Genomic DNA, 65,012 nt, shown 5'->3' with positions numbered 1-65,012 from the left:
TATATGCTGCAGACAACGTGGACAGTACCCTAAGTTGAAGAGAGACCCAATAATCATAAAGGCCGCTGCGTACACATTAATAAATAAATAAATAAATAAGCGCACAAACATTTTAAATCGTAAAAATCAAATATTTTGTTATGTATTTTGGCTTCTAATGCCCTGTGAAATGTATGCAATCGATCGATCATATCGAATCTTAATTGCAATAATATATATAGTTAAGATCAACGTGAGCTTTTTATTTATTTATTGATTTTATTTAATCAAATGGTCGGTCGATGGATAGCCAATAAGAATGCGAGAGAAACGCGTTTTAATAAATGATATATATATATATAACATGAATGGAGATTAATGCCATTGGTGGTGTGGTTCGTTTTCATACTTTGCCAAACCCTATCTATCATCATGAATGCCTTTTAATTTGGGTAGTACTAAAGGTGGGGTTTGTTGAAAAAATACTTTTGTCCGTGATATGTTGGATAATCTATAAATCAAGACGATCTGATATATCCTGTTAAAAAGGACGTTGTTGATCAAGATGGTCATGACTAGACGGAAGCGAGGCAATAAAAGTACTTATAAGCAAATTTGATCAAAGTACTGATCATTGACGGCACGAATTAATATTAATACTCGATCATGTTGGCCGGCCATGACTAAATTATATATGGACATTAATCTGTAATAAATTATATTGGATTAATTTAAACATATCTCTCTGAATTATATTATATTATATAGAAAATAAAATTATAAGAAATTCTGATCCATCCTTCCTACAATTTGGCCAAAGGGAATAATAAATTAAAGAATAAAAGGTATTCAATTTCAGTACCGGCCTAGCTTGGCTCTCGGACTGCAGGCCATATATGCATGCATGACACTTGAAGTTAAGTTGAAGCAACGCATGCAAGTTCTAATTCCCTCACCAACCAAAAATCTAAACCACAAAATTAACTTTCGGTGGTTGAGACCTCTCACGCTCTCTGTCTCAAAGCCAATAAAAAAAATAAAATTTCCATGTAAGACTCATGAACTATTGATCTAAAAGTTTTAAGATTGTTGAATACTAATTTGATTAAATTTTTAATTTTCAGAATCATAACATTTCATCACGCTTTCGAATTCGACGTTCACGGCAGCCCACTTTATCGATACTGACCCGGTGGCAGTCATTTCTTTTTTGACAGCTTCACTTATTTATCAATATTCAATAACTTAACACTACGCCCATACATAGTACCAAAACATTTTAATCAACTTATAAGTCGCCTCCTCCGTGACTTAAACTCATGACGTGGTCCTTACTCTGATACCAATCGTTAATTAAAACTCAATCATTGATCCAAAACTTTTAGAATTGTTAGATAATAATTTTGTTAAACCTTTAACCTTCAGTATCATGATACGTATCTCATTCCATCCCCGGCTAGTCATTGTCATCGATCTCCTAGCTAGCTAGCAGCTAATTAATCAAACATGGATGATTAGAGTATTCAGCATGCATGGAATACATTTATATATAGGCTTATGGCCGTCAGATTGATATTTTAAGGGAGAAGCAAGAGGCCAGGCCTGAAGAAGTCATATCAGTATATATGAATGTCTTCGACATTTGCACCGCGTATTGATTAATTTGTCCGTGTCACGTAACTTTCCCGTAGAGATCATGATGATGATTTTGTTGTCTTCGTCAAATTAAGGTAGCACCCACCCACCGAACTCGATCGATATTAACGGCCGATCGATTCCATTACCAAAATATTTGCTCAAAACTCGACCACACATCATCCATCCGTTGATTAAATTCGATTTTCTTTCTTCCTAGCTTTTCCTAATTTTCATGGCCGACCAAAGCAAATATTAGACTCTACAAATATATAAGAGTCCGTCACATTTGACCAATTAATATCGGTTTATTTGTACATGAACTGAGCAGCATAAAATAATGTTATAATTTCTTAATATATATTTTTTTCTTTTGGTTTCTCCGATCCCATGCTTTGTATTTAATTTCTTATTTTCCATTCTTAGACGATAAATAAAATAAGGAACAAAAATATCATCCATGACAGTGATACGTGCCATGCAACTTGTTTAGAAAACTTTGGGATAGCATTGTGTTTTGAATTTACTTAGTAGTATCATTTAACTGCAGATGATGCTACACAAATAGTTTTTATTTTATTCTTATACAGATTTTCATTCAAATTTAATTAACGTCCATTTAAAAAAAAAGTTTAAAAAATTCAAAATAAATTTTGAATCCGACTTTATCAAAATCTACTGATCATGTGATTTGTTAAAATAATTATTTTATATTAAAAAAATAATATAATTAATTACATTAATGAAATATGTAAAAGTGATTGTACACAAAATTTTTATTAAAAAAATATTAATTCATATGGAAGGAAATGCAATTAGCAAAGAAGAAAAAAATGATAAAGAAGAAAAAAACTAAAACTAAAGATGCATGATTCTAGGCCACGCAAACGAAACCCTTCAATGTATAGGTAGCACTATTATCACGGCACACGTTGGGCCGGCAATCGTCATTATAGAGTCCACTCGAGCTACGTAAGAATGGCTAACATGTCGCCACGTGTACAAACTCAATTTGCTCTACCACAAAGATCTTTTTATTTTATTTATTTTGTGTTTGCTCTCTCCCCCATTACCTGCAATTGACGGCAGGGCACATGGACAAAAAATTAAAAAAGCAATTGCATGGAAGCCGTGGGGCCCACGATGAAGAAAACGTGAATGGCTAGGATTCATCTCGTCTCCACACGCTGACTAGACCAAACTTCGTAGAGAACGAGGACCAGATCCAACGCCCATAATATCCTGAACGGATATTTCCTAGAACACGATCCAACGGTCGAGGTCCCATCGGCGGTTGCCGCCCTAAGTATCTCAGGCCTTGGGCTATTTAACGGGTAACCGACCGTAACGGTTGTCGGTAAAATTAGTACTTGGGAGTAACATAAAATGGAAAATACTAAACCTGCTATTACACTACCACTATTTTATGATTCAAGGAGATGTTTAGATTTGAAGATGACTTGAAATGAGTTGAGATGAGTTGAGATGAGTTGTAAATAGTAATGAGATTTGTAAGTTAAAGTTACTGAATAATAATGAATAGTAGTGAGATGAGTTGAGATGACTTGCGAATCCAAACAAGCTTTAAATGATATTTATATAAAATAATAAATATAAAAAAGTAATTTTATTTCCTTATCAGTGTGTACAGTGTACATTATACCGAGCTTAAATATCAAGACTAAATATAGAAATAAAAAAATAAGAATACCAATAATAAAGTAGCCGTTGCATGGAGCTTGGGTTCTATAAAAAGGGAGTCTGAGTCGAGAGGAAAGATCATATAGAAAACAAAAACCAAACCCTCCCTCCCGTTTAAGGGTCTCTCTATCGTATCGATCATTTCTGGGTTGGAAATCCAAACCGATATCTATCTTTATACATATGGTAGTTTGATTTTTCATGCTGGTTTTTCCTCTTTGTTTCTTACACCATAGCATAGATATATATTCTTTCTTCTTAAAAGTTGCTATTCCGAGATATATCAAAGCGGTAAATTCTAGAGGATATACCGTACAAGTTGTTTCTTGCTTCCTTGACCTAAGATTATTGCTTTTTTTTTTTATATAATCTTATGAAGTTTTCTGAAACATCTTGATCTTTGTTTCCACGATCTTTGGTTTTTCCTCTTTGATCTTTGGTTCTCACAAAATCCAGGCTATTGATCGTGTTATTATAATATCGACGCCTCCTTTATCTTCTATTTTATATAAAATTAAAATCAATCTGAGAATGGATGCAGTTGTGGTACCGTATTCATCGATGGACCGATCAATCTCTCGATCTCCCTACAAGCAAATCAAAACCCCAAGGAAAAGTGCTCCCGCTTTCAATTCAAAAACCTCCGAAAATCTCGTTCCCACGAACATCTATGGTGGTCTCTTGCACCACCACCATCCTCCTCCTCCTCCTCCACCTTCACTTTCATCTTCCTATCCCCTCTCTGCCTCAATCTTCAGTCACCCATTTAGGCGGCATCATCACCAACAGCAGCCACCTCTTCTTCCTCTCCCAGCCCCCATAACTCGCCAATCTCTCCCTTCCCGTGCCGGAGGCCTGATCTCTTGCCCTCCTTCTACCCGAAAGACCAGCAAACGCAGAGACCAATCCCTTGCGCCAAAGAAACCAAAACCCTCAAAAAGAGAGGATCCAAAGCAAGATTTGACAAAAACTAGGCAAGCTATTTCCGAATGTTTGATCATCGCTTCGACTAAACAGTTAGGGCCTGACCCGAATGATCTACCCAGGGATGTTTCCCGAGTTTTAGGTAAGACTCCTGGTAAGGTTGCCATAGAAGAGTTGGAAGACTTTTCAGGGACAGTTTTCAGTCTGGCTCCACCTCCGAGTAGCTTGCCACTGCCCAAGTTTTCTTTGAGGCCGAAGCTTTGTTTCAACGCTGAGGCTACCGGGATAGATGCCGGCGCGACCGATAGTCTCCGGCGGTTGTTACGCCTCCGGTGAAGTTGTTGTCGTTTGTTCCTGCGTGAATAAAAGCAACATGAGCGAGTGCAGCTTTGCATGCCCACTGTGCTGTGATCCTTTATTTCTTTTCTTTTCTTTTCCTTTTTTATTTTTTTCTCTTTTAGAAATTTTGTGATCGCCTTTATTTTTATTCGGGTGCACAAAAATAGGACGAAATATTAAGCATCGGACCTTGTGGGGATTAGGAGATTTCCCAAGTTTTTATTTTATTTTAAATAGCGTGTTTTTTCACTCCATTTTCCTGTTTATTTTCTCCGCATTATAACATTAATTACGTCCTTCCTTTTATTGTCTAAAATATATTATGTAATTTCTAGTTTCGATGGTTTGCTCAAATTCTGTGCCAGGTTGAAAAATAAAGACATAACAACAAAAATATATTAGAAATGCTTTGGATCGAATTCGAGATCCAAAATGTGTCTCGAATGTTTTTTTTTTTATTATTTAGTGATTAAGAAAATATTTTTTTAATAATATTATGATTTTTTAAAAATATTTATAATGATTAAAAAAATACTTGAAAAAAAAATAAAACAAAAATAAAAAAAGAAAATCAATTATTCGGTAAAATTCTTCAGCTACTTTTTCGATAGCCCTAGCAGAACTCAAAATATATCCACTTAACCTAAAAAGGAGAGATAATAGACGTTGATGAATTCTAAAATTTATCATCCTCAAATCACAATTTTTATGTTGCATGTATTCAAAGAAAATTTCTATCCACCATTTCCTTAATGGATAACGATAGACTTGTTATTTTTTACCACTTATTTACTATTTTATAGTGTATTTAAAATTTTTATTTTTTATTATTATTTTATTTTTAAGTATTTTTTTAACATCCTTAATCGTTAAGAACAAATTTAATAAATATATAATTTTATTAATAGTTACTTTCCTTAACTATTAAGTAAAATAAAATAATAACAAAAAATTTAAAAACAAATAAAGAGAATAGTAAATGAATGATATGAAGTAGTAAGCTCATCATTATCCTTCTTTAATTACCATCTCCTAAGAGCGTTCACATTTCATTCCCCATAAAAGCTCCTATAATTTAGCTAAAAACCACATTCTCTAAAAAATTTTCTTAAATTTTACTCATATTTCAAAAACATATTACATCTCATTTCCTATCATTTCTCTATTATATTAAAATAATATTTCTCTATTATTTCTTTATTACTTTTTTCTCACACTTCCATTTACAAACTTAACTACTCAATATTTTTTTTTTATGTTTTGAACTATTACCCTAATGAATATTTTAAACAAAATTTAAACTATTTTTTTGCGGGTATGATAATATTTTTAAAATTAATTTTTTATATTTTAGTAATTATTTAAATTATTTTTAAAATTATTATTTAAAACTATAATATATACGAGTATGAGAGAGAAAGTGTAGATGATTGAAACAATAATTTATTTTATTTATTAGAATAAAATATTGATAAAAGATGATTTAGGGGATGAATAGTGATTCATCCCCTAAACATTTTTCCTAAAATAAGGATTCGGATGTAGGAGGGATTTTAACCAAAACTGTAAAATGAGCCTCAAATTATAAGGAAAACAGTGTTATGGGGCGTTGGCTACGAATGCTCTTAGAGCATTCTCATCCGGTTCTCTAAAATTTTTCCTAAATTTTAGTTAAAAATGGCATTCCCTATCATTTGTCTATTCTATTAAAATAATATTTCTCTATTATTTCTTTATTATTTTTTTCTCTCACTTCCATTTATAAATTTAACTACTCAATATTTTTTCTTATGTTTTGAACTATTACTCTAGTAAATATATTAATAAAAATTTAAATTATTTTTAGTATTTTTAAAATTATTATTTTTTATATTTTTGCAGTTATTTAAATTATTTTTAAAACTATTATTTAAAACTATAAAAAATATGAGTATGAGAAAAAGTGTAGATGATTGGAAGAAGAATTAATTTAATTTAATTGAAATGAATAAAATACCCCTAAACTTTTTTTCTAAAATAGGGATCCGGATGGAGGGAGGTTTTGAGAGTATTTCCAAAATTTTTCTTCAAATTATAGGGAAAAATAAGTTATAAGACACCGGATGAAAATGCTCTTACATGATTGAATGTCATGTAATGAATGAAGAATAAATTTCTAACTATTTAATAACACAGTATTGGATGATGACAAAAAGATGGTATATAACACTTCGTTATTTTAATTAGTTTATATATGATTCATAAACTATTGTTTGATTGGTTAGACCTGACTCTATTCCCTTTTCTATGATATGAAACTCAAAAGATTTTACAGACCTAACAATATACCTTTACTTGGTTAAATTTCAAAACAGTATAACGCAATTTCACCCGCAAGTTAAGTAAATCATCATCTTTACCAATAAGACGTGACCTTAATAATTCTTGAGACTAGTCTCGTTTAGATACACAAATTATTTCATCTCATCTAATCATTATAACTTTTTCAAACACTCACACGAAATACAATAAACAATTCAACTTTTTCAAATTTCAAAATAAAAATTATATTTTAATAATATTTTATTCAACTTTTATCTCATTTGTATAATCAAAAGTGACCAAACTACTTGAGCATCCAGGAAACGGGGGCGGTGCTAACTCCGTTTTAATACAGGGAAGCATACCAATAGTTTCATGCATGCAAGCAGTGAGAACAGGCCAAGAACTTCTTGCAACTTGTACATGTTAGAAATTACTGAGAATATAATTAATGTGGTCTGAGGCTTTCTCTGGGGGCAACACAACAAGCACCATCCCCAGTGAAGCCCATACAATTCGAATAACAGCAGGTGAACCACGATCGAATCTAACGCCAACCGACATTTCAACGATGCCCGAGAAAACACAAAAGGCAGGCCGGGAATACGGTTTTACATATTCGATACAAACTTAATTCTCTGAAAACTTATGGCCACATTTGGTGCATCGATAAAATGTAGTCTGCCCTTCATCCGCTGATCTCATCTGGCAAGGGAAAAGACAAGAAACGGAGCAATTTCTTAAGATAAAAGGCATCTTACATTGAGAGCTCAGAAAAGGAAGAATATCATCTGGCAGAATACCTGCATGGTCCAATACTCAGCCTCCTCATTATCGCATTTTTCACATTTCTTTTTCACCTGTCAAGAAATAATCAGCGTTGGATAAATTGACAGCAGATTCATCAGCAAATACAATGCACATAGATATCAGCACACTGCAGTGAAGCAGTAGTTACCTTTGATAATTGCACTTCTTGGTCTCGAATCAGTGAGATTCCCAGCTCCCTTCTGATATCCTGCAACATGATAAACGTGCATTTGGAAAAAAGCTCGGTGCCTAGATAACTTAATTGAAAAAATAAAGGATCAAAAGCTCAGCATATGAAACCCATGACATATAACACATGTTCAGAAGTTAATTGTGAACGTTAAAAATGTGGATATAATTGGCAAAAACCATACATAAAGCGTGTACAGGCAGACATACAACATCCAATAGAAAGTTTATTTTCAACATTTGTCATACAGGCAGACATATCATATAAGTTATGTAAGTTTAGCATTATTACATACCTATCCTATTACATAATCAAGCTTCAGCCATTTCGAAAGACATAATTTGTCAAAACATCAAATGCAATAGAAGATCAGTTTAGGGCATACCTCGGCTGTGACTACATAAGATATCTCCCTTTCAGAAATCTCTGAAGACAAAGACAACCAATCAGGAATGTACAAAATCATTTAAAAAAACTGTAATGTAATAATGCTTTCTGGGTCCATAATATTATAAACCCACTGCCATCAAGCAGGAGATAAGACTTTGGATGCCATGCCTACTGCATCACAAAGCATTACCCCAGAACAGGAACAAGAATGCCAGTATGGAAATACAGAGAGAAGTTCCTGTATGTACCCTTCTAGGTATTTCCATTCACCAAGAAAATGAGTGCATAATACAACGATTGAGTAAAACATGTAATGATCAAAGTAACCATGCAAGCTAATGTGACAGCTATACCTTTCGCACTGCGCTTAAACTTACACAGGGGACATTCAGCATACTTAGTTGATTTCAAAGAAAGCATTGTCCCACAGAAGTCACAGAACAAAAAAGCACGTGCACGAGAATACTCCATGAGATGCCTTTTCCGGGAGTTGTTTACCAAGTCAAGTCTATAAAAAATAAGATAAACTGTAATGTTATAATTTGCTTACATGATGGGAGAATTTCAAACACACTAGCATTTAGAAATGATGCTTCTATACTCTAAAGATGGTTAAATATGAAACATTTTCTCCTCTGCATATCTGCAACTAAATGTCCAAAACAAACATAGCTTACTTGTAATGCCCCGTACCCGGAGGGTCAGGGAGTTAGTTCCCGTCACTTAAAACCAAATCCCAACAATACAGGTATAAACTCTAAAGGCTCTATAACACACAAAACTCCTTTGTTCAAACCAAATATATACGTTCCTCTACGAGAACATCAATGAATTACTCCAACATAATTAACTATGAACACCACAAAATCTCAATCATAACATCAGTGTCCCAAAATAATACTCAAAAGGAAATGACTAGTTTCTTGAATAATATATCCACTTATAGACTCTTGTGACCTTTGGCACTTATTCCACTACGCTTAACTAATCTTGCCCATTCTTTTTATTCTAGATTCGCAGTAGAAACATCCAAATCATTTGAAAAATAGTGGAGATAATTGGGTGAGTTAAGGGTGTAACCGGTCCGATTTTGGACAAAATTTAGGACGGAACCAGTATGTACTGGTCTTGCATTTTCAAAAATCGATTACGTACCGATTATCCCCTTAAACCGGTACATCTGGTTTTACCGGTTCCGGTCTGGTTTTCCGGTTTTAATTTAGTGAATGCATGAGATTTGTGAGAGAGAGAAGCATTGAAAGTAGCTAGCAATCTAGAACTTGGAACAAATATATGTGAGAGAGAGACCAATAGCTGAAGACAAATGCATGGAATCTGAAACTGCATCAAAAGGATACCTAGCTAGAATATTATTACAGATCAGATTCATCACTATATATGAAAGCAGGTGCTATTGGGGAACAGTACTGTTTATGGATGAGAGCCCAACACAATGCTTGGGAATGTATCCTATCTTAAGAGGTAAAAGGCAGCTCTTTGCCCCCACATTTGCATAAACCTTTAAAAAAAATGATATGTTTAGTAAATTTATAAAAAATGATTTCATAAAGGAATAATAATAGTAAATTTAAGAAACAAAAAAATTTTAAAAAATTTATAATACAAATTCCTAGAAAATAATATAATATGTTTAGTAAGTTTATAAAAAATAATGATCTTCACTATTGACGTTAGACAAATAAAGATCCTCAAGAAGATGGTTTTAACAGTTTTTTTTTTTTAATTACTTTTAATATCTTGAATCCATCTATGTATGAGAGCAAATAAATCTTTCAAAAGGGCATCCAACTGGTAGGTAGGATTTTTTTACAATTCAGTAGATGTTTATTTTTCATTTTTGACTTAGTAGAAAATGGGAGATTTCATCTTTGGAAGTCATACAAGAGATATGGGACTGAAGGCAATGGAGCAAAGCCACTTGAAAGCTTTCATTCAACTCAAATGCTTAATCAAACATAACAAACAGAGCTTTAGGCTAACGTGGTCCTTCGAAAAAAAACCTAGGAAGTCCACAACCCAACCATATCATTGCAGACGTAAGAGTCTCACTCAACTTGGAAGTATTAGACTTTCTTTGTTGTGTTTGAAATCGACAACCCAAAGTAAAATAGTTTCTCTGTTCTGCTTTCTTTTAACAACTGGGAGCATATGTCTAAACAATCCTGACCTCAAAGAAAGATGCACAAAATTGTATAGGAGACCTCAAAGAAAGATGCACAAAATTGTATAGGAATTAAGTCCAACGAGCAACACCTAGACGAAAATTCTCAAAGATGTCTAAAGTTCCCATTCAACCAATAAACCTTTGAAACAAAAAAGTTCCCATAACAATTAAACCAACGGAGATTAAAAATGATACACACATCCGAGATTGTTCCAAGAAAAATTACCGTCGAAGACAGAGAGACGTGAGAGAGGGGCTGCCGGCTGCGTGAGAGATGGGAGGGCTGCGTGAGACGGTGAGAGACAGAGAGGGCAGCGCAGCGTTGACAGAGGGGCCGAGGGGCTGTGTGTGCGACGGGAACGGCTCGAGAGGTGAGGCCGTGAGGGGAGGTGCAACGGCGAGAGAGCGGGTCTGTGTTTCTGAGGTGGCGACGGCAAGAGGGAGGGGACTCAGGCTGAAGGGGCGACGGCGAGATGTGCACAGTGCAACGGCGTGGGCCGTGGCCGCGTGAGAGGGCAGAGATGCAGAGAGGCAGAGTGAGAGGGTGAGGAAGAGGGACGGGTCTTACGGTTTGGGAGACTGGAGGTGCAACGGCACCGTTTAGTAATAATATCAAAATTATTACTAATAGTCTAATTAGACTAAACTCTTGTACTATAATTCTATAACTAAATCAGTAATTTTTGTATAACTATACTATTAGTATTAGAATAAATTTTAGTATTAGCTATAGATATATAATATATTAGACTATATAATAGTATTAATATTAAACTATTAGTATAGCTATATATTAGTATTAATTATAGTGATATATAACTATACTAAGTCAAACCAACATGCAAAGCACGTTTGCCTAGTTAGATCAAACAATTATTTTACAAAAATAATATATTTTTTTACGAAATTTCTAAAAATAGTTGATGGCATATATAGCTTAGAAGACATTGTTTCAACTTTTATACAAGTAATATAATTAATAGAATATTACAAATGAATTTTAACAAACAAATTAACTACTACGATCAGTACTTTAACAAGATGATTGAGTTTGCATCATCAAGATGATGATGTTTAATGGCGTGTTTTGAGCCAAATGAGATTTATTTCTCATTTTTTCTATATATTTGGGCTTTGTATTATATTTTGCTGGATACACTATATAACCTCGTTGATGATATTTCACTGTTGTGGTTTTGTTTATAAAATTATGGTAATTATGATTACTAAGTTGTGAAAGTTATGATTTGGATAGTCAGATACTCCAATAATTTCATCTCATTTTATCTTAATATCTAAACGTAAATGTTTTTAATTTCAAATTTTTAATTTTTTTATCTAATCATTATTAATCATTACAACTTTGTCAAACTTTTAAATAAAACACAAAAAACTAATTTAATTTTTTTAAATACCAAAACAAAAATTATATTATAACAATATTTTAACTCTATAATATTTGTATTCAATTTTTTTCTCTTATTTTTCAAAACTCTATAAACATCTTAACTCAAACCATTTTATTACTATTCGCAAATCAATTACTACTATTTACAGATCGTCTCATCTCATCTCACTATCCAAACCAGACTTAACTACTCCACATTAAAGCTTCGTTTGGAAGTTGAGGTCACCTCAACTCATCATTATAATTTTTTTAAATTTTAATATAAAATATAATAAATAATTCAATTTTTCGAATCCTAAAATAATAATAATAATAAACAATAATATTCTAACAATATTTTATCATCTCAATTCAACTCACTTCAACATCCAAACTCACTCTAAAAATGAAAATTTTCACTATGAAAATATTGCCAAAAAAGAAAAAAAAAATTATTAAATAATATCAGGTTTTAAGTCACTACCATAATAATATAAGATATATTGTGTTAAATAGGTCAAAAAACAATTTAAAATTCGGATTTGAAAGATGAGACCTTAATTTAAGGTTCGAAACAAATATTACAACATACTTGCCATAAAAGACATTAATTTTTAAATTAGTCAGATGTACAATTACAAGACACATACACGTAATTTTACATGTACTTTTGAATATTATCAAAGTATTAATTTTAGACCATCATCTAAGAATCTGACAACTCAGCATATTTAAATTGACAAATTCTTATTGAAAATACAGGTTGGTCCATGTTGCAGGTCGTAACTTTTAACAACAAATATAAAAGTTTTGAATACCGTGCCAAATCGGGTAGTATTTATTGTGCTGGAATAGTAACCGGTGCAAGAAAAATAAATGTTTCATATCGGATTAAACATCAGTCATTTCGATGCGTTTCGGTCAATACCGGCCAGTTTTCAATGTACCGGTCGAAATTTTGTATTTTTAATGTATTTTCATAATTTTCACTATATTTCTCACATCTTAAGACTATTTTCTTAACTATTTTTAATTCTCTTTTCTCGATAATTAAAAATTAAACCCTACTCCTATTTTCGTGATGAAAATAAGTGATTTTTTTTAATAATTAGATTGAGAACTTATAAGTATTATTGATTTTTATAAATATATGTTTTAATTTTTCAAGACTTGTATTGATGTTATTTTAAAATATAATTTATACATATATAATTAATTAATTTATATAAAAGATATATAAAAATAGTATTGATATCAAAATATTTTATTGCAATGCCTTAACCAAACGATCTTCGAAACAGTATTAAAAATTTAGAAAAGATATAAATATATATTAAAGTGTTTAAAAATTTTAATTAATAGTATTATATTCTAAATGTCTAAACAAATACATTCTGCACTTTGAGATTATCATTTTTTTTAATAAAGTTATATATATTTGTTATTCTTTTCCTGCAAAGCCATTATGCACACGCACGCACAAAAAGTTGAAAGGAGAGAGAGGAACGAAAGATGATCATTATGTAGATTGTTGTCGTTAATTTTAACAGAAAAAAAAACGTTAAAACAAGAATTTCTATCTCATATTCATCTCATAGACACTTTATATATATGGAGATATAGTTATATATATTTTGTTATAGTGATTTAACCTATTAAAAAAAAATTGTTATAGATTTATATCTAATACTATAGTATTAGTTATAGTATGCTAAAACTGTCATTTATAATAAAGATATTAAAGGTCGATCTATCATCTAAAGCAATAATTTGTAATTAATGTTTCGGGCCGAATTAAGACCCAATCCCACGCCCTCAAAAGCCCTACCTTTTCCTCTTTCTTTTCTTTTTCCCCCTCCTTCTCTGAGTAGTCCCCCACCCCCCAAAATCTCGCTCTCTCTCTGCTCGGTTCCCTCTCACAGTCGCTCCCTCTCTCCTCTGTGATTGCCCTCGCCATCGCGCCCAGCTCCAAGCCGTCCATCCTGGTTCGTGACGCGCCGATCTCCACAGTTCCAACCACCGACTCCGTGAAGCTCTGCCGCTCCAAGCCGTTGTGTCCCCATTCCGACACTCTTTTATTTATCTCTGCAACTTCTCTCACCGTGGAACGTCTAGCGCCACGGCCTCCCTCTTTCAGCTTCGACACCGGCAAGTGATTCCATCCCCATCTCTCTCACCCTCTTACGGTCTCTCTCCCTCTCTCTCTTCTCCCCGTTATGTCGCAGCCTATCGCGCACTGCCGCTGCCAGGGCCTTGCTCCACAGGCCGCTTTGCCAGTTGCTACTCGTCACGCTTGTAAGTTTCGTTTGTCCCTCTTACTCCTCTACGTCTCTCTCTCTCTCTCTCTCACGCACGCACACACACAACGGAGGTAGCCGCACCGCCTCACTCGCCAAGTGTTTCAGATCACCACGAACAATTATCGCCCACAAATCCGGTTGTTTCTGCACTAGTATCTGTTCTGAACTTTGAAATCTGACATGTTTGACTGGTATAGTCATAAACAATTTTTGTACTATGTTTCTCTACTGTATAAGATGTGAATATAAAATCTGAAATATTTATTCCAATTATATGATATTTATCAGTTTAGTACCCTGTCATGATAAGATATTGCACTTGAAAAATCTTGAGGCATAAGGTTATGTTCTACTCTGGTTATGACCTTGCCATGGGTTTAGTAGTGGCCTTTGGCCTTGCTGTGAGACTCATATGATAAGGATGCAATTATCTAATTTTCTTAAAGTTATAAACTCAATCATAAAATCATAATAATACAGACCCAATCATAAAACTTTAATAACACTAATACAATTACAGATACAATTACAAAAATCCTAAATTTTGAATTAAAAAATTATAATAAAACAAATATCATCTACCAGATTTGAGAGTTTAAAATAATTTAAAAAATACAAAAATAAATTACTGTGAGTAATCGAAGATAGAGAAAGTGAGGTGAGGTCGAGGGTTTGTAAGTGGTAGCACTGGTAGGCTGCGACTAAGTTATATGCGATGGAGAGTGAGGCTAAGGGACTAGAGAGTGAGGCTGAAAAAGAGAGACGAGAGGCAAGAGAGTGGAGCAGATTGCAGAGAGATAGAGACGAGAGAGTGAGGCGGCATAGATGAGAGAATGGGGCAGATTACAGAGAGACAAAGACAAGAGAGTGAGGCGGCAGAGACGAGATAGTGAGGTAGAGATGAGGGAGAGGCATAGACGTTTGCTGTTGGAGACTTCAAGACTTTAGGGTTTATTCGAGCGGAAGCAAAGTGTTGTAGACCGGAGAGGAAACAACATTGTTTCCCCATCGTGGTGTTGTTTTGTTTTTTTTAAATGATAATTACTTTTTTTTTTTTTTATGGTTTGGAAAATTGATAATTATAATTTATATATCTCTGTAATACATTTAATAAAGTATAATGATTTAGTTATTGTGATTAATATTAGTATAACTATAACTATAGTCTATATTAGACTATTAATATTAGTTATAAACTTATATATTAGTATAACTATATAATCTATTAGACTATATATTAGTATTAATATTATACTATTAATATAGTTATATATTAGTATTAGTTATAAACTTATATATTAGTATAGCTATATAATATATTAGACTATATATAATATAATTTAATATATATTTTTATGTTTAAAGCTGAAAGCATATGATCAATTAAATTTTTATTTTTAAGATTAAACTTTTATTTTATAAATTATATAACATTATTATATATATAATTATATCAATAACATATAATCAAACAAATTATAAATGTTCATATTTAAGATTAACATTTTATGTTATAATTTATAAATTATAATATAAAATTATTTCATATATGATATATAATAATATATATTATATATACAACTTTCACATATAATTATATATTATATATAAAATTTATATATAAAAAATATTTTCTATAATATTAATTTTGTATAAAATTTATATATAAAATATTAATTCTTATATATATTTTTTCCCAACCGATCCAGTCTGAGAAATCGTAGAACCAGAACCGGATCGGTTCTAGCAAGTTTCCCTAATACAAGAACCAGTCTCCCGGACTGGACCAGTTCAAAACTGGGCCAGATTGGACCGATTTTTCAATTTAAATTTACACTCATATTTGTACAAGTTTTAAATATACAAGTTTCATTCAGACCTTTATAAAAAAAGTGAACTCTACTTTTAAAAAGTGTAAAAAAATTATATTTTAGTGTGATCTATTTTTTTACAAAGTGCCTAAGCAGAATTTGTTTATATTTTAATGTTTGTACATAACATTACTCCTGTCAAAAACTTTCATGTAACACTTAATTCCTCGTCCGGTTCTGATGAGACTCAAAAGAACAAAAAGCATAAAGAAATGCATCTAGAGCTGTGATGTCAAAAGAGTAAACACGAGTAAAAACAGAGATATCAAAAATCATATCGAAGGTAAATCATACAGGAAGAGGCGCAGTCGTATGATAGCCAGCATTTGTTTATACACGCACATTGACCAAGCATGGATTTGTAGACTAAGCAAGAGTGGGAGAAAAAATATTACAAAACACGTACAGAAAAAAAAATAAAAAAAAGAACTTCATAACAAAATACATAGTGAAGAAACTACTAAAAGATAAGAAAACCCACAATTACCGCGAGAAAATGAAAGATTGGAAAACCCAGTCCAGACTTCATTGGGATTATTCATGAACCTTGTTGGACCTTTAACCTTAACCTTGTTCACCAATACATAAACCCTACTAACTAATTCAATTTACGCAGTAAGAAAAAATATATATATATATATATGTATATATATATACATATATATATATGGAAAGCAAATTATCAAAGCAACCCACCTTATCCAGCTAGCAAGGAAGAGAGGCTCGTTCCATTTTAGCAGCTGTCTTTTTTCTATTGGACCGTCCACAGGAAGCCGGCAGGCTCTAGCGTAGGAGAGGATCTACAGGTCCAATGCAAAGAGTCTTGGGTGGTCCTTGATTTTCTACTGGAAACTTCGCCAGGGCGTTAGAGTAAATTAATAGAAAAATTATATTCATCATTTTCATACTATATATTATATATAATTTTTTTATTTTTAATTTTTTTTATTAAATACGTGATATATAAATAATGAATAGAATTATTTAATTAATTTAAGAAAAGAAAATTAAAACAATCTTAATTTTTTTTAAAATTAATAAAAATAAAAATAAGTACGGCGTTGATGATAAGAATGAAAACTTAAATAAAAAAAATTTGTTTCTCTATTGGAACAGCAACGAGGTAGAAAATAATCCCGAAGAAAGCGAATCGTCTAACCTGTCCAAGCCCAAATATTTTTCCTCGCCCAAAAAATAAATAAATAAATAAATAGTGGGAGCAAATCGGTTGATGCTTTGGTGTGGTCTAATTTGGTTTTCAACTTTCACGGCCCAAAACTGGACTATAATTCACCTTTAGGCTTTGTTTGAATATTGAGATGGGATAAAATGAAACCGTTTATGTATTCAAACATGACCTTAAAATAAAAGGTCCCTATATAGGAGGACTTAATTAGCCTAAATGCAATAGAGCTCGCTGGAGTTAGCGATGGCGTGTATATGGCTAAAGGGGGGAAACGAAAGGAGCAGAACGACCAATCCAACTGGATGGTAAATGTTATATTTGAAGCTGATGACATAAATGATTGTCGATGAATGGGATAGGGAGGAGTCTCCTTATTTGTTTTCGTAGATGAGATCAGATGCAATTAGATTAGTTGAGATAAAAGTTAAAAGTTAAATAAAATATTGTTATAAAATATATTTTTTAATATTATTTATGTTTTAGAATTTGAAAAAATTGAATTGTTTATGTTGATATCATGTTTCACAGCCTAGACACTCTGCATTGCTAAGCTCAGTTTGGATCTTGTTTAGATAAAGAATACGAGACTCGGGGTGCCATGGTACTGCTGATGCCTAAGTGAGTCGTTGGGAGATGGTGGCAAAGCAAGTGTAAGAGAAAAACGTTCAATCACAGAGAGAGAGAGGGTGTGTGGCAATGTGATCTTCTGACGAAGGGATTCAAAGATGTGTCGTTCGTACTTGTCAACTAGGTCTCGCCCACATCCCTTCTTGCCGTGTTCCATGTCAGCCTTTCATTAGATGGCAAGGCCCTATGCCTGATCGTGGCGACCACTGACACCTTAGTCCAAGTCGTGCTGTGCTTGGCGTTGTCTTCCATTTATTGCAGCATGGCCATGGTCAGGCTAGCTCGCCGTTGGTACTTGAGTGCATGGGTTGTCCTTGACACCCTGCTCATGAGTTGTCGACGCCTCTGTCTGTGCTGCTTTCTGCGCCTGAGATGTCAGGGTCACCTCGATTTGACCCTGGCACCATGATCATGGGTGGTCAAGAGTAATCCATACTTCTAACTAGGCCCCATGCAAGACGTGTCTATTACATTTTCCCATTATGGGCCTTCTAGGTTGGCTCGGCCCTCTTCGGTCTAGTGTTGGCCCATGTTACTCAAGTGACCTAGGCCAAGCTCGTTCGGTTTAGCTTAGGTCTAGGGGATTTACTCCCCTAACAGTTTATTTTATTTTGTGTGAGAATTTACGAAAATTGTAATAATAAGATGAGATAATAATGATTGTGAAAACAAATGAGGAAAATGGATCAAAATATCGAGTGTTTTTTTAATTATGTTCCGTTTGCATAATTGCATGGGCTTTTAACCTAAGACAAAATTAAATTGCTCATCTTTGAATACCAACAACCTCGTTCTTGTACGGTACCGTTACTTGCTAGATAAAGAGAAATGATATTTGTAGTCGTGAGTATGCAAGCGTCATTCAGTCGTTTTTAATAGTGAACTTCACTCTTTTTCAAAACGACTGTACAGTATTTACATATTCTACAAATATATATAACATTACTCTTTTTAAGAAATGTTTTATCAACAAAGACTTTTTATAAAAAATAGGTTTATAAATTGACATATTTTGATGTGATATATTAAATTATAAAATTAATTTTATTAAAAAGTAGATCTAAAAAATTATTAAAAAATATGTTAGTTTATAAATTTATTTTTATAAAATTTTGATGTGCCTGTAATACTTCAATCGTGAATACCAACTACTAACCCAAGCAATCGGGTACGATCGCACATATATAACACGACAGAGGTATATATGCAAAAATATATTAGTGGACCAAATTGATGATAGTCATCAATGTGCATGGTTTTGTCATTCTCGTATTTAATGCCTTCTCTCTATACTCATTAATTTATCTCCACTCTTCAATCCACGTCATCTTTAATTTCTTGCATGTGTACGTAGTACGTACGTACAGCTTCTTAAAGTTCCCATGTAATCGAGCACGAACCAATCATCCTGCCTCTTGTTGTAACAAGCCTATTAACTCGGGCCCAATCCAAACCATGGACTGCATTTATCGTTTTTTTTTTTTTTAACCCTTCGCTGTCAGGCCTTAGATTATTTTATTAGATTTTTTATTGTAATAGCTAATGGGCTTAGGCCGTAGCCTCAGTTTATTTTGTAAATTGTGATTTATCTGTTTTGGTTAGCTAAACCCATTACGTGGGTGAATTTTAGGGGTGTTCAAAATTTCAAAAATTTCGACTCTGTCCGACTTCCGCTCTGACTCCGACTCCGACTTCGTCGGAGTCATCGGAATTCGGAGTAGCTCCGAATATCTATTCGGAGTCGGAGTCGGAGTCGGAGCTCCAAGAAGCTCCGATTCCGACTTCGAAATTTTTTTTACTGTACACTTGCGCTCGAGCGAGGTGTCGAGCGCAAGTCGAGCACACGTTGTATTGAACATTGGATCGAGCGACATGTTGAGCGGAAGTCGAGCGAACCTCTCTGGAAGAGTTCTGCTCGAGCGACAGGTCGAGCGGAAGTCGAACGAACCTCTTCCAGAGAGGTTCGCTCGAGCGAAAGTCGAGCGGAAGTCGAGCGAACCTCTCTGAAAGAGTTCCGCTCGAGCGCTACGTCGAGCTCCGATCTTATGTCGGAGCTCCTATAGGAGGTTGGAGCTCCGACCTCCGATCGGAGTCGGACTCCGACTCCAGTTCGGAGTCGGAGTCGGAGCTCCAATTTGGCTCCGACTCTTGTCGGAGTCAGAGGTCGGAAACGAGCACTCCGACTCCGTCGGAGTCGGAGCCTAGCCCTAGTGAATTTGTTAGGGAGGACAGCTTAATGAGCGGTTTTGCTCTGAAAAGATCATCTAAACAGTAAAGAAAAATCAATTTTCTTCTTCTATCTTCTTCTTCTTTCATAAGTACTCACACTTGAAATGAGATTATCCCTTAGCCGTTTTGAGTATGTTATAAATTAGTATCAGAGAGACACCGTGACAAAGACACGAGTGAAAACCTCGCCCCTACCTCGCATCCTCATCATATTGTACAGGTAGCACCCCTAGTGTTCAGGAACAAAATACTGACAAATTCTAAAGGTGCACCAAGTTTTATTAAAAAATTTTTTGGGCACCTCAAATAATTTTAAAAAATAATTATCTTTGATCCCACGGCTTCTAAACATTGAGGACATCCTGGCAAAAGTATGACAAGGACACGTGTATGCAAACGGCTAAATAATAAATGAGAAATGTAGTTTTAGAGTATATAAATATCGTTATTTTTTTTTATAAAAAAGTGAATAAAGATTGGATTCACTTGAAAAAATTATTTATTTAATAATAAAATTCGTTCTTTTTTTTTTAAAAAGTGCAATACTTATATAATAGCTATATTTAGTAATACTCGTAAAGCATTATACCTAATCCCATGGATAGCCCATTATTATTTTTATTATCTAATCACGGACATGGTGGTCCAAGTTAACAACCGTGATGCAAAAAGATGGACCCGAGTGATCAATTTTCTTTCGATTATCGATTTATTTATTTTTAAAATGAAATGATATTTACAGTTAGAACAAACATCGTGTCACACTCTTATTTAAAAAAAAAAATAAATATAAGATTTATATAAAAATTAATTTTTTAATAAAAAAATTTATTTTTTTAAAAAATAGTACGCAAAATTTGTATAAAACATGACTGTATATATATATCTTTTTTTTTTTTTTGGTAAATTAAAGGACCCAACACTGTAAAGTGGAACCTCACAACTGTAACTACAAATGCGGCAAAGAAAGTTGTAGCTTTAATAATTGCATGGCTGACCTGCTGCTATGCAATATGGCATATATTGAGCTATATATTATATGGAATGGATCGAGTTGTGAGAAGGATTGGAGTGTGTGGAACGTACGTATGCTTTCCGAGCACCATTCGTAAAACCAGATCACTCTATATATTATGTGCTCATAAAATTCAAAACACAGTTAAGGAGCCGAGTTGTTTGTTGGGTTGCCCAACTAGTTCCACCTTTACATTTATTGGCTTGAATGGACTACTGCTCTTACTGCTTACTCCATGAAAAGAAATTAAGGTTCGCAATTTGCAACATATCTAATCATTTTCCCTTTTCATTTCGGTCTCAGAAACTTTTGGTCTCCATGGAAGAAGTAGAGCTTGCCACCAATAATAATCGGCCTACACTTTCGCACCAGAATCCAGCTCCGGAAATGGGAGAGCCAAGTAATTCAAGCAAAAAGAAGAGCGTTTCGTTTCTTGGCCTATTTTCTGCTGCTGATACAATTGACTGTGTATTGATGTTCTTCGGAAGTGTCGGGGCGTGCATCCATGGTGCTGCTCTTCCTGTCTTCTTTGTGTTGTTCGGTCGTATGATTGATTCTTTGGGACATCTATCCAAGCACCCTCACATATTGTCTTCACGGGTTTCCCAGGTACAAGATTATTGCAACTTTAGACGCCCTCACTTAATTTGAAAATTAATCTGCTATTCCTTTCTAATTCTTTATTTTTTTCATTGCTTATAAAAATTTTGGCTCACACTGAGGGCAAGTATGAAATGATTAAATAATTGGTTTAGTTTGTTTTTACAAATGAAATGAGATAAATTAAGATTAAAGTTAAAAATTAAATAAAATATTGTTAAATTTTTTTTTTAATATTATTTTTGTTTTAAAATTTGAAAAAATTGAATTGTTTATTTTATTTTGTGCAGAAATTTAGAAAAATTATAATGATTAAATGAGATGATATAAGATACATTAAGAAAAATTGTGAAAACAAACGAATACTAATATAACCGGCATTCAGGGATGGATTTAGGATAAACAAAAAGATTATCCTATCGTCCCATTTGTATCGTTCCATTTGATCGTTCGTTAATTTTTTTTTATTGTTTAGTGATTTTAAATGTATTAATATATATTTTTTATTTTTTTAAAATATTTAAATATATTAAAAAATGTAAAAAAAATAATAAAAAAAAACTCAAAAAGTGAAGGGGCAGAAAAAATATTATTCATTAATTTAGTCAAATATGGTTCTCAAGATGATAATATCAATTTTGTCAACAACTGCCTCGAGACTGCAACGCCTAATGCTATCAAGTGTTAGGTGGGAAAGCTACGAGCAGAGTGAAAGTACGTTGCAGTTAAATTAGGTACTTAGTAGATTAGGGCCACTACATCCTCGGCATCACTTCTTTCAAGGAGAAAATGAGATGCACAATACTTTCTAGTTTTGTCTTGCCTTGCCTTGTGGACTTCCCATAATTTCCGTCGTAATAGGCACATACTGCAACGACAACAAAAAAAGCATCACGGAAAGAACTTATAGAAGCGATCGAGCTCGCGCCTCTTTAACGATGCTTGCAAAAATGTTACAAGGATTTTATGCAATGACGTCTTGGGAAGATCGAAGTCGACATGAATCCCCGAGTGGCGTCGAAATACCCTGCTTTTGTAAATTTTTAATTGATTCGTAATTTTGTATCGTTAGTCAACATTTCTAGCTTGCTCTAAATTGAAAGACATACGCAGAAAGATGATATACTCTGCAGTTATGTGAGTACTTGTCTATTTATTTTCTATATTGATTATGCTTCTTGAAAAGTCACACTTGTATGTATCTAAACTTGTGTCCTTTTGCAGTATTCTCTGTACTTGATCTATCTTGGACTCGTAGTTTTGGCATCAGCATGGATAGGCAAGTTTGACAATTTTACGCCTAATCAGTCCAATCTACTGTCTATGTTTCTTCATCTGTTTGAGCATCAGCTAGCAATATTGTTGTTTAATTTATTTTTTCAGGTGTCGCACTCTGGATGCAAACTGGAGAGAGGCAGACTGCTCGTTTGAGACTGAAGTATCTCCAGGCAGTATTAAAGAAGGATATCGGTTTTTTTGACACCGATGCCGGAGTTACAAATATCATTCACCACATTTCCAGTGATACAATACTAGTGCAAGATGCAATTGGTGACAAGGTACGTATTTCAGCCAACAATGGCTATTTTATGATTGATGTTGTATTGAGTAAAATTTTGGCTGGTGTACTAAAGGAATACTATTATCTGGTTGTATCTTATGCAGATAGGCCATTCTCTGCGTTACCTTTCTCAGTTCATTGTTGGGTTTTCCATTGGATTTACATCGGTATGGCAGCTTTCACTTCTCACCTTGGCTGTTGTTCCATTGATAGCTTTCGCAGGGGGAGCTTATACCATTATCATGTCTACCTTATCAGAAAAAGGTGAGACTGCTTATGCTGAAGCTGGAAAGGTTGCAGAAGAGGTAAGCACTGGTCTTCAACATATACATTTTCTTGTTTGGCCTCTTTCATGTTTGCTGACTATTGAAATATATGCTTTGAGCTGATTCTCTTGTGTTCTGGATTAGGTTATTTCACAGGTTCGTACAGTGTACTCGTTTGTAGGAGAGGATAAAGCAATTGAAGCATACTCTAAGTCACTAAAGAAAGCTCTAAAACTGGGGAAGAAGAGCGGGTTGGCAAAAGGAGTGGGTGTAGGCTTCACGTACGGGCTTTTATTTTGTGCATGGGCATTGCTTCTCTGGTATGCCGGTATACTTGTCAGGCATCGGGACACGAATGGAGGGAAGGCTTTCACTACAATTATCAATGTTATCTTCAGTGGATTGTAAGTCCACTTTGAAAGATGTTTGGGAGGACTCAATTGATAATTGATCATATCTTTTCCTGATTGAAAACAGACTACGTTTATTTGCAGTGCTCTAGGCCAAGCTACTCCAAACCTTGCTGGCATTGCTAAAGGAAGGGCAGCTGCAGCCAATATCATAAGCATGATTGAAACAGATTCCAAGTCTTCTAAGACATCAGATACCGGATTGGTGTTGCCAAAAATTGTTGGTCAAATCGACTTTAGCGAGGTCTGTTTTGCTTATCCTTCACGAAGAAATTTGGTTTTCAACAAGTTGAGCTTTTCAATCAGCGCTGGCAAGACCTTTGCAGTAGTTGGTCCAAGTGGCTCCGGAAAGAGCACTATCATTTCCATGGTTCAACGTTTCTATGAACCCACTTCAGGTAAGTAATACCTCCTTATCAGAAACTATTCTGAAGCGAAATTCATTAGTTGAACATTTGGATGCAAATTACTTTAACTTCAAAAGCTTATGTGGTTTATGCCTGCATATGTAAAGGTAGAATACTATTGGATGGACATGATCTTAAAAGTCTTGACTTAAAATGGTTGAGGGAACAAATGGGATTAGTTAGCCAAGAGCCAGCACTATTCGCCACAACCATAGCTAGCAATATTCTGTTTGGTAAACAAGATGCAGACATGGATGATATCATACAAGCTGCTAAAGCTGCAAATGCCCACTGTTTCATTCAAGGCTTACCTGATGATTACGATACTCAGGTACGTAACTACCATTCAAGCGTACTGCCAAGTGTCCCCTGTTCATTTTCATCATGATCTTTGACAAATTTGTAATCCTACCTTGAGGTTGATGTTTGATAGTTTATTGAATTTCAGGTAGGAGAGGCTGGAACTCAGCTTTCAGGAGGGCAAAAACAGAGAATTGCTATTGCAAGAGCAGTGCTGAGAAACCCAAGGATACTACTTCTAGATGAAGCCACCAGTGCTCTTGATGCAGAATCAGAACTTATAGTTCAGCAGGCACTAGATGAAATCATGTCCCATCGGACTACAATTATCGTTGCACATCGGCTATCCACCATACGAAATGTTGACACAATTATAGTGTTGAAGAACGGCGAGGTTGTAGAAAGTGGGACGCACTCGGACTTGATATCTAAGAATGGCGAGTATGCAACTCTAGTGAGCTTGCAAGTATCAGAAAATGTTAAAGAGTCCAGTTTATTATCTAGCTGTGGAAATTCAAACAATTCAAGCTTTAGAGGCTCAGTAAGCTCAAGAAATTCAAGCTTTCGAGACCTCCCCCATCAGCAGGAAACAAAGTCGATTAGCACAAGTGATCTGCTGCCAAGTGATCAAAATCAGTTACCAATAAAGCGCACTCACTCAATTTGGGAACTACTTAAACTAAATGCACCTGAGTGGCCCTATGCAGTACTTGGCTCAGTGGGTGCAGTTCTGGCTGGCATGGAAGCTCCCCTGTTTGCCTTTGGAATCACACATATCTTGACTGCATTTTACTCCCCTGATGTTTCTCAAATGAAACATGAAGTTGAACGGATGGCTCTTATATTTGTTGGAGTGGCAGTTGTTACTATTCCCATATACCTGCTGCAACACTACTTCTATACGTTGATGGGAGAGCGTCTCACCACCCGTGTGCGCTTATCAATGTTCTCAGGTTCTTATCTTTTCATCACACAACTACAAATATCAAAACTCAGGATAATTTTTCCCAGCTGCTGCACACATATTTAGAATACAAAAATTCATTCTAAGAATTTTGTGCAACTCTCTCACGTTGCAGCTATCCTTTCCAACGAAGTTGGCTGGTTTGATTTGGATGAGAATAATACGGGCTTACTGACTTCAATTTTAGCAGCCGATGCAACATTAGTCAGAAGTGCTCTTGCTGAGCGTCTATCAACAATTGTGCAGAATGTAGCACTCACTGTGACTGCATTTGTAATTGCCTTTATGTTAAGTTGGCGCATAGCATCTGTTGTTGTTGCCTCCCTCCCCCTACTTATTGGAGCTTCGATTACTGAGGTAAGCTTTCGATGGAACTCATTGATCACCTCGTGCTACCTATTTTAGGTAGTGGTTACTTTTTTTTTTTTTTTTGTTTTTCCTGGTTCTCAACCCCACATATTTTCACTTTTCTTTATGTCTACAGCAACTATTTCTCAAGGGATTCGGAGGAGACTACACCCGTGCCTATTCTAGAGCAACTGCTGTGGCACGCGAAGCAATTGCCAATATACGCACTGTTGCGGCATTTGGTGCTGAAGATGAGATCTCGATGCAGTTTGCTTCTGAACTAAACCAACCAAAGAAACAAGCACTTGTACGAGGCCATATATCCGGTTTTGGCTATGCTTTATCGCAGTTCTTTGCATATTGTTCATATGCACTTGGCCTTTGGTATGCGTCAATTCTAATCAAGCATAAAGATTCGAACTTTGGAGACATCATGAAATCTTTCATGGTTTTGATAATCACTGCATTGGCAATAGCAGAAACACTTGCTCTTACACCTGACATTGTGAAGGGGTCGCAAGCACTGGGGTCAGTTTTCGGTATTCTCAAAAGGAAAACAGCTATCGATTCCAATAATCCTACCTCAAAAATGGTAACTCATGTCAAGGGGAATATAGAATTCAGGAAAGTGTGTTTCAAGTATCCGGCAAGGCCTGATATCACCATTTTTGAGGACTTGAATTTGAGAGTCTCATCGGGAAAGAGTCTTGCTGTAGTGGGACAAAGTGGCTCGGGGAAGAGTACTGTGATTGCCCTGGTAATGAGATTCTACGACCCCACTTTCGGAACAGTCTTGATTGATGGATATGACATTAAACGCTTGAACTTGAAATCCTTAAGGCGGAAAATAGGTTTGGTTCAGCAAGAGCCAGCGTTGTTTTCCACAACAATTTACGAGAACATCAAGTATGGGAATGAGCAGGCATCAGAAATTGAGGTAATGAAGGCAGCAAAAGCAGCAAGTGCCCATGAATTCATCAGTAGAATGCCTGAAGGTTACAAAACTCAAGTTGGTGAGAAGGGAGTTCAGTTATCAGGTGGCCAAAAACAAAGGGTAGCAATTGCCAGAGCAATGCTGAAAGACCCTGCCATTCTTCTCTTGGATGAAGCAACAAGTGCATTGGACACAGCATCTGAGAAGCTGGTCCAAGAGGCTCTTAACAAGCTTATGGAGGGCCGAACAACAATTCTGGTGGCACACAGATTGTCAACCATTCGTGATGCAGACCGTATTGCTGTACTGCAAAATGGCAGGGTGATTGAAATTGGCAGCCATGAGCACCTCAGTACAAAGCCGGGCAGTATCTATGGACAACTAGTCAGCCTACAACAGGAAAATAAAGTACAAGTGCTTGATTAAATCTGTTGGCACAAAAACTGGAGGATCAGGGCAATAAGGATTGGAAGCTTAACATGATATTTTGCTTCCTGTTATTGAATTTTGGCAAGAATCTCCCAGATCAGGAACTCTGCCGAATCTTAAAAGGATCCAGTATATGTTCATGAGACGCTAGATATTTTACTAGGTCGTGCAGTTTCTTTAAAAAATAGCAAGTTCTATTATGAAAAAAGCTAATTTCTCATGGTAAGGTTCACTTTTTTTTTTTTAAATTGAGTGTCCAAGACTTGCACAGTAAACATTAAAGAAATCTTTCTAAATGATCATCATCCCTTTAATTAATTCATATCACCTGTCAACCTAACGTAAAATTTTTCTCAAATTCAAATGAAACAAAAGAGTATTTTGATCATTCGTCCAATTAATATAGTAAAAAATAAGGTAGATTGAAGAACGCAGTGCATGCAATCCTTGCCAGCAGGGATATTAAATAAGCAGTTGCAGGGTTGGTACGAGATAGGCCGAAAGCACATGCAACTGGACCAACTGACTAAAACTGGAAAGCTATTTCCCATGTGCAGCATCCTCAAATCCTGTCTGTTCATAATTAATTGCCGTTATCTTCCCTTGTTCTTCGCATGAGCCTGACCCATATGTACAATTTGGCACGTCTATTTGATTCCATACACCCAGACAATTTGTATGAAGAATAACCAAACAATCCTGTTACCCCACGTACTGATCCGGCCGACTCCCATTCTCATATAAATAAATTCTTATTCCCTTTTTTGTTTTCAACTTATTGAACGTTGTTTTTCTATTTTCTTCGACGGTTAAAATTAAAAATTGTTACCCAAAATAGAAACTATAAAGAGAAAATATACTGGAACGAGCATACGAGAATGAAGACTTTGTATGGAGAATGAAAATAATATTTTATTTAATTTTTAATTTTTATCTCATTATAATGAGATCTCGTACATGTACCATTTTTAAGTTACAAGTTTTCTGAAAAAAACAAATTGTAAGAATCTTAAAAAGTCGGTTTGAATTGATATTATTTATCTCATTTTATTATTATAATTTTTTTAAAAAATTTTATATAAAATATAATAAATTATTTAATTATTTTAAATTTTAAAATAATAATATTAAAAAATATTTTATTTTATTTTTCATCCTATTTCAATTTATTATTCAAACCTCACGTGAGAAACAAGCTCAGAAAAAACAAAACGAAGAAAGTGTTGGGTAAAAAGAGAAAGAAAGGGAAAAAATGGTTTTTAATTTGGAATAGCGGGATATGATAGGGAGGGAGTGAGGGAGGGGAGGTATGAGTAAAGGGATAAGCTGGCGACAGGTTGGCTAGGTCAGCGAACGCTTCAACCGCAATTGTTTCCCCGTCTCAAAGCTCAGGTCCCCACCCCCACCCCCTCGTCCTCTCTTTCGATTCATTTTCCCCACTCTCTCTCTCTCTGCAATTAGGGCTACACTCTGAATTTCAATTGCAAAATTTCAAGAAATTTGAATCTTCCGGTGTAGGGTTTTTCTTTGCCAGAGATGGCAGCTTGGTGAACTCCCTTCTGGAGCAGGAAGAACAGCAAGACTGAGACTCGAAGAGAGAGGCCCGGGCATTGTTGGAGTTTGTACGTTACGGGTGCAGATCCGGTGCTTCTCTGTCGGAAATGAGTGCGTCTAGGTTCATTAAGTGCGTCACCGTCGGTGACGGCGCCGTCGGTAAAACCTGTATGCTGATATCCTACACGAGCAATACATTCCCTACGGTGAGTTCTTATATCTCAATGTATGCCTTTAATTTGGTCCTTTTAGTTTCGATTGTTGGGAAATTTACTTCTTTTCTGTACCCCCTTGTTCTTGGATGGATCTTTCTGGGAGAAGTCCCTTATATAACCTTCCATTTCTTTCTTTCTTTCTTCTTTTTTTTTTTGCCAAAAGAAAATAAAAAGAAGAAGAATGTGCTTATTGAATTGAAGGATTTTTCCCCTCTTTTCTGTTTTGGACTCATTTGCATCATGTTAGAGAGACAATGTTGCTTGCCATGTTGAATTCGGGAATTCTTAATGATATCGTATTTATGGATTCGAAATGTTAGAAAAAGAATGGTTTTCAGATCATGGCGCTTGGATCAGTGTGATCTTCTTAAATTAATTTCAACCCGATTAATTTCATACCCCAAGCTTGATTTCAGGAAGTCACTAATTAAATATCTGGAGTTAGCAATAATTGATCAATTGTCTTATAGGTGTTGGAATGGTGGAAAACCTTTGTTGCTTATTGGGCTATTACATTAGTTCCCATGAGAAAATAAATTATCATTCATAGTTAGCAATAAACAAAAATGCTAGGTTTTCGCACCCTGGATAAGCAAGGCAATGCTTTAAGAAGCTTGACTCTAGTGGCTACCCTCTATTTATGCGGATTCAGACAGCTAGCTTATACCTTGTTATGTCTACACGATGGTACATCTGTCCTTGATTCCTCAAGATACCCTATAGCTCTGTGCTGAATGGCTCCATGGTCTTGTGGATTATATTTCTTCGTTCTTGGTTTTCTGTGGTGGGAAGTATTTGTAACCAAAGTCACTTTTTTGGTTTTAAAATGTATACTCCGATGTTTTGTTTGTGAATCATTTTTCCTGTAAGATTATTTATTTCCCAGTTTAGTTTTACATTCTCTGCTTTCCATAAATGAGCTTTGGTCAGAAGCTATTGGTTGCTAACTAGTTTGTTCATTTCTCTTTGATGATAGGACTATGTGCCGACTGTTTTTGACAATTTCAGTGCTAATGTTGTCGTGGATGGAAGCACTGTTAACCTAGGGTTATGGGATACTGCTGGTAATTATATAATGATCGTTCGGATTGCTGGGATTTTCTTATCTGTTTTGTTCCTGACTTTGGGGTTTCTGAATCCATGATTTTTTGTACAGGTCAGGAGGATTACAATAGATTAAGGCCCTTGAGCTATCGAGGCGCAGACGTCTTTATACTTGCTTTCTCTCTCATAAGCAAGGCTAGCTATGAAAATGTTGCTAAGAAGGTCTAAACTTCTTGAATAAACTTCTTCTTTGTTTAAGAAAATGTATTATTTTTTAAGTCATGTCTGCATTTGTGTGGGCTGATAACTTGTTTTCTGTTTTACTTTCCATTTTCAGTGGATTCCTGAATTAAGGCATTACGCACCTGGTGTTCCAATAATTCTTGTTGGAACAAAACTTGGTAGGATTTATTCTCATCCTTTATTGCGACATACATTGATCTGTTTTTCATTGCTATGTGATTGTAATCAGTTTTGTGTTTGTGGAATGTGGATGGTGAGTCGGTGACTAGGTCAAGTCTTTATTCCTTTGCATTTTCGCATTCTTGCGGCTTCTTTTATCTAACTCTTGTTTAGACAGTCATCTTTGTTAGCAGTATGTTTTCTTGCCTTGTAGATTTTTCCCAGCTATTTGTATATCTTTGTTATTATCTGCTACTGGATAAATAAATTATTTTTCCTTGGTGTTTGCTATCCCTAAGTTCTCTTGTTTACTATGGCATCTAGTATGATTCTCGCGGTGTACAATCTACCAGGCTTCCAGCTAAAGAGGTTGTGGTATATACAAATTAGATTGGGGAGGTTCTGAGTCAAATATATTCATATTGGTTTGACGACGGTACTTACATTGATTCGTCATTTCAAACCATTGAACAATGTTAAAGAGTAACTTAATGCCGTTCCTAAAATATAACTCATTTGCATGTATATCTAAGAAAGCGAGCAATCAAATGACATGCCTATACATGATCATATTGGTGTTGAACATATTCATTTAGTTGACAAGTCCCTGGAACACTATAGTTTGAATATTTTATGTGGTACATAACACTTGTAAGCATGCAGGTTAGTTGCCTTGATATTTTGCCTTATATATAAAAGATGAACTCGTTTTTATTAGAAGCTCCATGTCTATCTGCAGATCTACGAGATGATAAGCAGTTCTTTATAGACCATCCTGGTGCAGTGCCCATTGCTACGCCTCAGGTAAAGTTTACTGAACCTCTCATCTTTGTATTTTATTCCCCTTAGACATCTGTTTTTCGTGGGGCTATGACGTCCAACTTGTAGTTTGACTCTCACCTTTTGCTTAAGGGAGAAGAGCTTAGGAAACTGATTGGAGCTCCTGCCTACATCGAGTGTAGTTCAAAAACACAGCAGGTATGCCTCTCTTCATTTCTTCAAAGACTATTTGTGGAAATGGTCTTTATGCTGTGTTATTGATTAGAGTCATGTCATCATATAATTGCAGAATGTCAAGGCAGTTTTTGATGCAGCCATAAAGGTCGTGCTCCAGCCTCCGAAGCAAAAGAAGAAGAAGAGAAAGGCACAAAAGGCTTGCTCCATACTGTGATCTAGGAGGGATTCTATTATAGGAGACAATGACCCGTCAGCCTCTCGCTGCAGTGTATCTGTCTGTCTGTTTATGTCCTTTTCAATTCCACGTCCGCTGTAAGGAAGCAGCAAGCTGGTTGTGTATAGTCTTGACCAACATGCTAGGGATCTATGAGATTATTAGTTTCTGGCTTTACCTGTTTACACACGATTTGTAACTCTGATTAGTACTAGCATTCCATGTTGACTCATGTACAAGTGGAAGTGGTGGTGTTTAAAATTTTTCTCCCGCATTTACCTGATGCGAGGAAGATCCCTAATATGTGTGGTACTGCAAAGTTTGGATTGCTTTATATGGTTTCATTTTGTTGACAGATACCGTCATCGCACAAATATGTATAATATGCTTTTTTATGGTATAAGTACCATAGCATATGTTTTTTATGGTACTTATTAATGAGTTTGTATATATGTGTAAGCAATCGAGAAGTAAAAACAGAATGGGAGTAAGGCGCACCTGAATTTGATGGTCTCGTTGCCCGTCGTCTTAAACTGAAAAAATGAAATCGGAAACAGGGTGTGTTGCCTGGATTTTCTTGGACGTTTCCCTGGGTGGATTTCTTAAATTCCAACCATTTAAAAAAAAAAAAAAAAGTAGATGGTCCATCTTGTACCACATTATTATCTACCTACCAAATATTTATTCCTAATTTTATCATGTACCATGTACAAATCAGACATTTATCATTTTAGTATATTTACTATTTTTAAAGCCTTTTAAAGAGTAATAAGTTTTTCATATGTTAAAGTTATGATTATTTATTTGAAAAATGTCTTAGTCACGATGAGATCTTATAAAAGTAATTTTATAAACTAACGTGACTTGATATTGTATGTTTGATTGTAAAATTACTTTTATTGTAAGGTAGATGTAATGTATCATATAAAATTATGTCAATTTATAAATTTATTTTTATAGAATCTATTTGTAGTTATAACACTTATCCCAAAACTTATAATCTTCATGTTTTGAGTCAACATTGGCAACCAAATCCAAATGAACTGGCGTGCCCTGTGCGTTCTCGCTTTGGAGGCTTTCTTGGTGAAGAGTTAGGCGGCTTTAAAAAGTTTTGATAGGATTTTGGAAATAAAATCATATTTATTATTGGTATCAAATAATCGAAGTTATTAGTTTAGCCTGATCATCACTTGTTGTTGCAATTTTCCTCATACTCTTTAAGGACTAAAATCTAGCAATCAAGATTAGTCAGTCACGTTACAAACTTTAATTCCATTTAACCGTACTATGATCTTAACGGATCTTGAATCACATCTCGTGTTCCAAATTTGGTGCTCAAATTATAATTTGACAGTTTGACAACTTTCACTCAGATTTTTTCTACCACAGGGTTCTGTTTTTGACTTTTGAGGATCATCTGAACATTTTCTTTCTTTTTTTTCCTCCTGGCCCTTATTCTATTGGCTCCAGTCAAAAATGGAAGAACGTTGACTTCACTGAAATTAGTTGTTGCAAATCGATTATAGCCAGCCATTACGTGTTTTAAAAGATAGTTTGGTAGGTTTGATAGAATCTCGTAAAGGTTTCTCACCAATGAACGAACTTTACCCAAAGCTGAAAAGCATTGAAACTATGGAAGGTCCGTGTCGTCTCTGTCTCTCTCGACATATATTTCTTATTAAACTTAATCAAACATATGGGCGTCTTTTGCCTTAATATTTTTCATAACATAAAATTTGTTCATATTCTTAACCTCTCTATCTTCCACCTGGACTTCTTTGTTTTTTTCTTCTTCTAAATGAATCGATGAAATAGTCAACGATCTTCTTGGGATTTGTCTAAGATGTGCAGCTCGTCCCTTCTAAATGGCTGGTCTTCAGGAAGGTGCTTTTCTTTGAAGCGAATTCATGGATGCAACTGTAATGGTAGGCGCTGTTGTCATTTCATACAATGTAGATCACTGGGAAGTCAGCTACTTTTTAAGGGGTGTCAAAGCAGAAATAATTATAAGAGGGAAAATAGAAAAAAAATGGGACCAAACACTTTGAAAAAGAAGCAGTTGTAATAAATAAAAAAATAGAAAAAAATTAACGAACAATAGGTGGAGAATTCTTGTGTAAAGTCTTGATAAGAGATTAGTCTATTAATAAAGCTTTTTTTTTTTTTTAGGTTTATCTGACAAACTACTTTATCACTAAACTATCCCATGTTAGGAGTCCCATGATCGGGTTATAACACTCTTCTTCTGATTCAAATACTGGTTTTTTACACCTGGTTTTCTAGCCTCCTCTGCATATGTTTCTTTCTTCAAAAGCTTATTGACTTGGTTTATGCACGAATCTCTTTGATTACTACCAACTTTCCGATTTCTAGATCGTCCGAAAAACTTCAAAGCCTTTCCTACGGCGGTTAAAGAAGGTTTGGCATCAGCTTCTGATCATGCTTCAAAGTTTTTGATTTTTGATTTTCAAATTAATAGCAATTTTGCAAGAACATGAGGAAGTCCGTCTGAAAAAGTTTTTAAGGAGGCTGGGGTGAAAGCATTGATCTGCAGCAAGGCAGTGATTTTGAAAACAAACCGTATTAAGTTGAGCTAGAAACTCACGAGGATGGAAGAAAATACTAGCTTAAGCTTAAGAGACGAAGAGGCACCGGTGAATGTAAAATCTGAATCTCATGCAATTCATACAGCTGAAATTGTCCTGGGAGATAATCATGGGGCCTTGAAAACTGGGAGTTGCGGCCTAAATAATCATGAATACAAGGAGGAAGCTCCTTTGAACTCGATTTCTCTTTTCCAAAAAGAGCTACCAGAATCAACACTTGGTTGGCCACTTCTCCAGAAAACAGCACTTGCGAATCAAAAAGCTCTGAGAAAATCTAAAGGTAGGAATTTATCTGTTGTTGAATGGGTGATGAGCCTACCTACTCGATCCACGTCTCTAATTTTGCAAGATCCGATTGCTTTGGATTTGAATAAAACTGACATACCTTCCGAGAGGGAGGCTGTCAACTCTACCTTTGAGGAAGGAGATAATGAAGATGGAACGCTGCCCCATGCTGTTGGGGCATCTGAAGACGAAACAGTTGGCAGTAGCAGGAAACCAGAAGAAACTTCTGGCCTCGTTTGTGAATATAAAGAGGAAGTTTCTTCGAGTTCTGCTTCTTTTCTTATAAAGGACTCTCCACAATGGAGGCCTGGCTGGCCGCTTCTTAAGATTTCAGCTTCTGCTAGTTCTGATTTCTCAAGAGATTCTGAAGATAGAAATATGTCTGTTGTTCAAGGGTTGATGAGCCTGCCTAAACTGTCAAATTCAGCAATTCCACAAACCCAGACTGGTGAAGTTTCAAATAAAATAGAAAGTCATATTGAAAGAGAGAGATGTTTTTCTGAGGATTTAGATACTGAAAATAATTCGACAGATACAGAAAGTCTTCTCAAGGAGTTGGAGTTTCTCATGAGAACAAACTTTACTGGTTGTAGGTGGTTCAGTTACAAGGAGTTGAATAGTGCAACGTCCAATTTCTCCTCAGGTTTAATCCTTTTACTTTTTGGGTCATTTACTCTTGTACTGGGCATATAAGCTTCGTTGCTTGTGCAAAGATGATCTTGATTTCTTTGCCTAATTCTCTATCTAAATATAATTTTGTTTGACAGAAAATCTTGTTGGAGAGGGAGGGTGCAGCAAAGTTTACAGAGGATGTCTTCCATGTGGCAGATCAGTGGCAGTAAAGGTATTAAAATCGTATGAGGAGGCTTGGAATGACTTCTACGCAGAAATGGATATCATCACTACATTGAAGCACAAGCACATTTCACCTCTTATTGGTGCATGTCTCGAAGATGACTATCTCATCTCTGTCTATGACTTCTTTTCCGTGGGGAATTTAGAGGAACTCTTACACGGTGATCTTCTATGACAAACAAGTTAACATTCTTCCCTCTAGAACCTCCATTCAAATCATTAATATGCAATTTTTTTTTTTTTTATTATCTGTTATGCAGGTCGTGGGAACAGATCTGTGTTGACATGGGAAGTGAGGTTTAAAGTGGCTGTTGCAGTTGCTGAGGCTTTAAATTATCTCCACAAAGAATGTCCTAGGCCAGTTATTCACAGAGATGTCAAATCTTCAAACATTCTTCTTTCGAATGAGTTTCAGCCACAGGTACTACTTCTCTAGGATGCAGCAGTGATCTTTATTAGGAGTTGGTGTCTGTGAGTCCAAGTCAGTGTGTGAATCCTCTTTATTTTCAATCTCTATTCTTCTGGTTGACGTTTTGAAATTTGTGAGCCAGTAGAATGAAATTTGACATCCCTTTTCTGAAAATTTGTCTAAAAGTAAAATACAGAAAAAAAAAATTTAGGACTCAACATTCTACTAATGCCAGATTTAACTTCTCGATGGCAGCTATCTGACTTCGGGCTTTCTATATGGGGACCCACGGATTCACCTTATGAGATACACAGTGACGTGGTAGGGACATTTGGATATATTGCTCCTGAATATTTCATGCGAGGAAGGGTCAGCAATAAAATTGATGTATACTCCTTCGGTGTGGTTCTGCTCGAGCTTATATCAGGAAGAAAGCCAATTGATTATCAAACCTTGAAAGAGCAAATAAGTTTGGTCAAATGGGCAAAACCATTATTGGAGAGTGGAGATGTTAAAGCATTGTTGGACCCAAAGTTAGAGGAGGACTTGGATGTCGATCAAATGCATAAAATGGTATTGGCAGCAAGCCTCTGCGTTAGCCAGTCAGCTCGACTTCGTCCAAAAATGAGCCAGGTACGGAAATATCATTTATTTATGATACACAGATTATACACTGATTTTTTAAAAGTCGAAGCTCATTACGTCTGCTGTTTTCTTTGGAGCACTGTTCCATTTTCTGCTTCAAATGCCGTTGCTTGTTATTTTCATAATAAACATGTTGACCAAAAAATCTGTTTCGATTAGTCAATGCTTTCTTTGATTGACATTTAAGAAGCAGCTTGTGTGTTCCCTGGTGCAGATACTGAAGATATTGAAAGGGGAGAAAGATGCTGAAGAGTGTGTCGATTCCCATTATATTGATACGAAAGAATTGGGAAATCAAGATGAAGATGACCTTTATCCGGAATTTGGTTGCAAACGACAGGGTGACTCTGCATTGCTTCAGACAGAAAATGACAACAACTCCCTAAGCAGTGGGGATACTGAGACATGTCTAAGTAATGGAGAAAAACCAAGACACTTTATGTTAAAGGAGTACTTGAAACAACGGCAATACTGATCGTCATCATCAATGTAGACGTTAAAATTCACAAATGAAGGGTGTTGGTATCATTTAACCATACTCGCCTTGTTGTAAAATTTTTATATTTTTAAGCAACGATATGTAAGATATAAAGCAAGTTGGTTCTATCGTTTATTTTCACAATTCCTCTCAACTCATCTCATTTAATCATTATAATTTTTTTAAATTTTTATATAAAATAAAATAAACAATTCAACATTTTCAAATCACAAAATAAAAATAATATTAATAAAATATATTCTACTCGATCCCTTCCAAAAAAACAATCTCTATTTGTGTATGCTCGGACATCCATTCTATATGAAGACAAAAAAACAAAAAAAGGCACTAATGGACTTTGGGTAATCACCGCAAAATTAGTCGGGAACCATCGAATCATCAAAACTTCTTGTATAGTCCTCAATATAACTGTACAAGCTACCGAAGAAAAATGGAAAAATAATCAAAACGGAACAGTGTAGGGTAATGCATACATGTCAACCTCAGACAAGTAATGGCCTTGTGGCCACAACTTGCGACTACAAGATATGACATCATTACCGGCTTCAAATTTTTGAGACGCACGTCTGTCTTCCTGCTTCTTCCTCTTAAAGAGCCACTCTTCATCACTGAATAAATTTTCACGATCCTGAGTGCGAGGAGGCACCCAGTTCTCAATCAAAGCTTTATATAGATATTCTGTCCTCTCAGTCTCACTTTTGTACGATGTTTCGCTCCTCTCTGGCACTGGACAGGGGAGTTCTTTTTTTGGCTCAGCTGTGCGCTCCTCAGCAAGTATATTTTCCCTTCCATTAGAAGAGCATAAATGCACTTGATTAGGAACATTGACACTTCCATTCTTCTGTTGAGCATGAAAATCTACCCTTCCAGAAGTGGAGCACGACTTCTCATCATCTCGGTCCTTTTTCGATGACAGCCGAATCCGGACAATAGTCCCTATTTCATGATAATAATAATAATTAAAAAAAAGCAAATTAAAATTAAGCCCAAATAAAGAGCTAATAAAATGCATCTAAAATTCTTTTATAAGTGAAAAAATGTCCATCTTGTGGTTTGAAGGCATCCCCAAATGAATGGGCACCCCAAACTCACCATGACTGCGGAAGCCACTAGTTGGTGAGGAATCCCTTTTCCTCTTGTTGCTTCTTTGAGAGCTGTCGGAGCATACGTTTGCAGAACAAATTGGCCGCTCCTGTTCTTCAGTAAGATCACTCTTTTCAAATTGTTCAGCCTCAGCTTCAATTTGCTTTTGAAAATATTCGCCACATGGCTCTGCTCTAGTTTTCTCTAGTTGCACATACTCCTGATAATTGAGCTTTCTTTTTTTGTCGTCACCAATAACAGTGGGTTTCTCTTTTCCTCTATGTGCTTTCCTTCTCTTCTTCTTCTCCTCCCTCTTCTTCTCTTTCTTAATATCTGTTTTGACCTTCTCCCTTTCTCTTTGGAGCTATAAATAGCACCATTACAATAATTTTAAAATAGAGGGCTAGGAAAGAAGCAAGGACCATCCAGGCTAATAAAACCGAGAACATGGAAAATAAACCGACAATCAAAGCACTAGACTCTTTTACCACCCTTATACCATTCTTCAAGGTTATATCATCTACTAGAAGTAACGATCATCTAAAGAAGCAAGCAGAGATTGATCATGTTGTCAGGCAGTTGTTACAAAACAGCATATAATCTAAACCAACAAGCAAACAGCCTTGCCTCTGGTTCAAGATATGGTCCAGATATATGCATCCTCCACCTCAAAACATGGTCTAAAAGATTGTGGAGAACATGAACAACGGTCTTTAAGGAATGTTTAATAATTGAAAGGGAAAATTTGTTCTACCTCCCTGTGACTAAGGTAGAAACCCGGGAACTCAGACATTAATCAGAAGATTCTTGTCAGCGGGTGTCTTACAAGATTAATTCGGGAAAACTTTTTCACATCTAATTCTATCAGTTATTGATTTCAAACAAAAGACTAATGCAATTAATAGTTTTTCTGTACTTATAGAATCAATGAGTAACAATAAGAGATTGACTGGAATGAAATCGTATGGTAACGGGACTAATTATATACCATAGATGTTAAGACTTCACATTTTGAACTCACTCCACAAGTAGGTTGTGCATTATAAATTGAGCTTTAATGAAATCCCATGTTTTACGACCTAGGACCCTGCTACTGAGCATACCATTTGACAATTTAACTTGACCAAATTAGCGACATTGTTTTCTCCCTTTTTTCAAAATTTTTATTTTTTTAAGAAGAAAAGTTATCATTTTTATTGAAGAAACCGCAAAATTTTGGAAAAAAAAATCAATTTGATCAAGTTGGGTTGTCAAATGGTATGAGTATCATTTTCCTAGAACCTATTCATAGATCGATAACTCAAAGTATGATCAGTAATCCCAAATCTAGTCTATCTCAACCAGAATTTAAGTTCACTAGCGAGAAATCTCCCTGAAGAAACTTATCAAGAAAAGAAAATACCAACACAAGTGCAATATCAAACTAGGACAAAATTAAACTCGAGAAAAGCTATCCATTATCTCACAATTTTCATCCTATACAAACCCTTCATACAAACCCTTTTTACAATGATCGGCTGAGGCTTTGCCTCATTTTCCTTCTACCCACATTCTTGGAAATCCACTGACCCAATCTTGATCCAACTTATACAATCCCATCCCACCGTGCAAATCAAGACGTTCAATCCTTTCAAAATTACTCTTCAAACCAGACCAAGTTTATTACAGTTAGGTCCAATGAGTGGTACACTGAGTCGCAAATAACCAACCAAACCAAATATTAGTGACGGTCAGTCTTTAAGAATCAGGATCTTTATCCCATTCAGTCTATAAAAAGAATGATTCTCAAATTATCTCATGATTCAAATCTCTCTCACATATATAACCAATTCTTGCTCATTGTTCATTCATGTATACAAAGAATCTACAGTACAAGAAACATCGATTCTCGAATACAAGAACAAGCTTGTATCATATACAGAAAGCCCTTGCACGTCAATTATTTACAATTGTGAACATAAGCAGTTGAGCATAAACGCAAAAACCAGATTGCTCAACAAACCTTAGTCCAATCGATCCATGGCTCCCCGTTCTTCACATACCCCGGAGGAGGGTACGGATAGCACCGAGACATCCCCAATTACGAGAAATCCCCCCACGGTTCGGTGATTCTCCGGATCGCGATTAGGTTTCTTAAAGAAGGAAACACAGGCAAAGATTTTGGCACGAACTTTTTTACTCTAAATCTAAGACGAAAGAATCGAAGAACGAAACCCTAGGGTTAGGGTTTTCTGACTATCTCCAAGGCTGCGACGAGAGTAAGAGGAGAAATACATACGCGTAAAGTAATCCTTGGGGGGGGCTATATATAGTGCTAGACTGAAATTAATTGGCATCTAAGTAGATTCTTTATTCCGATAATGCCCTTATATTTCACTAAAATTCTCTTTTGTATATGCGTATTTTCTCGAAGTTTCTTAGTTTGTTGTGACTCTTTTTGGGAAGGCGAACTCACTCATAACCGCGTTACGTCCTTGTTACGTTTTCTCTTACGCTCCAATAGGAATCGAACACCAAGCGGGTGCTTCGCGGCCAAAGCAAAAACGGATCGACCTGATTTCGGCACGTGTCTCTCAAGATTTGTTTCCAGCCGCTCGACCACCGAGGTCGTTCACACACATGATGTTTACGGTTCTTGTGGTTGTGGAAATGGTTGAAGCGTCGTGTGTTCAATTTCAGCCAAAACCCTGAACCCTAAATCATAGAGTGACGGACAGACCCAAATTAGTTTTGACTTCGCTGGTGGTGATGATGAGAAGGGTTAATGTCAACGAGCTCGTCATTCTCAGTCGATCCATCGGAGGAGGCGCTGCCGTCGCCACCGCTGCTGACCAGCGACTGCTTCGATTGGCGCTCTACGGCACTTCGGATTTAAAGGCCAATTCCAATCCACAGTGGCTCATGTCGCGAGGACTCGTCGATCGCTTTGGCTCATCGGGTCCATTTGTCGCAAACGGCGTCGCGGGGACCAGGTTCTTCTCTGCCTCGGCGACATCTCTAGCGAAGGAGTCACTTCGTCCCAAAAAATTCTCCCCCCAAGACGTGGTTCTTTACCAGTACGAAGCTTGCCCTTTCTGCAATAAAATCAAAGGTAAAAATTAAAATAAAATTAATGCGCTCGCAGTGCAAGATTTCAAGTAACTTCGTTTTGGAATGGATGTTGCTCTGTTACAAGTGCTTGGATTATCTAAAAGGAATGAGTAATTGCTGTATGATTCCTAGTAAAAAGAATGAGCTTCAGTTTCAATCTTTACACAATAATAGTTATTTGCTGTCTCTATTCATTAACTTGCTCGGTAATTAGCTTTTAATGTTGGGTATGGGAAAAATATTAGATATAAGTCTGAAAAATGGTTTCTTTTAGTAGTATAATCTTTTGGTTTGGTGTTATGTTAAATAATTTTACATATATTTTTAAGCTAATAAATATGTTAGTGTGCTCGACTTCATGCACAAGTCATTACCGAACTTTACTTATGAAATTATTAATAGATTTCTACCAAAATGTAGTTTCTTGACTTATTTCCATTATTTTCTGACTAATTTAATTTTCTTTCAGCTTTCTTGGATTATTACAAAATTCCTTACGAAGTGGTGGAGGTTAACCCCATCAACAAAAAGGAGATCAAGTGGTCTGATTACAAGAAGGTGCCTATACTGAAGGTTGATGGTGAACAGATGGTCGATTCTTCAGGTTTTTCTTATTTCCCCTGATGTTTTGTGGCTTAAAATCTCCGAAGTTCGTTTAATATATTCTGTGATGGTTTTTGTTAATTTAGCTTATTTTAAATGTGCAGACATAATTGATAAGTTGTTCCAAAAGATTCATCTTGACAACCCTGTCATGGATGGTGATGAAGAACGGAAATGGCGTGGGTATGTTGGTTGTACTTTGTTAACTTGTACAATTGAGATTCTTATGAGGCAGTTATATTTTTTACTCATAAAATACCGTCCATTTTTATTCACTTTGCATCATAAACTACAAAAAGCCAATTTTCAACCTAAACGGTCTATAACTTTTGGAAACTTTTGTAGCCAAAATTCCTATGGGAAGATTGCCTTTTTCACTCATAAACTACCATATTTTTCCATTTTGTATCATAAACTACAAAATTTTTATCTTGCTGCTAACTACCAATAGGTCTCACTTTGCACCATCAAATAAAATTTGGACCATCATGGTTGTGCTACATGGCCAAATTTTCGTTCATTTTAGTCCCCGTTTGGATTGAGAAGTGATCTCAATTCATCTCATCTCATTATTACAAATTTTTCAAATTTTCACACAAAATATGATAAACAATTCAACTTTTTCAAATCCTAAAACAATAATAATATTAAAAAATAATATTCTAACAATATTTTATTCAATTTTCAACTTTCATATCAGCTCATCCTGTCTCAACTCTCAATCTAAATGGGGCCTTAATGTTACAGATCTAAACCAGAGGTGCAAACTGAGAACCCTGGGTAGTTTAGGCCGCAAATTGAAACTTCTTATACTTTAGGGCGCAGACGGAAAAGTGTAATTGTCCCAATTCCTATATTCTTTTGTGAATGAATATGGTTTTAGTTGAATAAAAACACTCAGGAGATGGGTATCATCAGTTTAGTTATATTATAAGGAAGACTTTCACATTGAATTATTGTACAAATCACTAACTGTTGTTTGTTGTTGCATTAAGTCAAATTGTTTGTCCTTCTGCATTCCATCCATCGTCCCATAAGATTGAGCTTATGTGTTGCTGTAAAGTAGCCTTTGAGAGATGAATTGATGATGCTGTAGGTGGGTGGATAATCACTTGGTGCATGTCTTATCTCCAAATATTTATCGAACTACTTCTGAATCTCTCGAGTCATTTGACTATATCACCACTCACGGTATGGTATTACATTAGGCTTCTCAACTTACATTACTTCCGTTTGCATGTTTTTAATTTCACTCTTAATATGGAGTATATGTACTTAAAGACATGGGGAGTCCATCATACATGTATATTGTAACACTTCTCTCTCATAGAGAATACGTTGAATCACTTTTGAATTGTATAGATGCTTCACTGATTGGTTAATTTGAAAGTTTTAAAGGACTTTATATGGGGAGATCCTTTCCTCAATTAGCCTAGAGCATGGATATTTGTAATCTATAAAATATCTCCTTGATTTTGTCCCTCAACATGTTTAAACTGTTTTAGACCTAAATTTTGCAGATAACCTCAATTCTTTTGCTGGTCCCTCTTATACGTAGGCAATTTCAGTTTCACTGAGAGGATAATTGCGAAGTATGCTGGAGCTGCAGCTATGTATTTTGTGTCAAAGAAATTGAAGAAGAAACACAACATCACAAATGAACGTGCAGCCCTGTATGAAGCTGCAGAAACATGGGTGGATGGTCTGAAGGGCCGGCAGTTTCTTGGTATGTTTGACTGGTATCATGATGTAGTCAAATTCACATTGTGTGGTGTGAGCTATTTTTTACAAGTATCGACTTATTTCGTATTTCCTATGTTATACAGGTGGGTTAAATCCTAATCTGGCCGATCTCGCTGTCTTTGGCGTCCTGAGGCCCATCCGACACCTCAGGTCAGGCAGAGACATGGTTGAGCATACGAGGATTGGTGATTGGTATGCTAGAATGGAAAGTGCAGTAGGAGAATCTGCTAGAATCAAGACAGACAAGTAGAAAAGATTTGTTATTTGGTTTGGGGTTTGCTATCAGCTTAAGCCGCTGGGTTTGGTGAGTCTTAAATCTTGGTATGCGACATTACGAATAAATCATTATACGAAACACTGAAACAAAATGCAAACTCTTTACGTTGGCGGGAAGGTGTAACCTTTGAATCTTGATGTTAAGTTGTCGCCGCATGGATACTTGTTTTTGCTGATTAGCGACCATCTTTTCTCTGTTGTTTCTTTTCCCGTCTTCTATTTTTGGTAGGTACTAGGAGTAGGAACAGAGTATTTGACGGTTGGAATGATATTATGCAGTTAAAAACCTCATAATGATCTTAAATGGCCTCAAAGTTTGTAGTTGGATTGATTATATCGGCTTGCAAATATTATTATATCAATTTGTAGATATAAATTGTGTTGTGTTAAAAACCAGGTTTGCATGTAGGAGTTGTGTTGGCAAGCTGCCATCCATTCGCATATTGGTTTTCCATTTTCTGTTGCATGCCTTTTTGGTTTTTTTTAACATTTTCTGTTGCATGCATGTCCATTAGAAAGCGATTCCACCATTACCTCCTATTATGGGGTCTTAGGATTCCAAATTTAACTTTTTAAGATTGTGATGTGTTTAACTTTTTAATTAAAAATTTAAAAGTAAGTTGATATGAGTTTAACTTTTTTTTTTATAAAAAATTGAAAAATAGTGAATCCTATCAATGTTTAATTTGAGATAAGTTGAATTTGTTTTAACAATCAAACATATATAGCCTTAGGTTTTGCTTGTTTTTATAATTATTCTTAACTCATTTCATCTCATCTCATCTCATCTTATCTAATCATTATAATTTTTTTAAATTTTTATGTAAAATAAAATAAATAATTTAATTTTTTTAAATTCTAAAATATAAATAATATTAAAAAATATAAATAATTTAATTTTTAAAATTTTAAAATAAATATAATATTAAAAAATATAATATAATAATATTTTATTTAATTTTTATTTTAATTCATTTCAATTTATCTATTTTTTATATGTTAAAAAAAAATCTAAAATAGTCTTCGGACCGTTAATTATGGCCGGATTGACGGTTGTTGGGCCCCTTAAGTGTCCACGTGGATTTAAAAAAACCATTTGTAATCAAGAGGCCAGCAGTACTATACCGTGTCCCATATAAACAGTAGTCTTACGTGGAGTTTTGTCGTTTCTGAACGGACACAACAAATATGACATTACGTAGAATTCAAACTCCTTTATCTTTTTGGCTATTAATCAGCCTTTCCCAATGACCAAACTGACAAAAATGACAATTTCCTCCGATTTCTGAATCCGCTCCATAACGTCTGACCCTTTCACGTCGCGATTGAGTGATTTCTCTTTCACCAACACCTCTCTCCCTCTCTCTCTCGATGAAAATCTCTGACTCGAGAGTTCTGTGACTCCCTGTCACAAAATCTGCATGTGTACGTCGTCGTTTGCGCGCCACCCCTGTATCTCTCTCTCATAAATGCTAGTTATTGGTTGCGAAGCGTTTGGGAGTTCACAAAAGAAGCTAAGCCTCTTTTCTGTCTTTTCTTTGATTTCTTTTCCCCATTTGAATGCAAGTTATTAAAATCGTCAATTTCTCAAAAACAATTTATATTCTGCTTTTAGATTCGTAATTAATAATGTCCATGCAATCGAGTAATTACCCGTAAAAAATCCCATTAAGCAATGATAAATACATATTATTAATGCGTTTGTCATTTTTCTACTCTATATAAACCACCCATGCACGGGTTTTTTTCAAAGTGGTCTCTCTTTCGGTTAAACCAGAAACCACAGCAACAAAGGTTATGCCAAATAAAGAGAGGATCTAGAAAGAGAAAAGGTCATGCATCTTTTCTGATATAACAAGAACACGATTCCTCTAGCTTTAAACCTACCTCATCTCGTTTCACTTCTCCTCCCCTTTTTAATGCACCCATGAAATATGTGAAAAGAAGAGTACGTTTTGGTTTCTGTTCTTAATTCTGGCGATCGATGGTTAGGATGGCTGTTCAGGGACAGTTTTACCAAGAAACTACAGGTTTTCCCATGACTGGCCAACAGGATCCACCTTTTGGGTTTGTTGACGACTTTCGTTTTAGCCTTCATCAATATCCTCAACACAGTCAGTTTCCTCTTCAGCGGAGCACTCAAAAGTTTTGCAATTTTGATAGCAACGAAGGGGTTACATCTTCTTCGAGTTGCAATAGCTTCCCTCCAATGGCCTTTTTTCAATCTTTGGATGCTCAGTTTAAGTTGGAGAGCCAGGAGATAGACCACATTCTTCATTTACAGGTAATAACCCGTCATATCTCATAGGGCTTTTCTTTGAAATAAAATTTTGTGGAGCCCGTGGAATTGTTTTCTGGGTCGTAAAAGTTCATTTATGGGGTTTCCATGCTTTTATTATCGATGGAACGTTTTCTGTTTCTCTATCTCGTTATCTTTTTTTTTTCTCTCTCTCTCTGAACAGTACGAAAGGTTGAGACTATCTCTGCACGAGCAAAGGAAGCAAGAACTTGCAGTCATCTTGAGTAATATAGAATCGAAAACGTCGAGTTTGATTAGGCAAAAAGAAGACGACTTGGCACGAGCAACAATGAGAACAATGGAGCTCCAAGAATGCGTGAGAAAAGCCGAAACGGATAGCGAAACATGGCGAAGGATAGCCAAAGCAAGCGAAGCCACGGTGATAGATCTAAACAACAGGCTCGAGCAGGTCAAAGAGAGAGTGGTTTTGGAGAGGAATACAACCGAAGATGCAGCGTCGTTTTGTGGTTCATGTGAGAGAGAGGATGTAGGACAAGAAGAGGTAAAAAGGAATAGCAAAAGCATGACTTGTAAGGGCTGTTACTCTCGTAGCTCGTGTGTTCTTTTTCTTCCTTGCAGACATCTCTGTTCCTGCAAGTATTGTGAAGCTTTTCTTGAATCTTGTCCCGTGTGTAACACTGTTAAGGACAAGAGCATGGAGATTTTCTTGGTCTAAAACAAGGAAGCAAAAAGGAAAAGCAAAAAGACCGAAGGAAAGGAAAATGCTTGTGAGAAAGAACTCACACGTTGATACGGATACCTGTACCGTCATCATATCATATTTTATCGTTTTATGTTTTCTCTACTTTTTTCCCGGGGTCCAATATCGGATTCTTTTGTACTGCAACAGTTGTACATGTATCGAAATGATGATGACAGTATAGTAAAGAATCTTCTCCTTTTTCCTCTTCTGGGTCTATCATACTTTTTCCTGATTTAGCTTAATTTCCTTGAGAGATTGATGGGGTTCTCTGTCTGTGTTTCACAAAAAAATAAAATAGAAAGAAAAATGCCAGCTCTCCTTCCTAGCCGTAGCGCGCAGTGTGCTGTTTTAGCTGACAAAAAAAGATTTGAAAACAAAGTACTTGACATGTTTCAAGACTGCCACTTTCACCGCCACTGAGGTCTTCTATTTATTGCTCCCAACGAATCATAATATCAAGTACCAGACTCATGTGAAAGAAGGAAAAGCAACGGCTGAGATTTGAGCTAAAAGCCCCATCGACCATCGAGCTACTGACAGTACACAATCTAAGAACTTCAACTTTCATACACGAGCCTTCCCATGCCATGACTTCAATTCTGTACAACCCGCGCAAACTCCCTCTTTGCTTTTATTTTACATAAATCGCAAAAACAAAAACAAATATGCAGAAGAGCCGCGCGAGGCCCCAGCAGCTCTTGCATCTTCATACACCCTCAAATCCTATAATGAATCTCTTTTGACAATCTGCTTTCCCGAGTCTGTTGTCTTCTTGGAGCAGTCGGTCCTATGAAACACGTGGGTCCCCGCAACTTGGATTTTGGTACTTGGTTTATAACCGACATGTTTGATCTTGTTTGTTATAATGCGTATCAGAAAACCGTTTCCAATGGATTGTTTGTTATAATGGTTTAGGTTAGAAAGTGTTTATCTTTTTATCCAAACTCAATTTTTATTTCTCTCTCTTTTCTTTGTTCTTGTCGAGATCTCATGCATCAAAAACTGCGACGGTGATTTGCAATCGATTGAGTTAAGTTCGACCAAAAGAGTCCGACACCAATTGAGTTGTCTTTCTACCGCCACCCTTTATTCCTCGCTCGGTCTGACTTCTTCTGAGAGTATTGGTAGTGATTTCACTATCTTTCATCTTTATTTTTAAATTTAAAAGAAAATATATATATTTACAATCATAAATTATACAATTTCACATAATTATTTTTTAAAAAATAAATAAAATATAGAATTCATATGAAAAAATTAATTTTTTAATAATAAATTCTACTATTTTTTAATAAAAAGTCTCACTATTATTTAATTCAAAGATACATAAATCACTATCAATGCTTTGAGACCAGTTTTGTACGCGTGGACGGCTCTGATCCTCTCTGCCCACAAAGTTACTGCAACGATGATCTTCTTCTACGACATGGATCCCAACCAAGCTTACTAGCTAGTTTAGTTGCACAAAGGGATGCTGGAAGCATATGCAACTTGAATTTAGGTTTGTCTCTGTCAAGGAAGCAACAAGAATTAGCGATGTTCCTTTATCAAGCAGCTTTGTGATAGCCTTTTAACTAGGCGACAAGATTTTCCATTCACAATTTATTCGAATTATAATTTATTTTAATTTCTAAATTGATCCGTAATCATCGCATGATGAAAATCTTATATTTGAAAATGTGAATATCTGTCTCACGTTCCTTGGCGGTACTCATCAACTCTGAGGCTGAGCATTCTCGTCCACAGTAAATGCAATTCTACGGTTGAACAGTTGTCATAGAAAAATATATACAGTACGGGCAGTACTGACGCCGTGATGATCTTGTTTAAATAGTATGCATCTGTCTATCTACTACAGTACGGATAGTGCTCTATCATTATAAAAATAAATAATAAATAATAAGTAAATAGTAAGACATAATAACTTTATCATTATCCTTTCTTATTTTTTAAATTTCTTTATTCTTATTATTTTACATATATATATATATATATATATATGTATATACACACACGGGCAAAATTAAGATTTAGTGTGTGGGGTGATTAATAAAGTGTATCGTATATAAGTATGAATAGTAACTAATATTTAAAATAATAAAGTATGTTACTAATATTTAACATTAACCATTTAAGAAAATTATCTAGGGATAATTAAATTATTCAAGTCGTCAATTTGAATCTCACACTTGAACTCCATCAAATTTGACTGAACGATCAAAATTAAGATATAAATAGTTATGTGAGACTTGTTAGGTTTTCTTATTCTTATTTTCTAAATAAGTTTTCTTATTCTTATTATTTTACATATATAAATATGTGTGTGAAAAATTATACTCATAATTCTTACATCATACACTTCATATGATTTTTTTTCCTTTAACAAGTATATGGTATATAAATGATGAGTAAAAGAACTCAATTAGTTTAGTAAAAATAAAACCATAAAATAAAAATAAATGTGATATGTGATATGTGATATGTGATATGGGATGATGAGTAATAAAACTCATATATATATATATATATATATAAATAGATTTATTTGGTGAGTTCTCCTGCTTCTATCGTCCATGCATGAGATGATGTAGTTTTCCCTCTTTTCTCTCGTCAAAATAAGTGATATGAAAGTGTGGCATGCATGAATACTCTCAATAAAATGATAGAAATATCTTTGTTACAAAGAAATTTTGTAAAATTAAATTTATAAATTGATATAGTTTTATATTATATATTAAATCTATTTTATAATAAAATAATATTTATAATCTAATATACCACGTCAAGTTATATTAATTTTTAAATTTATTTGTATATGAAGTCTTTATTATTAAAACATTTCTCATATGTTAATAGGTTTATGGGCCGAACAAAAAGCAATATGAAGAGTTGTTACAATTTGGGAGCCTGATGGGCTCAAAGAAATGGCACACTCAGGTCTAATAAACTGTACGTGGATGCGGCCTAAGGATACCGATCCATTTCCGCTTTATCGTGCAATGAGACCAGTGCGGATGCCTAGGTGTCATGCATGACCGTGTGCTGTTTTATTTTGGGTAACTATAGGTACTAAGTTCTAATAGACAGGTCTCGTGTAAATATTTTGTAAATAAGTGGGTCTAATTTTTTTTTTTATATTTTTTTAACGTATGATTCACTCTTTTTTTTTAATAAAGATTTGCACGGGATTAATCTATTCGAGACTTATATAAATTATTTATCTTTTATTTTTTGTCTGACACGATTGATGCAGTGAATAATTATTAAATAAAATTTCATAATGTGAAATACGATTTTCTCATTCTCTTATAAGATAAATTTTAGTAATTAAATTAAGGAAAATTATAGACATACAATCTTTTTAGAGAAAATATATTTACAATCGTGAATTGTGCAACCGTCACGTAATTACTTTGAAAAGAATGAATAAAACATGAGATATTTTTAAATGAAGAATATTTTTATAAAATAAATTATGAAAATAATATCACTTTACATAAATATCCTCGTATTATAACGTGATTGTGTAAAAGATTGTGCGTGGAAAATACACGAATCCCTTCCAACTATCGGTCATTTTACAATCATCTATACATTATAAACTTTAAAAATCACTCCTCAAGCTAATGAAAGTTTGTAATCTATACCCATTGAAAATTTGACATAAATACTTTGATAAAAATGAAAAATGAAAGCCAAAAATTGAAGAACATGAAAGATAAAAAGTAATTTAAAAATTAAAATATAAGATTTGAAACTAAGTAACGCTAATACAGTCCTAGGGTGTGCAAATTCTATGTACTCTATTTGAAAAAAGAGAGTTCACCGTTAAAAAAAAAAAAATTCATGTATATCCCAAATTTATCAACTTTTTTTTTAAATGAATATGCCGAATTTATACACTTTAGAACTTAAATATAACATTTCTCATTTAGAAATGATTTAAGGTGATATTGCAGGAAAGATTTATGTATTTTCCCGTTAAGTTTTTATCATGATGGTTATCAATATCATGGATATTGACATTTCATCCACAAGGTGCGGTCCTTGTGGATGAGAGATTTTATATGATGTTTAGTATTAATTACTTTTGCAGCAGAGATTAAGGGCAAATATTTCATTCATAAATATTATTCAAACATAAAATATTTTTAATTTGAAATTTTTAACTTTTTTATCTAATCATTACTTAATCATTACAATTTTTCTAAACTTTGAAATAAAATACAAAATAAAAATATATAATTTTTTTTAACTTCAAAACAAAAATTATATTAAAGAATCATATTCAATGAACTTTTTAATTTTATAATATTTTTATTTAAATTTTTTTTTTCAAAATCCAATAAAATATGTTAACTCAAACAATTTTACTATATTTATAAACTATTTTCTTAATATTTACATATATTTTAAATATTGAAACGAGCCCTAAAATACAAAATAAAATCGATGAGAGAGAGGGAGAGCTTTTTTTTTATGAGTTATTGATAATTTTAATTTATGTTTATGGTAGAGAGGGCCATGAGATTCACCAGAGACAGAGATCTTTCCAAGTCCTTCCTGATCTCTATTCTCTTAATTAACACTTTTAAACCGGATGTCCATATGTGCAGTCATTTTTATGTTTAATAAGAGCTTGCGGTTCTAACAATGTTTTCATAAATTTATAATAAATGTGAGAAACTACAGTCAAATGATGTGATTTTTTTTATCATGTGATAACCACTAATTTTAATATTCAATAATAATGATACAAAGAATTAAACAAAGATATCTATTTTAAAGTGAATGGATAGATCAAGATCTCGAGAAAACACCATCGAACGACCCTTAATTAAGCTTACTAGCATCTATAGGCTAACCAAAGAATTTTCTTAATATATTCAATTTTTCTTTTCAATAGTATATTTTTGCTAAAAATCTGTTTCTATGAATTCTTATTTTTATTTTTACTTTTATTTTTATTTTTTATTTTTATAGAGAGAGGATGTTTAGATAACTCTGAAGTTGTTTATGTACATCCCGTAAATCTTCAAGGTAATCTTCTAATTCAAGCATGCCAGATTGTCTACTTAAAAAGATATGATATATGGCAAACATAGTTTCAGTATTTTTTAACATTATTTGTAGTTGATTTTCATACTCTTTAATTTTATCAACTGTAAGACTTATTTGGATTCCTAATTAAATATGCCATAGGGAAATTAACAATAGATAGTAATCTAAATTTAACAATATATAGAATATATTAATAGCCAATAAATATAACAATGGTCGTCGAAAGCCTTTCGTCTTGAATGTGCCAGCGAGAATAATTGATGAATAACTTTATACTTTCTTCATGACATAATTTGAGTATCATAATATGAAAAATCTAAATCGAATGGATCATGAGCATCTTCAATCAGATGGATTGGTTGAAAAGAAGAGTTTTGGGAAGGAGATACCCCATCTTCAATAAGGGTAAATAATTGCTTGCTAACTAAGACTTCAGGCACGTTGATAATTTAAGAGAACATATTTACAACATGGTCATAATTAAGAGTGTAACCAGTTCGGTTCGGTTCGGTCTAATTTTGTACATTCTTCATAACCGAAATGTATACAGCAATTTTAAAAATTTAATAACTGATACCGTACCGATTCACTATCAAAATCGAAACTTCCAATTTTGGTCCGATACGATCTGGTTTTTTACGTACATATACATATACTAAATTATTAGTCTATTTATATTATAGAATAAGTATATTATTTTATAAAAATTAACACGTACTAGCATAATATTGAATTGAACTATAGTCTGTATAAGTTCTAGACTTTTTATATGATGAGTATATATGATCAAATGTGTAAAAATGTATTTACAAAAAAACTATATATATTATAATTTATTATATCAAAAATGTATTTATCATTGATATATATATCAAAAGTAAGTTTATATTAATAACTTAATATTAATATTTATGTTTAGTATTAAAATTTTATATTATAAGATTAAAATTTATATGTTATATTAAAAATAATTAAATTAATTTTATGTTATATTATAGGTTATATTAATTTTATGTTCTTAGATTAATAGACTTTAATAATAAGATTAGAATTTTATGTTATATTAATTAGCAATTTAACATATAATATATGTAATATAATATAAAAAAAATTATAAATATATACTGATCCGGTTCGGTTTAAACCGATTTTTAAAATATTAAAATCGGTACCGCACTAGACCGAATACACCGGTTCGATCTGATCTAGTTTGGTTCAACTTGTTTTCTGATTTTATTTTACACTCCTAGACCCTAGTCATAATTATGCTTCTCCCACTATTTTATGGAGATTTTGAGGGCCAAAAACTTGGTGTTTTTAAAAGAGGGATGGGGGACTAACAACATACTCTTATTTCATAATTCAATTTAATTTTATTTTGAAAAATAATAAAAGAAAAGAAGGATAATGCTTTAATGTGAGAGGATAATCATTTTGAGATGAGAAGATTTTGAAACTCTAGCTCTTGTGCTGGAGTAGGAAGAAGAGAAAGTTATGGTTCATAATATTTCTATCGTGGCAGAAACTATTGTGGGAGTATCTTTATTTCCTGTAATTTCTCGAAATGAATAAACTAGGAATGACGTAAATTTTAGTTATGTTTTTATCCATGCCTATTTTTAATAGTAGTAATCAAAGTATGGGATCATAATTAGGTTGGGAAGATTTCATTAGTATATAAGGATTCTTTCCCCCATTGTTCTTGGGTAATGACATGTGATATTGTCTCAGCTAATTTCTTTAATTTCTTTTTGCTTGTTATTGATGTTAATTGTTCTTGAAATCTACTTTGCTGAACTAAGATTTCAGGTATTTTGGTAATTTTAATTATATAATTATTTACAATTGATATTGTAATTATGTCATTTTATTAAAAATAAATTTTAATTTTATAAAATTACATTTATTTCATATAAAATAGTTGTATAAAAGTGGTAAATTAGTTATTATATATATATATATATATATCTTTATATATATAGAGTGGCTATATAAAGAAAATTATTATTTTAACAAATTTTATTGTTTTACGTTAAAGTTAACGCCTTTTTGAGATGAAGATGGTTGGCGTTAGTTGCTCCAACCATACGGTGACTCTTGGCTTTTGGTCTGCAAGGATGGCGTCCATACAGTGCTAGCTAGAATATTCATTTATAGACTCCATTAATGCAAATTGATTTTTGTGCTGATTATTAAATTACTCGCTAATGGTCCGGTTTCAATTATTTTTTTTTTTCTATTGATTTTGAAAATCGATTGAAACAAATCACATGCATGCATTGGCCGATCTCTTTGTGAGGATAGAAAATCGAAATAGGGTTTAATAGAGTGAAATAATATATAGAAAAATAAAATTAACTTCCATAATTTAGAAATCAAAAACAAATTTAAACAATAAAATTATGGTTCACACAAGTCATATTATTAAATCATGAATTTTGTAGAGCCATGTATTGATCAATTAAGAAACAAAATCACTACATGAAATATGTTTATTTACTGTCAGTTATTTTCTATAAAAATGAATCTATTCTCTATGTTATAAATAGTTATTTTCTTCGTAAATAATTTATCTTAAATTTTAATTTAATTAAGAGAAAGATCGATAAACATATAATCAATAATTTTAACATTCAAACACATTGAATGAATAAATCTAATCATATATTTAAAGTGAGCAAAATTTATGGAAGTTTTTAGGAATTAGGGAGTCCGGATATATATTAATTAAACTTGGAGGCCTGCAGACAGGCGGGTAAGTTGCTTATTCCTTTCGAGGTGACCTGGGTCCACTCACAAACCATCATCATCTTTCCCCCAAAAATCAACAATTATAAAAAAAAAACTAAAAAATATAACATCCAACTAAAAATTAGTAGAGAAAATTTTTAAAATAATTAGTAGAGAAATAGTTGGTAGTTGCTTGGAATGGTGAATTAAGTTTGACAAATAGTCTGTAAAACATTTTTTGTATGTGACACTGAAATATGCTTTTGTTAGATTATAGTTTTATAGTATTTTATCATTTGATTATTTATTTAATTGAGCGTAAGAAATAATTGTTAGTTCTTTATTTCATCTTGCTTGGGTAGAACAGTATCCAACAGTTGAAACAATTATTTCCTTCATTAACATAATGAGAAGTGGTAAGATTCTGTAAATAATTTTTTTTAAAAAAAATTTACAAACGAAGATAAACTAAATTAGTAAATTAAAATTTACAATCCATGGCGGTAAATATTATTTTATTAATAATAAATTAAAATATTTACAAAAGCATTCCTTCTAAGAATTGATTATGATTTAACATACAAAGCAAAATTCTAGATAGAAGCGAAGATAAATGTGATTGACTTGGACCAAATATTTTATTACATGTCATGTGTTGGCTGTAATAAAGGAACTAGATATAAATACAATGAAAGCTTCGTTTGTATATATTGCAAAAGCCAAGGGGTCTGCAAACCATGATATGTATCTTGTAATTTTAATTTAGAATTTAACACTATTAAAATTTAAAATTATATATTCAATGCATTTAAAGTGCTATGGCATATGTTGAACTGGACGATAATACAAGAAAGCTAGCTACTACTATGTTTAGTGAAGTAGCAAAAGAGGCATTTGGTTGTTCAGCAGTTGAGTTGATGGAACATGCATGAGAGGTATCTTTTAAAATTTGTATTCAAAAATTGAGTTTGATTATAATGAGTTAATGAAAAAAGAAATTGAGTTTTTATTAATTATGTAAAGCTATTCAAATTTTATTTTGTAGGAACATCGAACATATATTAAAAGCGTTATGGAGAAATTATCAAAAAAAATTTAGAAGATTCAAGTTTATGCAGATTTAGAGAAACTGAATGAGAGAAAACATAGGCATTTTAATGTCCTCTTTATTAAGGCAATGCAAGATGAGGAAAATAATGGATCGTCATCATAGGCATTTTAATGTACTCTCTACTGAGACAATGTAAGATGAGAAAAATGCGGGATCATCATCCTAGAATCAAAATTATCTCAAACAACTTTCATAAAACTATGGGCGATGTTTATTTATAGGACCATGCTATTTATAGTTTCTATTAATACTCTACTTTTATAATACATCACAGCATATAATTATTTATAAATTACATAAATATTACATCGTTATTTAATTAACTGAAAATATTACATCCTTATTAATAAAAAAATTAAATATAAACTAAGTAAACGTGCATTGCACGTTACTTTTACCTAGTATATATATACACACACATATATAAGCTATATACCAATCCTAACAAAGGCTACAAATTAATAACTCATCATTTTATTTCCACAATAATTGGTCGTACGGTAGTTGGTATAATTAGCTTTCAAGTTCAATCTTAAGACTTAAGGAAATATAGACAATCTCCTAACCTAATTTGTAAGGATTTTACTATACATCAGTCACAATTTATTTCCATATTTCGATAGTTTTTATTTTTAATGTCAGACTCATCACCTTCGACCTCTCTCTCTCTCTCTCTCTCTCTCCCTCCTCAACCTCTCTCTCATCGAACCCCCCTCTCCTCTCTCTCTCTCTCCTCAATCTCTCTCTCACCGTGTTTCCTTCAGGTGGGACTGAGATGGAGTGGTTGGGGTAAGAACTGATTAATCACTTGTTAGTGAACTTGATTTGCCACATAAGATGTGAAGTAGTGAATAGTTGTTGATGGATAGATTAATTCAATTTGCAATCTCCCTCGTAAACTATAAAAAATTTGTAATCTACCCACCCCTCTATAAATAAAATATTTAACAGAGAAGCTGTGTGCCTGGCTTTCCCAGAATTACATAAAATTGTTTAAACTAAGAAATGTAGAGAATCAGCTGGATTCATATTAAAGTCGACATTTGTTATATGGAGGTCGAATGTCTTAGTGACCATTGCCTAGCTTGAGGATCGTTTTTTACAAGTTTCACCTTGTGGTATAAAAAACAAAAACAAAATGAAGGGCAAAATGAAGATTTAAAAAAAATAAAAAAAAAAACAAAAAATAAAAAAACCGTACACATGCAGATTGACTTATAAGTTGATGCTTAATGGTTCATGGACCAAAGTATTACTAATTACATCACTGTTGAAGTCAATCCTTGGCCTGTTTGCACGCATCGACTCTCAAATAATTGAAATTCAAATATCTAATTAATCTTAGTCGTCCAATTTGTGTATTTATTCTATAAATTAATGTTCCAACTATATATGATCGATCCAACTCAACTCATTTAACTCATTCAATGACACGAATTGATCATCGTCGGCCACTAAGCAAGATCAGTACATGATGATCAGTGGGATTGCCCCCATAACAGTTGCGGGATACTAATTGTTCAACGAACAAGCATTAATTATTAAGTTTTATTTATGATAATAATAATGGAAATTGGCGTATATATTAATTAAGGAGGTTGCCCTTTTTAACATGCATGCATGCATGCAGCACGACTTCACGAGATCCGCCTTTCGATCTACACCAACCGGCCGGCCATTTTCCTCGATCCATCTCCACCAATGTACTTTTCCAACGTACGTACACGTTGGCGCAACCAAAATGGTAAAATATATAGTACGTATAGCGAGTAGTCAACATCTTAATTTATTATATTATAGTTTTCTATTAATTTGGATGTGATTTAATAGATTTTTTTTTTTTTTTGTAAGATATACACGTAACGTAACCACTAAGACATAAGTAAATGTCCCACAAAAATAAATGACTACCATTTTTCCCCCAAAAAAAATAAAAAGAAGCGTTTCTCTAGGATGACATTATTCGATCAAGATGATTGAGTTGGCACAACAACAATTTTAGCGACAATCGACGAGACTCATGATCAGGGACTTTTATATTGATAAATATGGTATGATATGATCAAAATCAAGGAGGGACTTTTATTTCCAAGGATAACAAAAAAAAGGAACAATAATATTAATGTCAATGGGTCTTTATATATATATGACTCATGAGTATTAATTATCTCTCTTTCTTATATTCATTCTGAATACCCTATAACTGCCACCAATACTAGCTGTCTTCATGACAAATTAAACAAAGGTGAAGAATTATAAAAATAATATTGACACCATTACTTCACAATTTCATTTTGTATAAATAATCTGTACTGGACTAGCTAAAAATTTTTAATTTAGACTTTGAGTTACACTAACTCCAAATAAATTTTTAAAATTAGAAAATTATTACTATTCACCCATCAAATCTATATTTTATTCACAAAAAATCAACAGTATTTTATTAGATTCTTTTTAAAATTTTTATTACTAAACAAGACTGTATTATGTCCAGATTTTTCAAGGAATATTTTTTTTTGTAAAAAGAGCTATATTGTGTTGGATAATTAGGTTGATATAAAAAATAGTTTAGAAATAATAATTTTAAATAAAAGTTAAATTATTAATTAATATATAGAGTGTTTTTATAAAATATAAAAAAATTATTATTAAAATACATAACATTATATATATATATATATTATTATTTTGACTTTGAGATAGATAGTCTAATGTAGATTAATATCTTCAATAGCTTTGACTTTAACCAACACCTCAAATTTTAGCCAAAATTTAGATATGATAATGGCTAGAATATTGCTAATGCTCTTATATAATTATATTATTTGATTCATTCAAATTTTCAAAACTTGTTACAGAATTAATTCATCATCAATCCAAAAATCCTTATTCTAAGAAAATTCTTATTTGAGATTTTCATTGAATCATTTCACTAAATTTCGATTAAAAAGAAAAAAAAAAAGAAAAAGAAAAAAAACACTTTTATTAAAAAAAAAATAAAAGAAAAACTAAAAAAATTATAATCGAACAACTTTCGATCCTTATTTTTGACGTATGCGCACTAATCACCGACTGAGACTGACAACTAAAAAGCCTGCATTAGATGTACACAGATAATGCAATGGGAAGTCCCTGACTGAGACTGACATGCAACTTCACGCTTCAATATTCCTGATCACATTTTTTTTTGTCAGCTTATAAATAGAGAGAGCAAGCAAATCGAGAGAGCAAGCTAAGAAGACACCAATACACTTTCTATTCGTCAAAATGTTTTCTTCTTCTTCTTCTTCTGCTGCTGCTGTATTATTGTTCCCTCTCATTTTTTCTGTTCTTTTCTGCCATTCCAAGGCTGTCATTAAGCTACCACCAAATGAAACCATTCCAGCAGTAATAGCGTTTGGAGATTCAATCGTGGACGCGGGCAACAACAACCAGTTAAAAACTCTTGTTAAGTGCAATTTCCCTCCCTATGGACAGGATTTTCCTGGAAAAGTTCCAACAGGCAGATTTGGCAACGGAAAGGTCCCCTCAGACATGATGGGTACGTAGCTCTCTTAATTCGCACTTCTGATCTCCTGTCTGCATGCTAGCTTTTGTTATCTTGGTCGAGTTTCTTTTTCTTTGTTTTCTATCTGTACCGTGTTGCTTGTTTCACATGCGCTAGAGCCTCCTAGTCCTAGAGGCATAGATCTCGAGCTATATGGTAGTAGTTTCCCATACCCAATCAATGAGCATATATGGCTTTTTTGCATGTGCGTGCATGGGTGATATGTATCATTTCCGTGAGTGCGCGCAATACTCCTCTCTCTCTCTCATCTTTGGAAATTGGTAAGGTATTAATTTATGGCTTGATCTGGACAAAAAAATCCACAAAACTAATTCGGAAGGATTTCTTGCTTCCGCCCTAACCAAGCTTTCAGTTAATTAAGAGTGGGTTTGAATGTTGAAATGAGTTGAGTTAAAATGATAAAATATTATTAGAATATTATTATTTATTATTATTATTATTTTAAAATTTGAAAAAGTTGAATTGTTTATTATATTTTATGTTGGGATTTAAAAAAGTTGTAATGATGAATTAAGATGAATTGATCAGATGAGCTCAACTTCCAAACGAAACCTAAATGTCTCACCCCTTCCTTTCAAGTACCATTATATAATATATTAATATGTTATCGATCCATTGCGTGTACTCCTTTAACGCCACGGCATTCCACATATTCATGATTTCGTGTATCATTATTTTTTATGACGTACAAAGAAGAAATTTATGGATCTAATTCATCTCATAAAACTTATTTTATAAAAAAATGATTGCTCATTATTAGTTATAAACATGCCCAAGACTTTATCCATAGACAATGTGAGATTATTCCTCAAGACTCTTCCTCACATGCAGACTAATATTTTTTCTGATTCTTGTCACGAAATAAGTAGTGCAGACCTTCATTCGTCTTGTGGCAGACTCTGATACTATAAAAAAATTCATAGGCCTAATTCATCTCATAAAATCGATACTATAAAATATATATGATTGTTCATTCCTTATAAACATGCCCAAAACCTTATCCACGAACAATATGAAATTATTCATCAACATACCACGTATGTCAATTTATCTAGATAAATAAAAAATACTAATTTCTGTCCTTTTCTTTTAATATTTGATTTTCTTCTTCTCATTTTGTAATACCTTCAATTAATTACTTGACTTTACAGACAGTAGAATGACTTTTAACTCCACGAATCTTAAACATATGGCGGATCCAATTAATCTCAATGCATGCACGCAAGCGCTGTAAATATATATATATACACACCAAGTCATAAAGTTATTGTTTCTTAAGTGTGTCATGATGACTTGGTGGGTTTCTTATATATATATACACACACACACACACATATGAGATGCGTTTGTCTAAATTAAAGTTACATGCACTAAACTAATTCTGTCATGGTGCACCTTTCAGCTGAGGAATTGGGAGTTAAAGATATTGTGCCAGCATATTTGGATCCACTTCTGCTTCCTCAAGACTTGATCACAGGCGTATCTTTCGCTTCAGGTGGCGCAGGTTATGATCCCTTGACACCAAAAATAGTGGTACGTACGTACTTAATTTTCTTTTCTTTTTTTGGGGTGGGGAGGGGTTATATATATATATACCATTCGATCTGCTTCTTTCTAACATATGAAAGGAAAAACAGTCAGTTATATCATTGTCCGATCAATTAAAAATGTTCAAAGAATACATAGCGAAGCTGAAAGGAATTGTTGGAGAAGAGAGGACAAACTTCATACTGGCCAAAAGTATCTTTCTAGTGGTGGCCGGCAGCGACGACATTGCTAATACATATTTCCTTGCTCGTGTACGGCAATTGCAGTACGATGTCCCTTCCTACACTGATCTTATGGTCGACCAGGCTGCCATTTTCTTGAAGGTATAAGTTCATTTTCCGTCCTGTATTATTTTCACGTACTAATTAAGCCTAGAGCCAAGGTATAGCACGTTCACTTTTTTTGAAAAACAAAAAAGATTTAAAACTTGTGGAAGAATGGAAACAAATCCTGAAATAATATCGGAAATTAATTAATATTGCAATGTGTTTTGAAGGAAATATATGAGCTGGGGGCACGAAGGATTGGAGTATTGAGTGCACCGCCAATTGGATGTGTGCCGTCGCAAAGAACTCTGGCTGGAGGGATATTACTGAGACAGTGTTCAGAAAAGCACAACCAAGCAGCAAAGTTGTTCAATACTAAACTGTCTTCGACACTCGATTCCCTTAACAGCAAGCTACCCAACAGCAGAATTGTCTATATTGATGTTTACAATCCTCTACTTGACCTAATTGAAAACCCTGAAAAATATGGTAAATTAATTAACCAATCATTTTTACTGTAATTAATCTCTCTTTCTTTTATTATTAATTTCTTATTAATTAGTATTCCATTTATTTTAATTATTTAATTAGATAATATAATAATGCGCGCAGGCTTTGAGTTTGTGGATAAAGGATGCTGCGGTACAGGGGATATAGAGGTAGCCGTGCTTTGTAACCAAGCGTCTGCCACCTGTACAGATGCATCTGATTATGTTTTTTGGGATAGTTATCATCCCACGGAAGCAGCATACAAGACCCTTATTGGTCAAGTCCTCCAAAAGTATCTCCCTAGCTTCTTCTGAGGCATGCATGCATGAGCTGACCTAATTGAAATTCATGAACTGCGCTAAATATAAAATTAAGCTTGATAAACATGGCAAAAATATTTACTTTGATATATCTATGTTAGTTCTTATTTAATTCATAATAAGCAGAATTTCATGATGCATGGGCCTCATTATTAACAAGAGTACTTATAATTTTTAGAGTTTTATAATGTATAAGCAAGTTTGTGTAATAATCTGGATATTAATATTGTTGCATTCATATTCTAAATTCAAATTAATACTGTTTTCAATAAAATTTACTTTCTGACTAATCATATTGAATGGGTACATGTATTAGTGCGTAGAATCGCTTACAATTAGATTTTTCCTAACTTTTATATTTACAGAACTGAAATCAGCATTAGTGGACTAATTAATTTCATTAATCTAAAGGTTCAAAATTATTATTTTCCCAATTATTAGCCGTTGGACGACCATCAGTACTCAATTTATTCCCAACATTTGAATTTTCTTCTCAAGCGGAGTTAATTATTAGATATTCTCGGGAACACATGAGCGAGGAGGAAACCAGCTGCAAGCACCGTGCATGGCCCGCACTTTGGGTGTATTGCATGTGGAATTGCTGGAAACTGACAAGAAAAACCAAAACCCCACGTAAATGGAAACGCGCTATATGCAACAACCCTCCAACTCGTTCCCCCCTCCCCTTTCCCGTCCTAATAGTCTGGGATGGAACCTATATCGAAATGCATTTAGGCTGTACACGGGGGAGAGGGGTAAAATATTAATGTAATCGAGATTGGGTTACCTGCATATTCTTCTTCTTCTATTTATCTTCCGTGAGCAGTACTTCACGCTAAAAATTTCGTCCCAAAAGAGTATTAGAGACAAAAATTTCTTCTATTTAATTTATCCCAAAATGTCTGTCTCAAAAGATTTTTGGAGATGAAATTTGAATTTCGTCACAAAAAATACTTTTAGGGATGAAATCTGGCGGAACCTATCGAAAGCGTTCGAACGATAATATTCTTTTAGGACGAAATGTTTTCATTCCAAAAAACAGTTCGAATGGAACATTAACTGTTCTAACAGTAGTCTATCTCTCTGAACTAAATCGAAATGTGATTTGAACGATGCAAATTTATTTGATCATGTTCGAATGGAGGGAGTGTTCGAACAATTTATGTTTGTTTGAACATATATATTTATCTTCGAACAAAAATAATCTGAACGAACGCGATTTATATACGTTCGAAAACATCTGTTCGAACAGGTCGTTCAATACTTTTATTCAAATGGTGTATGGTACATTCGAATGATGACAAATGTGTTCGGACAAGCTATTATTTGTTCGAATGTTCAAACATGAAGTCTGTTCGAATAGACAATTAATCTATTTGAACAGAATTGACAGTTCTCAAATCATTTGAATGGTTTTGATTGCTAGTTTGAACGGAAGCTAAAATGCATTCGAAGGGTAATAAATTGTAAATTACTATTCGAACTGGGTATTTTATGTTCAAATGGTACTTGTACTACAATAAACTGTAAATTCAAATATGAAACTAATATTAAATATTATAATTAAAATATCACATTTGTTCAAATGCTGCATCAAGTCAGAATAATAAAAAGACAACTAAAGAAAATAAGTTCTAGATTGAGGTGGCATAGAGTTTTGGGGCATCATTAATTACTATTGTTCGAACATTTTTTGAGATTGAATCTCCAACTTTTTCTGCATGTTTTATTCTAATCTCGTCTCTATATCTACTGTCTAATCTCTAATTGAGTCTGCAACTCTCTTTGCTTGGACCTCAAATTTTCGATCTCGAGCCTTGTTTCATCTAATTCCTGAGAGTTGTTATTCGATCTGACTTGAGAAAATGATAATGATATTGAGGAAGGCTTCACGCAACGCCCTAAATGCCTCAGATATCCAAAACGTGGTCCAATAATCTAAGCAAAGATCTGAGTATCATTCACAGATGATTTATCAAATTGAGTCGCAATAGTTTTCATAAGCGATACCATTTTGTCCTATAAAAAAAATATTAGAGATAATATAAATAATAAAAATATTATTAGATACAAATAAAAAAATTAAACTTATATAATTTGTTCTGACTGGTCCAAACACCATCATGATTTGTATATGTTTAGCATACAATTAGGTTAGATTATAGTTAGCAGGACTTTTTTATTTCTGCAAAAGGAAAATCTATATTATAAGTTCAATCACAAATTTTGATATGTTAATATTTAACGGAAGACCAGTATAACGTTACCAATTTTTTTATAGTTGATGAAAAGATCGAGAACCCGCATAATGGTGTATTGTTAAATTTGCTCTAATTGCTTTGTTGACAGTACTACGTTACTATAAAAATAAAAACAACATTATTACAATATTTGTTTAATGCATCTATCATATACCATAAAGAAATATAACAACGAAATTACCTGATATGCAGGATCTTTAAATATTATTACTTACTAGTTCATGATAATAAAAAAAAATGAAATTCTCTATAAAGTAATTTTTTTTAATTGCAAATTCTTATTTATTAAAACAAAAGTCATTAGTTGATTTTTAAATTAATTATATAAAATTTATAGGATGACATATATGATATATTTTAATTTACAATACATAATCATAAATATGTATAGGTAGATTTTTCATAATCATAAATGTATCGTTCAAACGCTATAGTAACCATCCCATCATATTTATTTATAAATCCCCACCAAAAACTTCGTTCGAATGATTAAATATAGCTTTCGAATGAGTTCTAACTTTCTCTGGCACAATTGTGTACACATTTCTGTCAAGACTATTACTCGAACAGTTATCTCAGCATTCGAACGTGAATTAAATTATTGTTCGAACGTGTATGGAAACGTTCGAACAGTAGAGTAACCATCACCGCTAGATTTATATATAAATTTCCATAAAAAACTTCGTTCGAATGATTAAATATCTCGTTTGAACAGTTTTGACCTTTCCTCGACACAATAGTTTATATTTTCCCACCACGACTATTATTCAAACAATTATGTAACCATTCTAACGTAGATTATAATATTGTTCAAATGTAGATGCTATATTTCATCCCATAAAGTGTAGTTCGAACATATATTTTTCTGTTCGAATGAAGCTAAAACCG

The 65,012-nt window shown here is 33.9% G+C and overlaps 8 protein-coding genes across 10 annotated transcripts; 6 read left to right on the top strand and 2 right to left on the bottom strand.

The window, feature by feature from the left end:
* Positions 1 to 7,194: 7,194 nt before the first annotated feature.
* On the bottom strand, positions 7,195 to 11,039 carry LOC108990522 (DNA-directed RNA polymerase I subunit RPA12). Its single transcript, XM_018964518.2, has 6 exons — positions 10,681 to 11,039; positions 8,623 to 8,777; positions 8,265 to 8,305; positions 7,838 to 7,897; positions 7,683 to 7,739; positions 7,195 to 7,584 (listed from the first exon to the last, which is right to left on the bottom strand). Exons 2-6 carry the CDS (start codon positions 8,738 to 8,740, stop codon positions 7,510 to 7,512), a joined length of 351 nt encoding a protein of 116 aa, XP_018820063.1. The 5' UTR covers positions 8,741 to 8,777; positions 10,681 to 11,039; the 3' UTR covers positions 7,195 to 7,509.
* Positions 11,040 to 21,195: 10,156 nt separating this feature from the next.
* On the top strand, positions 21,196 to 27,508 carry LOC109010442 (ABC transporter B family member 13-like). Its single transcript, XM_035682643.1, has 10 exons — positions 21,196 to 21,678; positions 22,894 to 22,948; positions 23,053 to 23,228; positions 23,335 to 23,535; positions 23,641 to 23,900; positions 23,991 to 24,304; positions 24,421 to 24,644; positions 24,762 to 25,566; positions 25,693 to 25,934; positions 26,062 to 27,508. Exons 1-10 carry the CDS (start codon positions 21,277 to 21,279, stop codon positions 27,283 to 27,285), a joined length of 3,903 nt encoding a protein of 1,300 aa, XP_035538536.1. The 5' UTR covers positions 21,196 to 21,276; the 3' UTR covers positions 27,286 to 27,508.
* A 1,046-nt stretch (positions 27,509 to 28,554) lies between these two features.
* On the top strand, positions 28,555 to 32,076 carry LOC109010441 (rac-like GTP-binding protein 5). 2 transcript variants are annotated; one of them, XM_018991281.2, is made up of 8 exons: positions 28,555 to 28,680; positions 28,807 to 29,048; positions 30,034 to 30,121; positions 30,214 to 30,323; positions 30,439 to 30,502; positions 31,243 to 31,307; positions 31,416 to 31,481; positions 31,573 to 32,076. In XM_018991281.2, exons 2-8 carry the CDS (start codon positions 28,950 to 28,952, stop codon positions 31,672 to 31,674), a joined length of 594 nt encoding a protein of 197 aa, XP_018846826.1. In that variant the 5' UTR covers positions 28,555 to 28,680; positions 28,807 to 28,949; the 3' UTR covers positions 31,675 to 32,076. The 2 variants fall into 2 exon arrangements, with proteins under 2 accessions (XP_018846826.1, XP_018846825.1); XM_018991280.2 differs by having other exon boundaries at positions 28,555 to 29,048.
* A 1,808-nt stretch (positions 32,077 to 33,884) lies between these two features.
* LOC109010438 (probable receptor-like protein kinase At3g17420) lies at positions 33,885 to 37,078 on the top strand. Its single transcript, XM_035682654.1, has 5 exons — positions 33,885 to 35,208; positions 35,333 to 35,581; positions 35,681 to 35,841; positions 36,085 to 36,462; positions 36,689 to 37,078. Exons 1-5 carry the CDS (start codon positions 34,284 to 34,286, stop codon positions 36,947 to 36,949), a joined length of 1,974 nt encoding a protein of 657 aa, XP_035538547.1. The 5' UTR covers positions 33,885 to 34,283; the 3' UTR covers positions 36,950 to 37,078.
* Positions 37,079 to 37,225: 147 nt separating this feature from the next.
* On the bottom strand, positions 37,226 to 40,338 carry LOC109010440. Its single transcript, XM_018991279.2, has 3 exons — positions 40,059 to 40,338; positions 38,066 to 38,420; positions 37,226 to 37,909 (listed from the first exon to the last, which is right to left on the bottom strand). Exons 1-3 carry the CDS (start codon positions 40,128 to 40,130, stop codon positions 37,416 to 37,418), a joined length of 921 nt encoding a protein of 306 aa, XP_018846824.2. The 5' UTR covers positions 40,131 to 40,338; the 3' UTR covers positions 37,226 to 37,415.
* Positions 40,339 to 40,647: 309 nt separating this feature from the next.
* Positions 40,648 to 43,973, top strand: LOC109010439 (prostaglandin E synthase 2-like). The gene is made up of 6 exons (XM_018991278.2): positions 40,648 to 41,147; positions 41,616 to 41,750; positions 41,854 to 41,932; positions 42,846 to 42,940; positions 43,308 to 43,475; positions 43,576 to 43,973. The coding sequence occupies exons 1-6, from the start codon at positions 40,805 to 40,807 to the stop codon at positions 43,740 to 43,742; spliced, it is 987 nt and encodes a 328-aa protein (XP_018846823.1). The 5' UTR covers positions 40,648 to 40,804; the 3' UTR covers positions 43,743 to 43,973.
* Positions 43,974 to 45,517: 1,544 nt separating this feature from the next.
* LOC109010444 (probable BOI-related E3 ubiquitin-protein ligase 3) lies at positions 45,518 to 46,976 on the top strand. The gene is made up of 2 exons (XM_018991285.2): positions 45,518 to 46,052; positions 46,231 to 46,976. Exons 1-2 carry the CDS (start codon positions 45,753 to 45,755, stop codon positions 46,741 to 46,743), a joined length of 813 nt encoding a protein of 270 aa, XP_018846830.1. The 5' UTR covers positions 45,518 to 45,752; the 3' UTR covers positions 46,744 to 46,976.
* An 11,943-nt stretch (positions 46,977 to 58,919) lies between these two features.
* LOC109010436 (GDSL esterase/lipase EXL3-like) lies at positions 58,920 to 61,943 on the top strand. 2 transcript variants are annotated; one of them, XM_035682668.1, is made up of 5 exons: positions 58,920 to 59,213; positions 60,643 to 60,773; positions 61,055 to 61,111; positions 61,285 to 61,543; positions 61,667 to 61,943. In XM_035682668.1, exons 1-5 carry the CDS (start codon positions 58,940 to 58,942, stop codon positions 61,855 to 61,857), a joined length of 912 nt encoding a protein of 303 aa, XP_035538561.1. In that variant the 5' UTR covers positions 58,920 to 58,939; the 3' UTR covers positions 61,858 to 61,943. The 2 variants fall into 2 exon arrangements, with proteins under 2 accessions (XP_035538561.1, XP_018846820.2); XM_018991275.2 differs by having other exon boundaries at positions 60,878 to 61,111; positions 61,667 to 61,942.
* Positions 61,944 to 65,012: the final 3,069 nt, after the last annotated feature.

Source organism: Juglans regia, chromosome 11 (genome assembly GCF_001411555.2).
Source record: "Juglans regia cultivar Chandler chromosome 11, Walnut 2.0, whole genome shotgun sequence".
In the NCBI taxonomy this organism is placed as follows: Eukaryota; Viridiplantae; Streptophyta; class Magnoliopsida; order Fagales; family Juglandaceae; genus Juglans; species Juglans regia.
The sequence above is the reverse complement of the archived record's forward strand: the minus strand, read 5'-3'. Positions and strand labels throughout refer to the sequence as shown.

Bases quoted from the DNA above. Each gene is read 5' to 3' on its own strand.
- LOC108990522 (XM_018964518.2), bottom strand. From the start codon at position 8,740: ATGGAGTATTCTCGTGCACGTGCTTTTTTGTTCTGTGACTTCTGTGGG. The intron at 8,306-8,622 runs GTATAGCTGTCA...CTTTGTCTTCAG, and splicing joins GTTTAAGCGCAGTGCGAAAG to AGATTTCTGAAAGGGAGATA. The intron at 7,585-7,682 runs GTATTCTGCCAG...TTCCCTTGCCAG, and splicing joins CTGAGTATTGGACCATGCAG to ATGAGATCAGCGGATGAAGG.
- LOC109010442 (XM_035682643.1), top strand. From the start codon at position 21,277: ATGGACTACTGCTCTTACTGCTTACTCCATGAAAAGAAATTAAGGTTC. The intron at 23,536-23,640 runs GTAAGCACTGGT...GTTCTGGATTAG, and splicing joins CTGGAAAGGTTGCAGAAGAG to GTTATTTCACAGGTTCGTAC. The intron at 25,567-25,692 runs GTTCTTATCTTT...CTCACGTTGCAG, and splicing joins GCGCTTATCAATGTTCTCAG to CTATCCTTTCCAACGAAGTT.
- LOC109010441 (XM_018991281.2), top strand. From the start codon at position 28,950: ATGAGTGCGTCTAGGTTCATTAAGTGCGTCACCGTCGGTGACGGCGCC. The intron at 30,503-31,242 runs GTAGGATTTATT...GTCTATCTGCAG, and splicing joins TCTTGTTGGAACAAAACTTG to ATCTACGAGATGATAAGCAG. The intron at 31,482-31,572 runs GTATGCCTCTCT...ATATAATTGCAG, and splicing joins GTAGTTCAAAAACACAGCAG to AATGTCAAGGCAGTTTTTGA.
- LOC109010438 (XM_035682654.1), top strand. From the start codon at position 34,284: ATGGAAGAAAATACTAGCTTAAGCTTAAGAGACGAAGAGGCACCGGTG. The intron at 35,209-35,332 runs GTTTAATCCTTT...TTTGTTTGACAG, and splicing joins AACGTCCAATTTCTCCTCAG to AAAATCTTGTTGGAGAGGGA. The intron at 36,463-36,688 runs GTACGGAAATAT...TCCCTGGTGCAG, and splicing joins TTCGTCCAAAAATGAGCCAG to ATACTGAAGATATTGAAAGG.
- LOC109010440 (XM_018991279.2), bottom strand. From the start codon at position 40,130: ATGTCTCGGTGCTATCCGTACCCTCCTCCGGGGTATGTGAAGAACGGG. The intron at 38,421-40,058 runs GTTTGTTGAGCA...TGCTATTTATAG, and splicing joins CATGGATCGATTGGACTAAG to CTCCAAAGAGAAAGGGAGAA. The intron at 37,910-38,065 runs GTGAGTTTGGGG...ATCATGAAATAG, and splicing joins TAGTGGCTTCCGCAGTCATG to GGACTATTGTCCGGATTCGG.
- LOC109010439 (XM_018991278.2), top strand. From the start codon at position 40,805: ATGATGAGAAGGGTTAATGTCAACGAGCTCGTCATTCTCAGTCGATCC. The intron at 41,148-41,615 runs GTAAAAATTAAA...ATTTTCTTTCAG, and splicing joins TTTCTGCAATAAAATCAAAG to CTTTCTTGGATTATTACAAA. The intron at 42,941-43,307 runs GTATGGTATTAC...TCTTATACGTAG, and splicing joins TGACTATATCACCACTCACG to GCAATTTCAGTTTCACTGAG.
- LOC109010444 (XM_018991285.2), top strand. From the start codon at position 45,753: ATGGTTAGGATGGCTGTTCAGGGACAGTTTTACCAAGAAACTACAGGT. The intron at 46,053-46,230 runs GTAATAACCCGT...CTCTCTGAACAG, and splicing joins ACCACATTCTTCATTTACAG to TACGAAAGGTTGAGACTATC.
- LOC109010436 (XM_018991275.2), top strand. From the start codon at position 58,940: ATGTTTTCTTCTTCTTCTTCTTCTGCTGCTGCTGTATTATTGTTCCCT. The intron at 59,214-60,642 runs GTACGTAGCTCT...TGCACCTTTCAG, and splicing joins GGTCCCCTCAGACATGATGG to CTGAGGAATTGGGAGTTAAA. The intron at 61,112-61,284 runs GTATAAGTTCAT...TGTGTTTTGAAG, and splicing joins AGGCTGCCATTTTCTTGAAG to GAAATATATGAGCTGGGGGC.